This window comes from Macaca nemestrina, chromosome 8 (assembly GCF_043159975.1).
Source record: "Macaca nemestrina isolate mMacNem1 chromosome 8, mMacNem.hap1, whole genome shotgun sequence".
In the NCBI taxonomy this organism is placed as follows: Eukaryota; Metazoa; Chordata; class Mammalia; order Primates; family Cercopithecidae; genus Macaca; species Macaca nemestrina.
In genome coordinates, this window is record NC_092132.1 from 81,582,467 (window position 1) to 81,654,555 (window position 72,089).

At 36.5% G+C, this 72,089-nt stretch overlaps 1 long non-coding RNA gene across 1 annotated transcript; it reads right to left on the reverse strand.

Annotated features, from left to right (window-relative positions):
- Positions 1–4,907: 4,907 nt before the first annotated feature.
- Positions 4,908–50,200, reverse strand: LOC105482212 (uncharacterized). Its single transcript, XR_011606507.1, has 3 exons — positions 49,650–50,200; positions 27,651–27,785; positions 4,908–6,025 (listed from the first exon to the last, which is right to left on the reverse strand). It is a non-coding gene; the product is annotated as an uncharacterized lncRNA (long non-coding RNA).
- Positions 50,201–72,089: the final 21,889 nt, after the last annotated feature.

Below are 72,089 nucleotides of genomic sequence, written 5' to 3' on the forward strand. Positions count from 1 at the left end.
GAGGGAGAAGATGATGTTAGTAAAAGCAAACAAACAAAAACTTCAGAATCAAGAGTAGAATCTGAGTGATATGTGGAATATCATTCAAATATCTTTTACCTTATGAAAAAAAGAGAAAATTAGACCAGGTCAGTAGCTGGTTTTCAGAAACTGGGAATTTGTAGAACAAACAGAAGGAACAGATTTTGAGAAAGGATAACGTGAGAGGTATAAAAGTCCTTGCAACATCTGAGGTCTTTACTTGGTCTATAAGGCCCCACGCAGGCTGACCTATATCTTGCCTCAGACTCCTTTCTACCATTCTCATGGTGCATGCCAACTCTCTTGGCTTCCTGCTGTGCCTCCAACCCTTACGTTCCACCTCAGAGCCTTTATACTCTTCCTATCTCTGCCTGTAGTGCTCTCCCCCAGACAGTCTCCTCTATTCTGAGTGCACAGTTGGTACCTTCTTAATGATGCCTCCCTGCTCTTCCTGTTTGGTACTAAAACCTGTACCTCTCTGTCCCCAGCACTGCTGATCTACTAGTTCTATACAACCTTCGAGTTTCTTCCATAGCATTTATTACCTTCTCACATATTGTATAATTTCCTAACTTCATTACATGTAGTATTTATTTCCTTACTCTGAAACTTAGGGTGTAAGAGGGCATGAATTTTCATCTATTGTAATAGGCTCCAAAAAAAAAATGTTCTCCATTTTTCAACCTTCTCTGTATTAGTCTGCTACATTAGTTTGCCATAACAAAATACCACAGACTGGGTGGCTTAAACAACAAACATTGATTTTCTCACAGCTCTGGAGGCTAAAAGTCCAAGATCAAGGTGCCTGCAGGTTTATTTTCTCCAGAGGCTTCTCTCTTTGAATTGCAGATGGCCAACTTCCTGCTGTGTCCTCAGATGGTCTATTCCTGCAGAGCAGACTGAGACTGCAGCAATGATCTAGCAAAACATGGCACAGCTCGTGACAGAGAGCCTGGCCTCAGCTATCTCCCATTCCTTTTTCACAGGCACACATAGGAAGGTATTTTTAAATTTGCAAAAGCTTATTTTAAAGGGAATAATAGATTAGACTTGTGAATACTTTTGCTTAGGGCTCCAAATCCCTAGCAATAAATCCTTACCGATGAACTATAATCTCCATTAAAAGAGGTCATGGACATAAGCAAAACTCTAGTGCCTACCATGACATCTGGCAAAAGCAGACTATTAATAAATATTTGCAGAATGAATGATTAAATGAATCAAGGGTTACAAAGAAAGGTTGCAAACACTGAGAGACTCTCAAAAATATGCTGGTAGTATCAGAGAAAGGCAGATTCCTTTCTAAATCTGCATTCTCATTACTAGAAAGCAACCAATAATTTCTTTCATTTTTAAAGCATCCGTACAGATGCCCAACCAATATGCTGAACCATCAATTAAAATAAACTGTACAAAATGCCCACTCTGCAAAGTGTGCCTGCCTCTGGCACATGTTCCATTTCAACACTGGAATCACCAAAATAACTAATGTGGCTGTTCAGTTCTAGGGTCAGCAACTTGTTCTCTCAATTTCTAAATCCCAAGGCAAACAGCTTTCAGATGCTAGAATGAAGAAAGCTGAAAAGAAATTGTCAGTTCTTTTGTTGTCTTATTAAGTCTGGTGTATTCTATTTAATCACATCTTCCTCTTGGAGAAATCAACTATTTGAAGAAAAATACATTCCTAGTATCTGAATGCTGTCTTTCAATAACTAGCAAAGATCAAAGAGGGTGTATTTTCTAATCTTTGAACATTAACAATGTCCCTTGTACTGCAAAATGGAATTACTTAGGGCTGTTACGGAGACCCCTGTAGTTTTGAGCATATAAATGAAATGTCTTAATACAGAATATGAAATTAATTGTAACATATTTAATATCCCTCAAATAAATTGAAAAGAACAAGATATTTGGAACTTGGATATTTATTTTAAACATTTTACCAAGTGCACAGGACCTTGTAATGTGTCTGTAATATTTAACAGAGATAAGATATCCTACCCAAGCTCAGCATTTTCTCCTCATGTTTGTAGTTTTTGTTATAAGAAAATTGGACAGTTTTATCACCAGGTGATATTTATTAAGCAGTGTCTGGGAAAGGGGAAAAGACAGTTTACTGCTGGATCAGCATGTGGCCTGCCAAGAAAATAAAAGGACACTCATAGTCAGTGATTTTAATCTGTTGGTCAGTGCCCTGATCAGGATGTCAGCTTTCTTTTAGGAAAATGCAGAGAAAAGGTTCAGAGTACACAGTACTAAAGGGTATAACTTCTGTTTTATGATTTGCAAAGGGTAGGACACTCATTGACTGGTGAATTTATTCTCTATGTTTGAAAGATAGCACTTTGATTTATTACCTGATGAAGATCTTCTCATTTTTGTAATCACCTTATCATTCCAAGAGGATTCCAGTGCATAGCTCATCTTTCCCTTCTTTCTGATGTCCCTTTACTTGTGCGTTTTAATCATAGGATACTTTGCCCAAGAATGCATTTTCAGAAAATTGAGATACACATTCTGTATGGATGAAGGCAACTGTGTCATCTACATTTTCCACGATTCAGCCATGCCCTTTGTTCTTGGACATGATAGAAAATCTGTTTTCACTCTCAATTGGAAAGCCAGCATGGGTTAGACCAGATGGCTGTTGACCTTCAGGCAATAGAGAATGGGAGAGATTCCCAACTGTTCTCATTACTCTGGGCAATGACCTCCTTTGGAGCAACAGCCTCAAGAAGCTGACACCTAGAAAACTTACTTTCTCCTTGAACACTAGACTCTCTGCTGGTTGTTTGTTGAGAAGCTTTAGGTTGCCTAATTGTCGTCGTGTCAATGCCTTGTGCCATTGTTATATGCATTACCCTTTATCCATTGAAGGCAAGCTGCTGGCATTGTAAAAGTCTTGATAAGTAAGTGAAGACATTTAAGTTTAGATGTCTGAGAATGTGATAATTTTTTTTTCAATTTTTATGGTCCTGTGCATGGATCATAGTAGACACTCAATATGTTTGTGGAGGGGGGAGGTGGGGAAGGGTGTTGAGAGTGTGTTTGGTTGATTGAATGCTTAAAAGATAAATGTTCTAAATGTATTATTTGTAAGATAGTTGCAGAAAATGTATTCATACAGAAACATAACACATTGCAAGCATTGTCTCACTTTCTTTTCCAATGGTGCTAGTGACTTTTGCTAGACCAAGAATTTAGAACTACGTAACTAGTGAGTACAAGAGATAGGACTTGATTAAGTTTCTCTGTCCAATTCTTATGCTCAAATGTTTAACTTACAATGTCCCTACTACTTCCTCTTTTGTTACCATGGGGAAATGACTGACTAGAGTTAAATTTACATCCCCAAATCGTGGAATAATGTCTCTGTAAAATTTCTTCAAAAGCCCAACCCTACTCATTCTTTTTTTTTTTTTTTTTTTTTTTTTTTTTTTTTTTGAGACGGAGTCTCACTCTGTCGCCCAGGCTGGAGTTGCATACTTTAAAGAAATAAATGGCTACATGTGACTTTCATCAGTATACTGGCTACAAAGAATTGAAAGAACTGATGAATGCTTGACAGAGATTAGAATAAGAATATTTTTCTCTTCTATTTCTATCAGGTTGCCTTTTCGATCTGATCTGATCTGACATCTCCCCCCAGGACGTCTGAGTGTGCAGGGTTATCAGTCCTCTGTCTTGCTCCTATCATCTAGTCCAAGAAAAACTGGCATCTTGCTGGGCTGGGTCTCTAGCTCTCTGGCCTGCATATATTAAATGAATAAAACTGAAAGAATTAGGTCACTGGAGCAAGTGTATCCACTTATTGGGCCACAGATGAAGAGAAATCTCAAATGTGCCCTTCATTATAGAATGTATCTGAATCCAGTGTTATATCATATATTGGTTGAAATGCAGACAGAACAGCCCTTTTCACCCACACAGTCATACAAATATAGCTTCTTGGAAAACTTACATTCACACACAAGGTGGCAGTAAGTAGAATTTTTTTAATGTTGATCTTAAAACAATCCATTTCCTTATACCTTAGTGCCATAATTCTGTCACCTGGATCAGCAAAAGTAATGATTCTTCAGGAGGCAGAGCAAAATGAGATTAACCTTCCTGATGAAGAGAGAAAAAATAATCCCACAATCCCAGGTCTCAGTGGACAGAGGGACTGACAGAGTATCTTGTGGCTCACTGGGCACATTTGTGCTGGTCCACTGGAGGGTAAGCTCCAAGTTAGAATGAGTAAAAATATCCATTTAGGTCTTATCCTTATTGTTAGCTCCTCCGTAGCAAAACCTCTGCAGGAAGCAAACACCTTTCTTCCTTGTGCTGTGTCTTATTTCCCTGGCACTGCTCATCCGTCTGAGTATATCAGTTAACAAGTACTGACCAATTTAAAAAGGATTTTTGTTTATATAACTACACACTCAAAAGACAACCACTATATGTTTCAAAGTCCCCAGTTTTTTATCCTTAAAAAAGTGAAATTGGGCACAACGTTATTTACTGGATACTTTTGAAAAGACCAGATAATAGCTCTTCAATATATCCTGCATTAAGCAGCATCAAAATAATGCATGAAAATAGTATCTGACAATGACTCGGTAAGTGTGTGTGTGTGTGTGTGTGTGTGTGTGTGTGTGTGTGTGTTCATGGTTATAGCATGTTAATGTATCTGCCTATAGTTTAGACTTCATTCACAAAATTGTTCTGATCTGCTTAGGGATATTTTTACTAGAATTTATATTTATTATTTGGCACAAACCTATTCATTTCATAGTCATCACTTTAAAACTAACACAATTGATATGAAACCATGTTGAATTTTGAAGGAAATTAACCAATCAATAATCAGATTTAAAAAAAAAACCCATTTTTGAAAAAGTGTGTATCTTGTTGCATTGCTAAGAAAACACCTCACAATACTTTTTTTCCTTTACTGAATAGCAAAGTTGTTTACAATGATGGCTTGCAGGGAAGACAAATACCCTCTTCCCTCTTCTGGCTATAATCCCATCAAAATTTCATTTGGCTAAGGGAAATAATAATAGATTTCAAGAGCCAACTCTTCCCTATTGGTTTTGGCTGCTTAGAATTTTGAGAAGAATTTTGAGGCTCCATCCAGACAAGGAGGAAAAGTGTTGTTATCAATTAGTGATGTTGTCTTTGAGAGCACAAGTAGGGAATTAAGTCACATATGCCATATAGTTGGCATCTGTGCTTTAAGGCTTTTCTTAAAGATAATCACTTTTATTGAGTTGAATCATTTGAAAAAAATAGTTGTATATAGTGAGTGATATAAATGGTTTACATTTATTGAATATCATGTTTTAAAGATTTAAATTTTCTATACGGCACAAAATAGAAGACATGGCAGAAATTTCATCAGTTTAATAAGTAACTTTCGTATTGCCTTTTCCAGGTTACAGAGCACACTTTAAGACATAATCTCATATATGCTCCAACAAGCCTATGAATAAAGTATTGTATTTTCCCTATTTATATACACTTGGTCTAAGACAGAAAAAAATGCAATATTTTATCCAAAATTACACCCAGGATAAAAATGCATGCCTCACAAAAGTAGCAGAGTAAAGTTGTTGAAAACTCAAGGAATCTTAAGAGAGTTATATTCTCTAATCATAAAGGATCTAAAACAAGTCTGAGAGGATGCCCTTTGGACATCCCAGTGAACGGTTGTTACATAATTGTTCTACTATATGATCCAACCAAATCAAACAGCTTACAGTTCCACAGTAAAATAAAACAACACAAAACTATAATTTTTGACAATCTGTCCCTTTGCTCTGAAATTTCCCCTCCCCACTTTTACTATCTGGCTAGCTTCTACATATAATTCAAGACAATTCAGGACTTTTGACTGCATTACTTCTTCTTTCCCACAACTGGAATCCATTTCATCTTCTATACATTGATCAACCAGGAATCTTCTACCACAACCTCACACCAGGAAGCTTTGATTTCTGCGCATCTTCTTAGCGTTCTCCTGGGAGGAAAAAATTGAGTTTTATATTTTGTTAGATTACCAGAACATCAATGGGCCATATGGAATCACCATGCTTTAAAATACCCAAAGATATGCTTGATGCAGTTTTCTTTATCTCTCTTGAAAATTCCCATTTTCTCACCTCCATGTGGTAAGTGGTACTTAGAAGAACCACTTCTAAGTTGCTACTGGGGGCCAAACAGGCAAGCTTTCTCATCCACTCCATGGAGGTGGATGGCTTATTAGATACAAAGATTTTGCTTTTCCCCTCACTCTTTCTCTGCTTCCAGAGATTGGCTCTAAAATTCAGAATATGGAGTCAAGAGAATGTCTTTACTTGGAGTCTTCACTTAAATCTTTAGGCACAAGAAACACTCCCTAATCCAAGTTTAGTGGAAACTCTTTATTAATATATTAGCTGAAAAAGTCACCTTGACACTTATTCCACTAGTGTGGCTTGTGGTAGTAATTCATCTAGGAAAGATTATTGACATGGAAGGCGGTGGTCATTCTGTATTCCCTGGCTATAATAGCATCCAATAACTACAAATCCCCAAGATCGTAATACTCCTTAGATAGATTTCTATAATCGTATTTACCAATTAATTGGAATAAAGTAAAACTTGCAACTAAAAACTCACTAACTTACCACATCCTTTTTCTTCAGTTTTTCTTAACTTTTCAAGATGTTACTTGATTTGATTCATTTGGTTATTTGATGTAGTAATCTCCTTCATGTTACCCCATTAACACAATTTAAAGTCATATTGAAGTTTTTGAGCCAATTCACTGAAATGTATAAATATACTTCCCCTGTAATTTTGAGACAATGAGGGGATCATCACATGTTTAGTGGGAAGGTCACTATATGCAACTGTTAGCTCCTCTCATACGTTCTGTTTTACTGCTGTTATTATCATGATATGCAGTAAAACAGTGGTGCTGTGGGAAAGCCAAAGAGCTAAGATATCGATTCAGCTCCATCATTATTTCTTTTCCTTCTATTACATTTCTTCAGAATTCATCTTTCTTTGCAAACATATAAACTAGACCAGATAGGATTCACCTCACCTTTACCCTGCTTGTTTGTAGATAATTTTTAAATGACTAGAAAAGCAAAGAAAGATATTGTAAAGGAAATATCAAGATTGAAAACATCTAAGTGTCTGTGCTAATATGTGGCAAATATAGTTCACTATAGGTAAATGCAAAATAATGAGCTTTCCAGTAAAGAACATAACATTGGAAACATCTGTCTAATGGAAAGGTGCTGTGGCATTCTGATTAGAAACACATTTGAGAAGTTGCTACAAAATTGTATCCATTTAGCCTTTAGACGATGCAGAATTGCAGAGAAAGAGGGAGTTAAATTACTAAAAACAAAGTATTGTAAATCAAAGGTAGAATTATGCAAACAAAGTATGTACTTGCTCTTAGAAAATACAAAGCATGGGTCACTTTGTTTTTAAATCAAGATATCAAAATTACTGGAAATGGGCCACTTGATGGGTCCAAACTGACTAGAAATTTCAAAACAAGTTATACGAAATTAGGAGATACACTAATTTATAGAAATAGTAAAGTAAGTCCATTGGAAACAAATGAAAAGTAAAGAGATTCAATGTTACAGTATTGGGAAAAGGGGAAAAAAGTGTAAAACTTCACAAAGTTACATAAATGTGAATGTGTTTTTAAAATTCCTTGAAGCAAGATAATCAGTAAAATAAGAATACAGTTAAATACTATCCAAGCCAGGATTACAGAATCCTGAATGGAACAAATCAGAGTGTAGCACGAAATTCAATGGATCCAAATTAACTATTAGTTTTTCAGCTTTTGAAATGACACTGATATATTTTCAGTTAATCCATAGATAAGGTGAGCTGCTTTGCTAACCCCAAGACTACCAGTTGTATGAATAAGGATTTATTGAGAAAATCCTTAGCCATAGTACAAATGCACTACCCCAAGTATAGGACTGAAATATTGCAAATTTTACTTAATTTGCATCTAAATAATTAAAGTATGAGTTTTGTAAGACTTGTGTCTCAAAGGGAAAATGCTAGATATCCTAATATATGATCAGAAATATTGAGCAATTTTTTTTTATTCACAAAAAAGTAAAAGCTTCCCTAGCTAAAATGTAGGTCATAAGACTTCCATTGTTGTGTCAGGTCCTATCTTTTCTATTTTCAGAAAAAGTATGAGTAAATTAATGAATTTATTTAAAGGAAAAAACACAAATCTTCATCAAAAAATTAAAATTTCTTATTTCATGAATTATGTTTGTAATTTCCTGAGATCTCATTGGAATTCTTGTTCTATCCATTAGTCTTCACATACAGATAAAGATATTTCATATTTATCATAGCTACAGAACATTTCTAACTACTTAGCAGATGGTTAAAATTCAGCTTTCCCAAAACACTTTTACAATTTTAATACATATTTTCTTTGCTGTTGTTGCTGATTTTTAGTTAAATGTCCATTATGTTTGCTGCCATTGATTACCACAATACAATAGTATGGACATTAACAAGCAGCCCCCAAACATATACCTACCCATATTGTTTGAAAAACAAGAGCCACAAAGTCTGGATATTTGAATGAAAAGACAGGACTTCCATTCAATTTTATTTAAATTGATTTAGTGGTTATTTTTCCAGTGTCTATTTTGTACAAGGCAGTTTGATTTCTAAAACATGCCCCTAAAAGTCCACAAAATGGATAATCCCAACTTAGATCATCAAATGTGGGGCAGCTTTCATGTCCTTTGCTATGGGGGTTATCATGGCTTCCCAGTCTAATAAACATTTCTTCAGAGGTGCATCAGGGGCTTTTTATCTGGCTCACATGTCTGTGGGGTTAGTGCTGTTGGTGCTGAGAAAATGCCAGCGACATGGGTAACCTACAAAAATTGATCTTGATACCATAGTATAAGCCTGAAAAAGCTCCCAGTACTTGCACCCCACTTTTTCCATTTGCCCTTTAGAATCTGCATGTTCGGAGTGTGGGCTGGAGATGAAGGCTAGGTGAATGAGAGGAGCATTTACAGAGCATCTCCCTCTGCTTTTCAGACTGAATCCTGAAACAGCTGCTCAATGCTCTTTTATGTTTATTATCTCTCTGAACTCCTTAATCCTCCCAGCATCTCTATGAGGCAGGCTGTACTATTATCCTCAATGTACAAATGGGTGAAGTTTGAGAAAATGAATCATCTGTCCCTGCAAAGCTGTGCTTATCTCCTCATAGGAGCAGGGCCACCTGGTATGTGGTTCAGTCTCAGGGGTGGGCCAGCCAGTGCCATGGGGAAGAAGAAGAAATAGGAAAACTTGATCTATGTCTTGCTGAAAGGAAATACTGGCAGACAACTTCACTACAGAGTTATCTTTTTCTCCTACAAAAATATAACCTTGACTAACTCATAGCCCCTCTCTAACTTTGGACATAGAGACAGTATGAGAACTCTCACTGATTTTTCTCCTGACATTTTTCTAAGTCCTCTCTACAAAGGGAATACTGTATTCACTATCTAAATCTCCAAACAACAACCTAGGGGTTGGTAAATTTAATCTAGTCAAGTATTTGTCTTTTCTAAGAAATTATCCCAATTTCTGTGTTTGGCACTGCCCATTTTTGTTTTTTGGTTGTTGGTGCTGTTGTTTTTGTTTTTTTGTTTTTGTTTTTGTTCTTGTTTTTCCATTCATTTGGCAAATGTTTACCCAGCACCTACCGTGCTTCCTACATTATTTCTCACATCAAGGATCTAAAAAAAAGAAAAGCTTCCTGCACTTATGACATTGATTTTCTATGAAATGAAATAAGTAATAAATATGGTGCAATAAGGTAAACTGCATGATCAAGATAAGTACAAGATATCCATGAGAATGTGAAGAAATGAAACTAAAACAGAAAAAGGTCAGAGAAATACTTTCAGGAATTTTGAAGGGTGAGGAAGGAGAATTGGTGAAAGAACAAAGCTGCGGGTAAGTTCCTGGGATGTTATTATGACTAGTGAACATTTATAGAATCCCGAGAGAAGATGAAAGTAGAGAGGAAGACAGGAGCCCTGATATGAAATATGAATTTTATCCTGAGGGCAGTGGAGAGCCATTGAAGGATTTAAAAGGGGAGATACATTTGATACAGATCGTTCTGACAGCAATGTGAAGAATGAGTTGGAAGAAGGAGACCTCATACATTAAGGAGTAACTGACACAACTATGATAGACTTAGAAACGTAAAGTCACTACCATTGAACATGAAAATTATTTGTAAGCTAGAAAAGGTTATTCTTCTGCCCTTTTAAGAACTATGCAACCAATGTTGATAAATGAGTTATATATTTCAGTCATATCTGATCATACTTAATGTCATATGTTTTCTGCAGGTCAAATGTTGCTTCAAAGTTTGAATACACTCTGGTTTCTCAATCTCCTTGTATTTAACTCTTAATGGTATTTATATGTTTACCAAGAAGTATATGTTGTCTTTGAAAAAACACCTGACTTGTAAGTAGAGGCAAAACCCAGCAACTCATATAAAGGGAGAAATCTGATAGGAATGTCATTATATACCTTGCACATATTCAGCCAGATATTGGATCTTATTTGCATATTGTTGTACATATTTTTTAAAAATCTAAGCCAAGCATGATGGCTCACACCTGTAGTCCCAGCTATGTAGGACACTGAAGCAGAAGGATCACTTGAACCCAGTAGTTCAAGGCTGAAGTTAGCTATGATCCTGCCACTGCACTCCAGCCTGAGTGACAAAGCGAGACTCCTTCTCTTAAAAAAGAAAACCTAGTGGTCATAGAATTCGAGCAAAATTTTATATGAAAGAAAATGTGTTCCAGACTGTAACGAAGTCCAGACACTATGTAAACTATTTTGTTCTCTAGGTTAAAATTTGTCATTTATAAATGGAAATATAGATTCTATACACGGTCTGATTTTTGAACTCAAGTTAATTAGGGCAATGTCTGACATAATATGTTATCTACATTTTGCAGAAGAAGAGCAATTAAGATTCAGAGAGAGTAAGTAATTTTCCAAGGGTAACACAGCAAGGAAATGATAAACCTGACTCTTGTCTATATACTTGCTTCCACATCAAATGGATTATTTGTAAGTGCTTTGTATTCTACAAAATGCTTCCATATACATTTTCTTATTTGGTCCATTCTGTAGGTGAGAAAGTTGAATACAGTAGCTATAAAAATATTACATCACTTGGATATAACTACAGGTATAAGGGCAAGAAGTACTGAGCACGGCACTGAAATCCCATTTTCAGAATAGAGATTTTGCCTCCTTCCCCCTACATTCTATTCCTCTGGAATATATTTATAGAAAATAAAGACAAGAAATTACATGAAAGTATACTCAGAGAAAGGGAAAGACAGAGGTCTCAGGTATTGTGACTTTTCTGCCATTGTGATTTATTCTTGAGATGTACAACCCTACATAAAAGCTTCCTTCTACAAACAGTCAATGAAGAGCCCTCTTGTATTAAACTACAGAAAAACGAAGGTAGAACCATTGAATACAGGTAAGAAATTTTAAAAGTGGCTCTCAGTATTTGCGTTTTATATAAAAATTAGAGCTCCATACACCTATGTGAATTCACACACACATACACACACACACACACACACCATGTGTACCTTCTGGTATTTCTTCTACAACTCTAAAAAGATGTGAAGAATGAAGATTTGTATAAATTCTGTTAAATAATCATACCCTGTAAACATAAGCTATGCAATACTAAGAAATAAAAGTCTTAGGTTTTCTGGGGTTTTTTCCCCTAATGACTAAACAAATTTAGTCAATTATTTGATGACTTTGAATGACTATATTTTCTAGCAAACATTAATGAGAAAATGGATTTTAAGTTGAAATGACAATTGGAAAACAACAACAACAAAAATCCCTGTAACAATATTAAAGGTATCAACTAGTCCTTCCACAATAACTTTATCAGTTTATAAGATATCTACAATATTAAAATGAAATGGACACTCATGAATTCTAGTTCTGTTTCTGTCACTCTTAATTTGTTACCTTAGGCTAGTCTTCTCGATATTATTTGTCTATTAAAAAGAAATGATAATTTCTTACAAGTGTATCCCGTGAGTTTTTTTTTTTTTGACAAACAATATGATGTATCTAAAAAAGTCTTGAAATCTATGAAATGCCACCGTATAATATGTTGTTATTATTGCTGTTGTTTACTTATTTAGATTGAACTAATTTTTGCTCAACGTAGTCTTCTCAAGGGTTAAATATTTGACAATGCATAGTATTTTCATTACATTGAGAAAGACCTCATGGGTATAAGTGTATTAATTCAAAAGCAGAGATAAGCAATTGAAAAAATTAGGAGCAACAACTTCTTGTTTCTGACAATTATATATGAAAATATGTTCATTTCCCATACTTTTTTTTTTTTTTTTTTTTTTTTGAGACGGAGTCTCACTCTGTCATCCAGGCTGGAGTGCAGTGGCATGATCTCGGCTCACTGCAAGCTCCGCCTCCCGGGTTCACGCCATTCTCCTGCCTCAGCCTCCCCAGTAGCTGGAACTACAGGCGCCCTCCACCGCACCCGGCTAATTTTTTTTGTATCTTTAGTAAAGATGGGTTTTCACCATGTTAGTCAGGATGGTCTCGATCTCCTGACCTCGTGATCCACCCGCCTCAGCCTCCCAAAGTGCTGGGATTATAGACGTGAGCCACCGTGCCCGGCTGTGTTCTTTGCTTTTATAATTTCTTAGTCATCTTAATTCTAACGACTTTCAACTCTACACAAATTCAGCAACATACGCCCATGGACAGGTCTGAAATATTTTTGAATTGGCCTTTGAGGTCTCAATCTTCCAAAGTTCCCTGTTTTACCATAACCTCCATTTTTCTAGTCCTCAGTTTCTCTCATATCTACCCACCTATTCTTCAAGGCCACCAGTTCCTTGACCTTTTCATTGCTGTTTGATCAAGTCTTCTTGCTCCACTATTGAGCAATTAAACCATGGTCTATCTTTAGAATCACTCATCATTACTATTACTTTTCTTACTCCCTTTTCATTTTACTCTACTGATCCAGCCCATTCCCAGAGTTGAATCCCAACAGGTATGCAGGGCTAGGCCTCAGGCAAACGTCACTATACCCATACATCACTATACCTGGACAGCTGCTGGACAACATTGTCACACAGATTGATGACACAAACAAATTACAGTTTTCAACCTAAGTAGTACACTGAATTAAGCGAGACTGTTTTTAGACTCTGAAGCTGATTGAACCTCATTTTATGTTCACTATGTATTACTCTATTATAACATGTGTCATATTATGATCCACACAGAGAGAGCACTTTTACCTACTCCGTCTTTGCTAATGCCAAAAGCTTCATTTCAAAGGCAGCTACCTCCATGTACCCCAAAGAGCTACCACACATCCCTGTCCTCATACTTCTCTTCCAAAACTTCTCACTGTCCTTGGTTTCTTCAGTCTCTGTTCCTTTGGCTTAATATCACTCTTTCTATTTATTGAACATCTTTTTCTGTCAACAAGACAGTTCCTTGACCCTACATCCAAAAGGCTGATATCCCTCCCCAGTTGAGACTTTCAGACAGATCAGAACACCAGGCCTCAGCCTGCCTGGGAATGGTGATTGGACATATTTATTACAATTACCTGTTTATATATCTGTATCTCCTGCAAGACATTGAGACACTTGAGATCAACAACTACAGTTGAAGTCTACAACATAGGCATTAAACTCCATAAAATAGGGTTGTATTATTCAGGGTTCCCTAAAGGGACAGAACTAATAGGTTAGTAAGTATATAATATATATATACTTATTAAACTCCTATATAGGGGTTATATATATACTTATTAAACTCCTATATAGGAGTTATATATATATAGGAGTTTAATAAGTATTAATTTACATGATCACAAGGTCCCACGATAGGCTATCTGCAAGTTTGAGGAGCAAGGAGAGTCAGTCCAAGTCTCAAAACTGAAGAACTTGGAGTCCGATGTTTGAGGGCAGGAGGCATCCAGCACAGTAGAAAGATGTAGTCTGGGAGGCTGGGCCAATCTTGCCTTTTCAGGTTTTTCTGCCGGCTTTATATTTGCTGGCAGCTGATTACACTGTGCCCACCATATTAAGGGTGAATCGGCCTTCCCCAGCCCACTGACTCAAATGTTAATCTCCTTTGGCAACACCCTCACAGGCACACCCAGGATCAATACTTTACATCCCTCAATCCAATCAAGTTGACACACAGTATTAACCATCACAAGTGTCTTCTGTGGACAACCTGCTTCAAATTCACCTTGGATTTTTTTAAATGTCCTTTCCTGGACCCTACCCAATATCTATCATATTGCTGTCACGGGGCTGAGACAGAAACATGTAACAAGTTCCCTAGGTGGTTCTTATGCACTGTTTGGGAAGCTCTTCTCTCAAGACACATGTATAACAGTGGTGAGAAAGTAAGTGCTTTAGGAGATCCAGGCAGGTTATAAAAATGTAGAAGTAAGGGTGGCTTCTGGGTTGATGAAAAACCTCCTAGTATTTGGGTCTGGAAGACTGTTGGCTCCTCAATAAGATGGATTCAGAATTGCTAAACCTTTTAATATCCTGAAGCCAGAAATCTGAATTTCTATGTGAAATCTGATTGTTTCCATTCAATGGCATATTATTCACAATTTTCTTAAAAACTCTTTGAAGTAAACATGTCTCCAGCCAGATTGTAATTCTGATTTTAGAGCACTATAATCGAGTGTAACCAGAAAACAAAAGTATTTGAGGACCAAGCAAGGAAGGAGGGACACTTAATTGAAACAGTCCAGAAGCAAGGAGAAGTATGAGAAAGAGGTCAAGAGAAGAGAGGATTACAAATGAGGGATGGTCAGCAGTGTCAGGTGGCAGGAAGAGGTCAAGTAGGATGAAGACTGAAAATAGACAATTGGCAATTAGGAGGTCATTGGTGACTTTGGGGACAGCACTTTCAGAGTTATAAGGCAGAAGCCAGAGTGTAATGGGCTGAGGATGAGTGAGATTAAAACAGAGAAAGAAATATCAAGTCTAGATTATTCTTTCCAAACATTGGGCAGTGACATTAAAGAGGGAGATAATGCAGGGCATTGGATGAGTGGAGCAGTACAAACAAAGCTGCTTTTGTAACTATTGAATTATAACACAGAAATCTGAGCAAATCCCCAGTGTATACCTCAGTGAATTCTCCCAAAGCAGACAACTCTTTAACAAAGGTTAAGACACAGATCAGAATGTCACCAGCATCACAGATTTCCTCCTCACACCCTCTGTCATGATTCTGTTCTTCATCACCACCAGAAATTGCTCTCCTGATCTTTAATGTCACAGATTAGTATTGCCTTTTGTAAACTTTGTGCAAATGAAATCATAGAGTATGTAATCCTTTGTGTTCATTTATGTAACTCACAATAATGTTCATAAGATTCATCCACATTATTGCATATATCTAGGGTTCATTTATCTCCATTGCTATATAATATGGATAAATTACAATGTATTTGGCATTTGGGGTTGATTTCTCCTTTTCCCAATTGTGAGTAGTGCTGCTATATACACTTAGTAGGACTTTATGCACATATGCATGCCATTCTCCTGATTATATGCCTATGAGTGGAATTGGTGGGTCATAAGGTAAGCACATGTTCAAATGAATAAACACTTTTCCATTTTTCAAGTAATTATACAATTTATACTTACATCTGCATTCCTATAATCAGCATATAGGAGAGCCTATTGCTCCTTATTCTTGCAGTATTTAGTATTATCTTTCTTAATATTAGTTACTTGGTGTTTTATAATGTTATTTCATTGTGACTTCTTGCATTTTCTTGATGATCAGTTAAGTCAGGCCACTTTGCATATGTTTGCTGGCCACTTGGTTATCTTCTTTTTACTAAAGTGCCTACTCAACTCAAGCCTTTGCCCATATTTTTTTTTCTACTGAGTGATCTGAATTGTTTATTATTGAATTAAAGAGGATTCCTTTATATATTCTTCAAATTACTAAAGGGTACAAGGGTCCCTTTTTAGTTACATGTGCTACAAATATTTTCTCCCACTCTGAACATTTATTTTCGCCCTTATTGGTGCCTTGTGATGAACAAAAGATCTTAATTTAACACAGTCAAATTTGTCAATCTTTTCTTTACGTTTAGTGACATAAATCCTATAGCTCTTATAGAAAGTCTTTTTGTATTATTATTATTATACTTTAAGTTCTAGGGTACATGTGCACAACATGCAGATTTGTTACATATGTATACATGTGCCCTGTTGGTGTATACATGTGCCGTGTTCCCCCCTCCCCACAATAGGACCTCATGTATGATGTTCCCCTTCCTGTGTCCAAGTGATCTCATTGTTCAATTCCCACCTATGAGTGAGAACATGTGGTGTTTGGTTTTCTGTTCTTGCAATAGTGTGCTGAGAATGATGGTTTCCAGCTGCATCCATGTCCCTACAAAGGACTCAAACTCATCCTTTTTTATGGCTGCATAGTATTCCATGGTGTATATGTGCCACATTTTCTTCATACAGTCTGTCACTGATGGACATTTGGGTTGATTCCAAGTCTTTGCTATTGTGAATAGTGCTGCAATAAACATATGTGTGCGTGTGTCTGTATAACAGCATGATTTATAATCCTTTGGGCATATACCCAGTAATGGAATGATGGGTCAAATGGTATTTCTAGTTCTAGATCCTTGAGGAATCACCACACTGTTTTCCACAATGGTTGAACTAGTTTACAATCCCACCAACAGTGTAAAAGTGTCCCTATTTCTCCACATCCTCTCCAGAACCTGTTGTTTCCTGATTTTTTAATGATTGCCATTCTAACTGGTGTGAGATGGTACCTTATTGTGGTTTTGATTTGCATTTCTCTGATGGCCAGTGATGATGAGCATTTTTTCACGTGTCTGTTGGATGTATAAATGTCTTCTTTTGAGAACTGTCTCTTCATATCCTTTGCCCACATTTTGATGGGGTTATTTGTTTTTTTCTTGTAAATTTGTTTGAGTTCTTTGTAGGTTCTGGATATTAGTCCTTTGTCAGATGAGTAGATTGTAAAAATTTTCTCCCATTCTGTAGGTTGCCTATTCACTCTGATGGTAGTTTCTTTTGCTGTGCAGATTCTCTTTAGTTTAATTAGATCCCATTTGTCAATTTTGGCTTTTGTTGTCATTGCTTTTGGTGTTTTAGACATGAAGTCCTCACCCATGCCTATGTCCTCAATGGTATTACCTAGGTTTTCTTCTAGGGTTTTTATGGTTTTAGGTCTAACATTTAAGTCTCTAATCCATCTTGAATTGATTTTCATATAAGGAGTGAGGAAAGGATCCAGTTTCAGCTTTCTACTTATGGCTAGCCAGTTTTCCCAGCACCATTTATTAAATAGGGAATCCTTTCCCCATTTCTTGTTTTTGTCAGGCTTGTCAAAGATCAGATGGCTGTATATGTGTGGTATTATTTCTGAGGGCTCTGTTCTGTTCCATTGGTCTATATCTCTGTTTTGCTACTAGTACCATGCTGTTTTGGTTACTGTAGCCTTGTAGTATTGTTTGAAGTCAGGTGGCATGATGCCTCCAGCTTTGTTCTTTTGGCTTAGGATTGTCTTGGCAATGCGGGCTCTTTTTTGGTTCCATATGAACTTTAAAGCAGTTTTTTCCAATTCTGTGAAGAAAGTCACTGGTAGCTTAATGGGGATGGCACTGAATCTATAAATTACTTTGGGCAGTATGGCCATTTTCACAATATTGATTCTTTCTATCCATGAGCATGGTATGTTCTTCCATTTGTTTGTGTCCTCTTTTATTTCACTGAGCAGTGATTTGTAGTTCTCCTTGAAGAGGTCCTTTACATCCCTTGTAAGTTGGATCCTAGGTGTTTTATTCTCTTTGAAGCTATTGTGAATGGGAGTTCATTCATGATTTGGCTCTCTGTTTGTCTGTTACTGGTGTATAAGAATGCTTGTGATTTTTGCACATTGATTTTGTATCCTGAGACTTTGCTGAAGTTGCATATCAGCTTAAGGAGATTTTGGGCTGAGACAATGGGGTTTTCTAAATATACAATCATGTCATCTGCTAACAGGGACAATTTGACTTCTTCTTTTCCTAGTCAAATACCCTTTATTTCTTTCTCTTGCCTGATTGCCCTAGCCAGAACTTCCAACACTATGTTGAATAGGAGTGTTGAGAGAGGGCATCCCTGTCTTGTGCCAGTTTTCAAAGGGAATGCTTCCAGTTTTTGCCCATTCAGTATCACATTGGCTTTGGGTTTGTCATAAATAGCTCTTATTATTTTGAGATACGTTCCATCAATACCGAATTTATTGAGCGTTTTTAGCATGAAGGGCTGTTGAATTCTGTCAAAGGCCTTTTCTGCATCTATTGAGATAATCATGTGGTTTTTGTCTTTGGTTCTGTTTTATGCTGGATTACCTTTATTGATTTGCATATGTTGAACCAGCCTTGCATCCCAGGGATGAAGCCCACTTGATCATGATGGATAAGCTTTTTGATGTGCTGCTGGATTTGGTTTGCCAGTATTTTATTGAGGATTTTTTCATAGATGTTTATCAGGGATATTGGTCTAAAATTCTCTTTTTTTGTTGCGTCTTTGCCAGGCTTTGGTATCAGGATGATGTTGGCTTCGTAAAATGAATTAGGGAGGATTCCCTCTTTTTCCATTGATTGGGATAGTTGCAGAGGGAATGCTACCAGCTCCTCTTTCTACCTCTGGTAGAATTTGGCTGTGAATCCTTCTGGTCCTTGAATTTTTTTGGTTGGTAGGCTATTAATTATTGCCTCAATTTCAGAACCTGTTATTGGTCAATTCAGATATTCAGATTCTTCCTGGTTTAGTCTTGGAGGTTGTATGTGTCCAGGAATTTATCAATTTCTTCTAGATTTTCTCATTTATTTGCTTAGAAGTGTTTATAGTATTCTCTGATAGTAGTTTGTATTTCTGTGGGATCGGTGGTGATATCCCCTTTATAATTTTTTGTTGTGTTTATTTGATTCTTCTCTCCTTTCTTCTTTATTAGTCTTGCTAGCAGTCTATCTATTTTGTTGATCTTTTCCAAAAACCAGCTCCTGGATTCATTGATTTTTTGAAGGGTTTTTTTGTGTCTCTATCTCCATCCCAGTTCTGCTCTGATCTTAGTTATTTCTTGCCTTCTGCTAGTTTTGAATGTGTTTGCTCTTGCTTCTCTAGTTGTTTTAATTGTGATGTTAGGGTGTCAATTTTAGATCTTTCCTGTTTTCTTTTGTGGGCAATTAGTGCTATAAATTGCCCTCTACACACTGCTTTAAATGTGTCCCAGAGATTCTGGTATGTTGTATCTTTGTTCTCATTGGTTTCAAAGAACATCTTTATCTCTGCCTTCATTTTGTTACATACCCAATAATCATTCAGGAGCAGGTTGTTCAGTTTCCATGTAGTTGAGAGGTTTTGATTGAATTTCTTAGTCCTGAGTTCTAGTTTGATTGCACTGTGGTCTGAGAGACAGTTTGTTGTAATTTCTGTTCTTTTACATTTGCTGAGGAGTGCTTTACTTCCAACTATGTGGTCAATTTTGGAATAAGTGCGGTGTGGTGCTGAGAAGAATGTAACTAAGGTTCCTGACTGTTAGAAGGAAAACTAACAAACAGAAAGGACACCAACACCAAAACCCCATCAGTATAGTAATTCTTGATGTCTAGTAGAGTATCCTTTTTCTACCCTGCTTTTCTTTTCCAAATATGTCTTTACTATTTTTGGCCGTTGCATTCCAATATAAACTTTATAACTAAACTATCAACTTACACACTGACATACATGAGCATGCGTGTGCACACACACACACAAATAAAACCATCTGTCATTTTTATGAGAATTTTATAGAATTTATGGATCAATTTGAGAATTCACCTATTTTTAACACTAAGTCTTCTAGTCTACAAACATACACCTCCATCTATTTAGGTCTCTATTACTTTCTCTCAATATATTTTGTAGCTATCTATGCAGAGGTTAGATTTATTCTAAAAAATATTGATGTATTTTGATGCTCCTATAAATTGTATAAGTTTTTAAATGTTATTTTCTAGTTGTTAATTGAAACCTTGGTAAAGTTGCCTATTAATCTTAATAATTTATTTGTAAATTTTAATATTTTCTGCATAAACATTCAGGTCACTTAAAAATGATGAGAGTGGCCAGGCACGGTGGCTCACGCCTGTAATCCCAGCACTTTGGGAGGCCGAGGCGGGTGGATCACGAGGTTAGGAAATTGAGACCATCCTGGCCAACCCAGTGTAACTCCCTCTCTACTAAAAATAAAAAAAATAAATAAATAAATAAATAAGAAGAAGAAGAAGAAAAAATTAGCCAGGCGTTCTTTTGGCTGCCTGTAGTCTCAGCTACTCGGGAGGCTGAGGCAGGAGAATGGCGTGAACCCGGGAGGCGGAGCTTGCAGTGAGCCGAGATCGTGCCACCGCACTCCAGCCTGGGCGACAGAGCAAGACTCCGTCTCAAAACAAAACAAAAAAATGAATAAAATGATGAGAGTTTTCTTTCTTTGCCTCTAATCTTTACCCTACAATGTCGTTCCTTGCTTTTCAAGCTCTCTGAAACTTCCCTACAATGTTGAAAAGACGGGTGGTAACAGTCATACTTCCTTTGGTCCTGACCTCAGGTGGAAAACCTTAAATGTTTCCCCATTAGTTCTGTTTATATTATGGATTTTTAACCTTTCCTCTTTCTAATTAATAAATTTAAGGTTTTAGCTACTTCTCATTGGTTTTTATATGAAATAATTCAAAATCTGTTTAAAATTTTCATTCTATTTTCTCTTTTAACCAATTATCAATATAGAAGTGTTTAAATTTTCCAAATAGAAATTTTCTAGTTATCTTATTATTTATTTTTAAATTTTACCAGGATCAGAGATCATGTTAAGTATAATTTAAACTGTTAAGACATATGTAAAGATTAACTGTTTAGTGCAAGATATGGTTAATATTTGTAAAAGTTTTATGTACATTTGGAAAAAATATGGGTTCTTCAGTTTTTGAAAGCAATATTCTATCTATGTCATTTAGGTCAACTTTGTTAATTATGTTATTTAAATCTATAGTCATATTAACTTTTTTTCAGATTGTTCTGTCAGTTTGAGAGAGAAATGTATTAAAACTTCTTTCTATAATTACCAATTTGCCTATTTCATTTGTAGTTTTGTTAATGTTTTGTGTATATACTTTGAGGTCACATTATTAATTGAATGTTATTTTAATATTATTGTATATTTCCAGTGAATCAAATTTTTTGTTATTAGAAAAGATGACAAGACTTCACGATTATTTATGCCATTGTAATTATTTTTACTGCTCAAATACTTCTGATTTTTGGCTTTTATTTCTTCCTGTATCTCCAAATATTCATCTTAGATTATTTGTCTTGTGCCTAAAGAATTCTCTTTTGATTGCATCTTTGTGGCAATTTTGCCCAGGTTGTCTTCATCTGAAAAGGTTTTCATATCACCTTTATTTTTTAAGGACATATGCATTGCATATAGAATTTGATGCTGGCAATTATTATCTCCTTGAACATTAAAAAGAGCATTTCTTTGTATTTTAGTTTCCTTTTGGTATGTTGGCAAATGGACTGTTTTCCTGATAGTGGCTCCTTTCAAACTAATGTGTCTTTTCGTCTCTGCATGTTTTTATCATATTTGCCTTTGCATTTTTTTCAATAGTTTTTCTATGTGTGCCTACTTGTGATTTTCCTTGCGTTGATCCAGCTTAGATCATTAGGGTTCACAGTGCTTCTTGAATTTGTGTTTTATTTCTTTGCTCAGCTTTAGAAATTCCCCAGTTATTTTGTAACTATTTCCTCTTTTTTGAGACTTCAATTGCATGTATTTTTACTGTATATCCCGTCTTTTGTGTTTTCTTCTCTTTTTTTTTTATCTTTCCATCCTTTTGTATGTCTCTGTTTCCTTGTGACTGTTTTCTTCTGTTCTGTCTTCTAGTTCTCCAATCCTCTGTTCAACTATATCTCTTCTGCTGTTATCCAACTATTGAATTAATTTTCATGAAGGAAATTTTCAGTTTGAGAGTTTTAATTTGTTTCTTACTTATAATTTTCAGTTCTATGTAAAATTGTCAAACTTTTTTCACTTCCATGATCATATTAGGCATAATTAGTTTAAAATCTTTGTCAGGTAATCTCATTATCATGATCTCTTGTGAATCATTTTCTATTATGTTCCTTTTTCTTTTACTTTTTATCAACTTGTTTCGTTTCTTCATTTGCCTGAATACTTTTGATTGGGTGCTGATCATCATCTATGAAAAATAGTAGAAATAATTTAAAGCCTGAAATTATATTCCTACGCACCAGGGCAAATTTATCTTTATTTCCAGCAGGTGGCTAGGGACGTTCGCAATCTTAGATAATCTAAATATAAACCGAGGCTGAGATAACTTAAAGCTGACTTTCGGTCCCTGTAAAAGAAAGTTTGTTTCTGCCTTAATCTTACTCTTGAATACTGACCTTTGGTTTTCAATATAAAGGCTGAACAATATAGCAAGAGATCACGTTTAAAAAAAGATCTTGGACAAGGATGTTGGTAGCAGTAGAACTAGTAGGTAGTGGTTATGTTGAAAATATATTTCACAGATTAAAACAAGATTTGCTGGTGAATTGGATCTTGAAAGAAGTAAAAACAATTTTTCCTCAGTTTCTGACATGAGTAATTGAATACTATATACTGAGATAAATAGGAATAATGGAAGAATGCACTTGGTGAGTATCAAGAATGTTACTGTAAACCTGTTAAGTGTTGAGAGGATTATGATACATGTTACTTACCAGGCAAATACAGAGTAGCAATAATATGACTCTAGCATCCTATCTACTAAGAAAATATATATATACTCACAGTGCAATCATGGGTAAACCATCTTTACCTGAAACTTGTAAGAGTTCTTAATCTAACAATTACCATGACTCAGCTTGTAGCACTATTGACATTATCTATCTAGTATACATCCCTGCCTGAGAGGACATCTCTCATGTCTTCTCAAAGTAACTTCTGCTGTATTAATTGTTACTCCATGTATGATGTAGAAGGGAGAGAAATACACTCTAAGACTGGGAATAAAGAGGAGAAGAATTGTGATTCAGACTTTAGCTGACAGATACTCAAAACATGCAATTAGAGAGTGAGAAAGTGCCAAGCTGAAGATCCTAAGCAGCATCTACCGTGGACTCCTTAAGCCCTGGAAATGTATCTGACCTATAGGTACCATCTTAAGAAGCATCAAAGGATAATGAATGGCTGCAAATTTGAGTTGACAGCACTGTGAAGTCATTTGTGTCTTTTTATTTTTACAAACACAAATCCACAGGATCTTGTATAACATTTTCTCTAACAGTAACCTTCTAAAAGGTTTGTGGAGGGTCATCTGAATGGAGTTTTCCCTGTCTTTAGAGATCAAGAGGAATATTTTGTCTAAGTTACATCAGTAGTACAAGCGTATTACATCTTGAAACACATTTCTTACCCACAATTAGCTCAGACAGCAAAGGCATCAAAAGACTGAAAGTTTAATTTTCCAAAGCTATTTCCAGCATTACCATGAAACTATACTGCTGATCCTTCCACTGATTCAACATCTGAGAGTAGAAGTACCTCTTATCACTTTAGTTTATACAGACATATTTAAGAAACTAAAGGATATAAAATACTCCAGAAAAATAGTACTCAATCTCTTCATTACTATTATGCTCCTTCTTTCGAAAGTGCAGAATAGATAAGAGGGTAACTGATACCTAGAGGAGATCATGGTAAAACGAAAGACTTAGAAAGTAGTAGAAGAGAGAACTTGAAATGTTCCTGACACATAGAAATGATAAATACTCAAGGTGATGGATATTCCAGATATTCTGACTTGATCGTTACACATTCTATGCATATAACAAAATATGACTTATACCCTATAAATATGTAAAATATTATATATCAATAATTATTGCTTGTTAAATTAGTGTTTTTAATGTGGGATTCCATAGGTACTTATCTGTGTCATAGAACAACCATAACTATTTATTCTTTTCCCAAAAAATAAACACTGAATTTTCCTTCCACTTTTCCAACTTCTGTAATTTAGGAAACAGGCCAAAAAAGGGTGATATACTGATGATAAATCTATTCATAGTCAATTTTTCTCATTTAAATTTAAAAAATAAACAAAAATCAATAGATGATGTCTCCCTGGAAAACAAATTCACTGAAACTGAAAGTAAATGAACAAGTATTTTTTCTTTTTACAACAATCTATAATGTTAATTTTAGATGCATAACTAATATTTAAAGGGATAGCCACATTAGCTATCAGGTTTGGGAATTCTTTGCTAACATGACCAGTTCAATACTAAAATCCTAGAGGGCAAAAATTTTAATGAATTTGGTTTGTGTTGGGTTTTGTTTATATCTATCACAATCAAACCTATTATTGAAAATGTTGGGTCACCATTTGATATCTCTTGCTAGTTGTGTATTTTACAATTGTCCCTTCATTTTGTCAACAATACAGAAAATCTACATGTTGAATAAAAAGAACAACAATTATTTTCTTTTTAAACAAAGAAATTAGATGAGAATGATTCCTGTCCCAAAGATCATATTACAGGAAGCTTATAAGTAGCTTTCCAATCTTTATTCCATGAGATTCTATATGCTAGCGAGAACATATTAGAACACGAAATAATTTGACATAAGGCAGTTTTGGCAATAGAGTGAAACAATGGCTTTTGCCAAGGACACCTGGAATGAAACGGTAAAGAAGTTATATGAGATGAAATGAATTTTACCCATGCTGTAACATTCCATCTACATCTTCTATGATAAGAAAGAGAAAAAAATATTTGAATACTTTATCATATACTTAACATTACAGGAGATAGTTAAACCAATAGACTAAGTAATAATTACACTTCTGTCATTTGCTATAGATGCTATATAATTTAACTCTTACGTTTTAAATGATCAATTTTCCCCTGTAATATACTTTGAACAATCACTTCCTCATTCTATTGGTTAAAAGCTAGAAGAAAAAATTGCTGTAGTAACTTGGGTTTATTTTCTTAAAAAGAATACATTCAAATTTGGGGGATCAAAAATCAATATTTTACATAGTAAGTATGAGAAGAGGGTAGCAGATTTCATGTCTATGTGCACACAAACACATACATGCAAGTACATGTATACATAAACACACACTCACACATCCTCCATTTTATGTAAATACAGCATGGAGCCTTATCTTTTCACTGTTGGAACATCCAGGGCAGCACAGAACTTATACCTCCCTTACAAAGTTACAAAACACACAATTGTTACTCTATAAAGTGAATTTTGTATCATGTTTTTGTGGTTATTCAGTTAACTAAAATGTACTTTCAGGTTTTTAAACCTAATATCTAGAATATTTAATATAAGTAAAAAAGGAAAAGTCCAATAAAACTGAAAAAGAATACATTATTGTTTCTGCCAATGTCTTACCCCAGCACTTTTCAATAAAAATATAATGTGAACCACATATGTAATTTTAAATTTTCTAGTAACCACATTAAAAAACAAATATGAAAAAGAAAAAAATGAAACATATTAATAATAGATTTTATTTAGCTCAAGATAGACAAAATACATTCATTTCCATGTATAGTCAATATGAAAATTATTGAACCATCTTGTGTGTTCTTTCAGATTAGCTTTCAGAATCCAGCGTGTAAATTACTCTTAAAGCACATCTTACTTTGAACTAGATTTATTTCAAGTGCTCAGGAGCCACATGAGATGTAGTCCTGTGAAGACTACTGTTGATTTCCAAATCAACACCTTTTCTTAATCTCTCTCCTAATTTCCTTACTCATATTCCCAACTGCTACCATTCATCTCCAACTACACGAATATACTATGGCTGATAGTAATATTTTTGTCCTCCCTCTCCAAATTAATTGCTTCTCCTCTTATATTCCCTGATTTTGGTTAATAGCATTACTAACCACACTCACATAATTGTACAAATTAAAAATCTGAAGGATGTTCTCCACTTTTCCTTCTCCCTCATGTATCTTCAATTTAATGTACATCAAAGACATACTGAATTTGCACCCTCTTGTGTTTTCCCATTGTCTTTAAGTTGCTAAAACCGTAAACATAGATATCTAAATTCTTGAAGACTTCCCAACTCGTCTTGCTATATCATCCATCCATCCTAAATTATTCAGATCACGCTCTACACTGAAGGGAAACTGATCCCTTGAGCAAATGTGCTATTAGCTTTAAAAAATTAAAAAATTAAAATGGAGGCCGGGTGCAGTGGCTCACACCTGTAATCCCAGCACTTTGGGAGGCCAAGGCAGGTGGATCACCTGAGGTCAGAAGTTCAATGCCAGCCTGGCCAACATGGTGAAACCCTGTCTCTACTAAAAATACAAAAATTAGCCTGGTGTGGTGGCGCATGCCTGTGTAATCCCAGCTACTCAGGAGACTGAGGCAGGAGAATCGCTTGAACCTGGGAGGCGGAGGTTGCAGTGAGCCTTGCACCATTGTACTCCAGTCTGGGCGAAAGCAAGACTCCGTTTCAAAAAAAAATTAAAATTTAATTATACTACTCTCTTAAATATGTCCTACAGATTATTTTACCTATATCTTTTATTTAAAAAAACATGTTGTATTTTCTCTATGTATTAATTGTTAGAGATATAGCAGCAAACAGTACAATTTTCTTCCTGTTTTCATAGAGCTCAAAGTATAGTGTCTACGGCACGCCCACTCAAAAAATTTTTTTAAATATGAGCCCAGACTATATTTCCAGTTCCCCTGTTCACGTAGACACTTTACTAGGTTGAGCAACCAAACCCCAAGTCATCATCTTTAGTGATCTAAGACTTTCAACACATATTTTCATCAAAATCACTAGGCACGAAGTGGTTGATTTCAAGGCACATCAAGCTTTTTTCTTAGGTAAGTAATGAATACTGCAGTTTATTATTGTACAAACTAAGATTTTGTACAGAAATCTTTAAAGGGAAGAGAAATGGTTCTAATTTTAAATAAGAGTGTTAAATATTATTTTCTGATTATATTTTATATATCAACCATAATAATATTGGACTGTGGTCTCTCATACATATCACACTCTTAAATTTATCTTTTACCTTGTTTATTTGTTTCAATTCCCTCATTTCTTCCCGGTTCTAATCTACATTTATTGTTTTTATGCTTGTTTTTACTCCTATAGAAATATACAAAATAAGAACCTCTGGATTATGAGAAATAATATATCTTTTGGGGTACATATTCCACTCAATAAAATTCGTGTGACTCGCACTACAAAGTTGGATAACTCTTAAGGCACTTTGTTATAGAGTAAAATGTACCATTACCTTAAGTATGGGCCTATTCAAAGAACATAAATGAGAAGCATTTCAGAAACTCCGAACGTATTGGAATAAGATGAATACATTACGTATAAAGGCATTTAAATTTATCTTTACCTCAAAAAATATGATTACCAGCCAGGCACGGTGGCTCATGCCTGTAATCCCAGCACCTTGGGAAGCCAAAGAGGGAGGATCACGAGGTCAGGAGATCGACACCATCCCAGCCAACTTGGTGAAACCCCGTCTCTACTAAAAATACAAAAAAAAAAAAAAAAAAAATAGCTGGGTGTGGTGGCACGTGCCTGTAATCCCAGTTACTTGGGAGGCTGAGGCAGGAGAATCGCTTGAACCCGGGAGGTGGAGATTGTCGTGAGCCGAGATCGCACCACTGCACTCCAGCCTGGCAACAGAGAGAGACTCCGTCTCAGAAACAAACAAACAAAAAAAAGGATTCTCTAGTTTTAGATTAAAACTAGTTATAGCTAACAATTAGTTTTGTTTAACAGAATCCTGGTTGAAACAATACTGCGATGCTTTCTTCTTGTTGTTACTGTTATTCCTTTTTCTTTTTTGGTCATTGCCTACATAATCATTATTTAATCAAGCAAACAACCAAAAAAAGTCTCTTTCTGATCCTATTTATGTTATGTTTGGCCTTTTATTATGATTGATGCTGATTGATAAACTAGCTGATAGCAGAAATTTAGAAAGAAGAAACTCTCATAGAGCCCTTCTGAGGGCCAAGTATCACTCTGCCCAGTATTTTCTGAGGTTTTTTTCCAATTTGTCTCCATGAATACTCTTCGTGTACTAGTCAGGATACATTAATATCTGTAAGAAGCAATCCCAAAATCTCACTGGCTTTACTATAATAAATAATTATTTTTCACTGACGTTTTTATTTAACATATATCGAAAGGATGAGAATAAAAGAACTAAAATTCCATTGAAGCATTCAGGAATCCATGTTCTTTCTACCTAATAATTCTGCCATCCCTTGGGGCTTCTTTTTCCTTCAATAGATCTTTTGGATGTGCCTGGAGCACAAAGAAATTAAGAGTGGGAAGAAATGTCCAGGAAGTTTTATGAGCCAGGCTTGGAAATGGTGAACTTCACTTCCAATACTTTGTCGGCCAGCATGCAATTACAGGATCTTGTAAGTATAGTGTTCTTGGATGCCAAGGAGGAAAAAGAAAAGGTTTTTGCATACAACGCTGTATTTGTGGCATATGAGGAACTCAATATTTTTATTCTCATTTTGTAAAAGAGAATAAGAGATATTAAGTACCTTGCCCAAAATCACATAGCTAATAGAGACAATGATAGCATTCAAACCTCAGTTGTCTGACCCTAAAGCCATTTCTCTTTCTACAGTTTGTTTCAGGTTGATTATTCCTTTCTTAGACCTTCCAAAATAATGGGGAGACACTGGCTGCTCTATTCTCACTCCATCACTCTTTTTAGTAACTTATTTGATTTATGTCTTTGAAACAAGCACTCAAACATGCTTGACACAGTTCTTCTAACCTGCTTAAAGCAACCAGGTTTCAGAACATTCTTGTTCATCTGCCTGCTATATGGGAAGTGCCTGCCTAGTCAGGAACACCTTACAGCTCTTCCTGAGATTAGGGTTTGGAGTGAAGAGGAAGTTTTAGGTCATGAATCCAAACCACTTCCCCCAGTAAAAATTTTCAGTGATATAATTTATATCTTAATCTTTTCATCTAGATTTTCTCTCCCTAATGGTTCCAAACTTCTGAGGGGGCAGAATAGAGTATTATTAGCCTTATAGTCATCTACTCTTGTATTTATTTTTCTCTAGAGTAACAATTTATTAAAGTGCAAAATGAAAGTGAATGTATGTCTAAGGTGACTAACTCTTTCCCATAAGGAAATGTAGTTATTGGTAAGTCCAAGATAATTAAAACAATAGAGAATTTTTATTTATTACACCATACTTAATGGTTTTATTTTTAATTGTGCTATTTGACCTTGAATATAACCAGTAATAAAGCAGTACCTTGAAATGGGTGGTAGGTAGCAGAAATAAAACCAAGAAGAGCTTTGTCTTAGTTTGGAATGCATACAAGCATGCACTCAGCATGAACAGGTGATTAATGCAGATCCCTGACATGAGAGGGGAAGAAACTGAATCTTGGAGAGAACAGACTAGGCAAAAAGTTTGTGGCAAAAGAGGAATGAGGACAAGAACCCCCTGAGACTTGGTATAGTTTTCATTATTTAATTGTTGAAAGCAAATTTATTCTTTATTAGTAGTACTTAAATCACTTGTATCGAAAGAACATATCCAACATATACTCAATGGCAGAAGATTAATATTTCACTTCAATCAACCCATGAATTCAATTAATTAGGGCTGGACATCAGATCATATTTTTAATAAGATTATTATTTTTAAATGAATATCTCTGTTTTTACAGTGGAAAACAAAGAAGTTTAAGTAACACTCTCTAGGCCATATTATAAGTGCAAAGCTGAGCTAGGAAATAAGCTAAAAGCCCCTGTCTATCCCTTATAAGTACAACATAATAAAATTCATTATAATAGCAGTCAAGTTTCATCATAAAACCATAACAAACCATACTTATGTTAAAAACAAAGTAATATTTTGCCTAGTAAAACTATAGTAAATTGGTTCTAGTAATAGCAACACCATAATAATCATACTGAAAAATAGCTGCATGTTACAATACATATATTTACTACACTATTATAATAATTATAGTTCCACCATAGATTTCTTTTATACAAAAGCTAAGTTTACTCCAGTAATTGCATTTTCTTTTTCTGCTGCATAATTATAAATATAAAAGTGTAACTTTTGATGTGATGTATGAAAGCTTCAAATTTATTTCTTACCATTATTAAATTATTTAGAATTAAGAATCATTATTTGTACTAAAATCTGGGCTATACAAAATAGAAGTACAAGTTACTTTTTAGATTCTGAATGGAAGAAGAAAACAAATTCAATAATAATGTGGTTACCTTTGAAAGCCACCAACGTTTTTAGTCATAATCTAATACCAAAATTCAATACTTTGGTCTTTATAATAACCGGGCATTGTTGGTGTAGATTCTCATTTGATGAATTAGCTCCTATAGTTCTACAAATACTTAAATATATTCATTCCAGTCCTTATTATAGAATTAGGAACATTTAGTTAGTGCAATTGTTAGTGATTTTAATCATAACTATTACTAAATCATGGACTTCTGTATGCCAGAAGGTATCTTACGGTTTTTTTTTATCTTTATTATCCCAACACAAGTATCTTTGGTCTCATATTAGAATTTACACTCTTTAAGGATTTCTATTTTGCCGTTTTTTATATCAAAACTCAGAATATAACGGGTACTAAATTAATGTTGACTGACTGTAAACTCATTCATTAAAATTTGAGACACATTCTTTGAAGTAGCTTTAAAATTTTTTTTTTAATTGGGGACACAGTAATTGATAGGCAATATGTATGTGCGATATCCAATTTAATTCTTAAATGCATAGGGCCAGAAGTTATTTACCCGATTCTCTGAGACCCTTCTTTATTGTACAGAAAAGATTAATTTGACATTGACATTAAGCATTTGGAATGCTTACAGACATAAAGTTTGTTTTCTGAAGTAATTTAAATATCAATCTAAAGTCTTAAAAAAATGTTTAAGTTATACAAAAATAAATTTCGGCTCAAGACCAATCCTATATACTGTATAAATCAAGGTGCTCAATTAATAAAATTTCACTATAACCTGTAAAAAAAAAAAAAAAAAAAGAATCATTATTTGGAAAAAAAAAAATTTCCCAGAACAAATATATCTACCTGCATAAGAACAGAAAATTTTTCGTAGGATGCCAAAATTAAAAAAAAAAAAAAAAAAAGAGTTAATGATGAAATTTAAGCATGAAAAACAGTTTCATATAAAGGGGAACAGCACACACTGGGTCCTATGAGAGGGTGGAGGGTGGGAGGAGGAAGAGAATCAGGAAAAATCACTAAGGGGTACTAAGCTTAATTCCTGGGTGATGAAATAATCTACATAACATGCCCTCATGACACACATCTACCTATGTAACAAACCTGCACATGTACCTCTGAACTTAATATAAAAGTTAAAAAAAAGTTAAAAAACGGGGCGTGCCCAAGATGGCCAAATAGGAACAACTCCAGCCTCCAGCTCCCAGTGTGAGCGACACAGAAGATGAGTGATTTCTGCATTTTCAACTGAGGTACTGGGTTCATCTCACTGGGGCATGTCGGACAGTTAGCAGTTCGTGCTGGTCCACGAGTGCAACCTGACCAGCGAGAGCTGAAGCAGGGGGAGGCATTGCCTCACCAGGGAAGTGCAAGGGGGAAGGGAATTTCTTTTCCTAGCCAAAGGAAATTGAGACACACGACACCTGGAAAATCGAGTAACTCCCACTCTAATTCTGAGCTTTACCAAGGGTCTTAGCAAACGGGCACACCAGGAGATTATATCCCACACCTGGCCCAGAGGATCCCATGCCCACGGAGCCGCCCTCATTGCTAGCACAGCAGTCTGAGATCTAACTGCAAGGCAGCAGCGAGGCTGGGGGAGGGGCATCTGCCATTGCTGAGGCTTAAGTAGGTAAATAAAGCTGCTGGGAAGCTCAAATTGGGTGGAGCCCACCGCAGCTCAAGGAAGCCTGCCTGCCTCTATAGACTCCACCTCTGGGGACAGGGCATAGCTAAACAAAAAGCAGCAGAAACCTCCACAGAAATAAATGTCCCTGTCTGACAGCTTTGAAGAGAGCAGTGGAACTTCTAGCATGGAGGTTGAGATCTAAGAATGGACAGACTGCCTGCTCAAGTGGGTCCCTGACCCCTGAGTAGCCTAATTGGGAGACATCCCCTACTAGGTGCAGACTGACACCTCACACCTCACACGGTGGAGTACACCCCTGAGACGAAGCTTCCAGAGCAAGAGTCAGACAGCAACACTCATTGTTCTGCAATATTCTATATTTTGCAGCCTCCACTGCTGATACCCAGGCAAACAGGGTCTGGAGTGGACCTCAAGCAAACTCCAACAGACCTGCAGCTGAGGGTCCTGACTGTTAGAAAGAAAACTAACAAACAGAAAGGACACCCACACCAAAACCCCATCAGTACATCACCATCATCAAAGACCAAAGGCAGATAAAACCACAAAGATGGGGAAAAATCAGTGCAGAAAAGCTGGAAATTCAAAAACTCAGAGCCCATCTCACCCTCCAAAGGAACACAGCTCATCGCCAGCAATGGAACAAAGCTGGATGGAGAATGACTTTGATGAGTTGAAAGAAGAAGGCTTCAGTTGATCAAACTTCTTAGAGCTAAAGGAGGAACTCTGTAACTAGCGCAAAGAAACTAAAAACCTTGAAAAACGATTTGGCGAATGGCTAACTAGAATAACCAATGTAGAGAAGTCCTTAAAAGAACTCATAGAGATGAAAACCGTAACACCTGAGAAGTACGTGACAAATGCACAAGCTTTAGTAACTGACTCAATCAACTGGAAGAAAGAGTATCAGCAATTGAAGATCAAATGAATGACATGAAGTAAGAAGAAAAGTGTAGAGAAAAAAGAGTAAAAAGAAATGAACAAAGCCTCCAAGAAATATGGGATTATGTGAAAAGAACCAATCTACATCTGATTGGTGTGTCTGAAAGTGACGGGAAAATGGAACCAAGTTGGAAACGCTCTGCAGGATAGCATCCAGGAGAACTTCACCAACCTACTAAGGCAAGTCAACATTCAAATTCCAGAAATACAGAGAGCACCACAAAGATACTCCTCGAGAAGAACAACTCCAAGACACATAATTGTCAGATTCATGAAAGTTGAAATGAAGGAATAAAATGTTAAGGGCAGACAGAGAGAAAGGTCGGGTTACACACAAAGGGAAGCCCATCAGACTAACAGCAGATCTCTCGGCAGAAACTCTCCAAGCCAGAAGAGAGTGGGGGCCAATATTCAACATTCTTAAAGAAAAGAATTTTCAACCCAGAATTTCATATCCAGCCAAACTAAGTTTCATAAGTGAAGGAGAAATAAAATCCTTTACAGACAAGCAAATGCTTAGAGATTTTTGTCACCACCAGGCCTGCCTTACAAGATCCTGAAGGAAGCACTAAACATGGAAAGGAAAAACCGATACCAGTCATTGCAAGAACATGCCAAAATGTAAAGTCCATTGATGCTAGGAAGAAACTGCATAAACTTACGAGCAAAATAACCAGCTAATATCATAATGACAAGATCAAGTTCACACATAACAATCTTAACCTTAAATGTAAATAGATGAAATGGTCCAATTAAAAGACACAGACTGGCAAATTGGATAAAGAGTAAAGACCCATCAGTTTGCTGTATTCAGGAGACCCATCTCACATGCAGAGACACACATAGGCTCAAAATAAAGGCATGGAGGAAGATTTACCAAGCAAATGGAAAACAAAAAAAAGCAGGGGTTGCAATCCTAGTCTCTGATAAAACAGACTTTAAACCATCAAAGATCAAAAGGGACAAAGAAGGCCATTACATAATGGTAAGGGATTAATTCATCAGGAAGAGCTAACTATCCAAAATATATATGCATCCAATACAGGAGCACCCAGATACACAAAGCATATCCTTAGAGACTTACAAAGAGACTTACACTCCCATACAATAATAATGGGAGACATTACCACCCTACTGTCAACATTAGACAGATCAACAAGATAGAAAGTTATCAAGGATATCCAGTAATTGAACTCAACTCTGCACCAAGTGGACCTAATAGACATCTATAGAACTCTCCACCCCAAAGCAACAGAATATACATTCTTCTCAGCATCACATCACACTTATTCCAAAATTGGCCACATAGTTGGAAATAAAGCACTCCTCAGCAAATGTAAAAGAACAAAAATTACAACAAACTGTCTCTCAGACCACAGTGCAATCAAACTAGAACTCAGGACTAAGAAACTCAATCAAAACTGCTCAACTACATGGAAACTGAAAAACCTGCTCCTGAATGACTACTGGGTACATAATGAAATGAAGGCAGAAATACAGATGTTCTTTGAAACCAATGAGAACAAAGATACAACATACCAGAATCTCTGGGACACATTTAAAGCAATGTGTAGAGGGAAATTTATAGCACTAAATGCCCACAAGAGAAAACAGGTAAGATCAAAAATTGACACCCTAACATCACAATTAAAAGAACTAGAGAAGCAAGAGCAAACACATACAAAAGCTAGCAGAAGGCAAGAAATAACTAAGATCAGAGCAGAACTGAAGGAGATAGAGACACAGAAAACCCTCCAAAAAATCAATGAATCCAGGAGCTGGTTTTTTGAAAAGATCAACAAAATTGATAGACTACTAGTAAGACTAATAAAGAAGAAAAGAGAGAAGAATCAAATAGACGCAATAAAAAGTGATAAAGGGGTTATCACCACCAAGCACAGAGAAATACAAACTACCATCAGAGAATACCTCTATGTAAATAAACTAGAAAACCTAGAAGAAATGGATAATTTCCTGGACACTTGCACTCTCCCAAGACTAAACCAGGAAGAAGTTAAATCCCTGAATAGATCAAGAGCAGATTCTGAAATTGAGGCAATAATTAATAGCCTACCAACCAAAAAAAGTCCAGGACCAGATGGATTCACAGCCGAATTCTACCAAAGGTACAAGGAGGAGTTGATACGATTCCTCTTGAAACTATTCCCATCAATAGAAAAAGAGGGAATCCTCCCTAACTCATTTTATGAGGCCAACATCATTCTGAAGCCAAAGCCTAGCAGAGACACACACAAAAAAGAGAATTTTAGAGCAATATCCCTGATGAACATCAGTGCAAAATTTCTCAATAAAATACAGACAGACAGAATCCAGTAGCACATCAAAAAGCTTATCCAACGTGATCAAGTGAGCTTCATCCCTGGGATGCAAGGCTGGTTTAACATATGCAAATCAATAAACATAATCCAGCATATAAACAGAACCAAAGACAAAAACCACGATTATCTCAACAGATGCAGAAAAGGCCTTTGACAAAATTTAACAGCCCTTCATACTAAAGACCCTCAATAAATTAGGTATTGATGGAATGTATCTCAAAACAATAAGAGTTATTTATGACAAACCCAAAGCGAATGTGATACTGAATGGGCAAAAACTGGAAGTGTTCCCTTTGAAAACTGGCACAAGACAGGGATGCCCTCTCTCAACACTCCTATTCAACATACTGTTGGAAGTTCTGGCTAGGGCAATCAGGCAAGAGAAAGAAATAAAGAGTATTCAGTTAGGAAAAGAAGAAGTCAAATTGTCCCTGTCTGCAGATGACATGATTGTATATTTAGAAAACCCCATTGTCTCAGCCCAAAATCTCCTTAAGCTGATATGCAACTTCAGCAAAGTCTCAGGATACAAAATCAATGTGCAAAAATCACAAGTATTCTTATACACCAGTTACAGACAGAGTGTCCAATCATGAATGAACTCCCATTCACAATAGCTTCAAAGAGAATAAAATACCTAGGAATCCAACTTACAAGGGATGTAAAGGATGTCTTCAAGGAGAACTACAAACCACTGCTCAGTGAAATAAGAGAGAACACAAACAAAAGGAAGAACATACCATGCTCATGGATAGGAAGAATCAATATTGTGAAAATTGCCATACTGCCCAAGGTAATTTATAGATTCAATGCCATCCCCATCAAGCTACCAATGAGTTTCTTCACAGAATTGGAAAAAACTGCTTTAAAGTTCATATGGAACCAAAAAAGAGCCCGCATTGCCAAGAAAATCTTAAGCCAAAAGAACGAAGCTGGAGGCATCATGCTACCTGACTTCAAACTATACTATAAGGCTACAGGAACCAAAACAGCATGATACTGGCAGCAAAACAGAGATATAGACCAATGGAACAGAACAGAGCCCTCAGAAATAATACCACACATCTACAGCCATCTGATCTTCAACAAATCTGACAAGAACAAGAAATGGGGAAAGCATTCCCTATTTAATAAATGGTGCTGGGAAAACTGGCTAGCCATAAGTAGAAAGCTGAAACTGGATCCTTTCCTTACTCCTTATATGAAAATCAATTCAAGATGGATTAGAGACTTAAATGTTAGACCTAAAACCATAAAAACCCTAGAAGAAAACCTAGGTAATACCATTCAGGACATAGGCATGGGCAAGGACTTCATGTCTAAAACACCAAAAGCAATGGCAACAAAAGCCAAAATTGACAAATGGGATCTAATTAAACTAAAGAGATTCTGCACAGCAAAAGAAACTACCATCAGAGTGAACAGGCAACCACAGAATGGGAGAAAATTTTTGCAATCTACTCATCTGACAAAAGGCTAATATCCAGAACCCACAAAGAACTCAAACAAATTTACAAGATAAAAACAAACAACCCCATCAAAAAGTGGGCAAAGGATATGAACAGGCACTTCTCAAAAGATGACATTCATACAGCCAACAGACACATAAAAAAATGCTCATCATCACTTGCTATCAGAGAAATGCAAATCAAAACCACAATAAGATACCATCTCACACCAGTTAGAATGGCAATCACTAAAAAATCAGGAAACAACAGGTGCTAGAGAGGATGTAGAGAAATAGAAACATTTTTACACTGTTGGTGGGACTGTCAACTAGTTCAACCATTGTGGAAAACAGTGTGGTGATTCCTCAAGGATCTAGAACTAGAAATACCATTGGACCCATCCATCCCATTACTGGGGATATACCCAAAAGATTGTAAGTTATGTGGCTATAAAGATACATGCACACGTATGTTTACTGCAGCACTATTCACAATAGCAAATACTTGGAATCAACCCAAATGTCCTTCAGTGACAGACTGGATTAAGAAAATGTGGCACATATACACCATGGAATACTATGCAGCCATAAAAACGGATGAGTTTGTATCCTTTGTAGGGACATGGATGCAACTGGAAACCATCATTCTCAGCAAACTATTGCAAGAACAGAAAACCAAACGCCGCATGTTCTCACTCATAGGTGGCAATTGAACAATGAGATCTCTTGGACACACGAAGGGGAACATCACACACTGGTTCCTATTTTGGAGAGGGGACGGGGGGAGGGATAGCATTAGGAGATATATGTAATGTAAATGATGAGTTAATGGGTGCAGCACACCAACATGGCACATGTATACATATGTAACAAACCTGCACGTTGTGCACATGTACCCTAGAACTTAAAGTATAATTTAAAAAAAAAAAGTTAAAATAATACTCAGTTATATATAGAATACAGAATAACCTGAAGTAACTGCACTTAACAGAAAATAAGTTATTTAATCCAGTTCATGTCATCTCCATGAGAAGACCAGCTTTTCCTCAAGTGTTGATATGGACCCATGAACCTGGACTCTGCCTGCTTCTCCAGCCCTCAGAGGAGAATGAGGACTTCCCAGGAATTTGTAAGAATAAAAGTTGACCTAAAGGAGCTCATCAACATGCTCTGGGGAATGTAATACACTGCCAAACAGCAATGAGCCTGGGAAGAAACCCAAACAGCTTCTTGGCCATGGCTAAGCTTAGCTCATTAAGTATAGACATCTATTATGAGAATTCAGGTCTGAAAAGTTTTAACAAAAGAAACTTCCACTTCTACAGAAAGCAAAGTTCCTCTTCCTCTGTCCTTCAACTGGAGTGTTCATACTGTGCCACAGACTAGCCTGATGCTCATCAAATCTGTTTCCATTTCCTGAACATAAACTCTACTGTCCAGCCTGTAGATGATTAGGAGGGGTTCACAGGACCAGACCAAGGGAACATGGGTGGAGCTGGGTTTTGCCACTTCCAGGATCATGCACTTGTGATCCTCACTGTGCTGTTTTCCTTTTATAGTAAGTAAACATGTAGCACGAAGAGATAAAAAGTGCCCAAGTCTCCAAGTCTCCTGCTCACAGGAGTGCTTCCCAACCCACATGGGCCGTTACTTGGGCATGCAATTAATCCTCACGGCATTACGCCACTGAGAATCTGGCGATGTTTGTTATAGCAGTTAACCTTTTTTGATATAAGAAGCCAAATGCCAGTGCCCTCACTACATTCTGCTTTAACGCTATTGGTAGAAGCAGTCACAGAAAACAGTTTACTGTATTATTTTTTCTCTCTTTCCTTCCTCCCTTCCTTTTTAAATCTCTCTCTCTCCCTCCATCTTTCCCCCCTTTCCTTTCTTTCTTGCTTCTTCCCATTTTTTTTTCTTCCTTGTGAATGGAGTTGGGTAGGTAGAGAGCTGCAATTCTCCCTCATCCCTTATCTCCATGTTTTTCCTTTCTTTCACTTCTCAGTACTATCTCATTACTTGTGTTTTGAATTGTATTTAGAATAATACTATAAACTACAACATATAATGTTTTGATTGTAACCTACAAAGAACCTCTGTCAAATATCTATACAAATCTAGCACAGAGATTTAAGCAATAAAAGGTTTACGTATAAACTGTCTAAATAGCTTAAGGATGTATTGCAACGGAGAATTTCCCATTATTTAACACTACTTAAAGTAAGGTAGAAAAACATCAGCGATTTTAATTTCGAGCTCTATAATTCCTAAGGCAGAAAAAAAGAATTATGTTTCATTCTGTTTACAGGTTTTTTTTTCCCTGTGATTTCCTGCCTATTGCTTGTTTTCAGAACTTGCATTGCATTGTCTCCTTCAATTCAGCTTCTTGTGCACACCTCTGGCTCTGCAGTTCAAGATGATCTCCTTTCTTTTTGCAAGAGAATTCACATATCCAGCTGCCTATCCCCACATAGCTGCTGTATTTCATATGAGTTGTTTCAGAATATTCCCACAATTGAAATAGGTTATCTCACTGTCTTCCCATTGCTTTTGTTTTCTTAAATAGAATTCATCTTACCATACCTCTTACAGCCTGTTACAAAGTATTATCCAGAACATACAAATATGTATCAGGGACATTCTGTTTTTAGTAAATTTCCTCTCAGGAAAAACCTTGATAGAAGGAAAAGCAGTAAAGCCTCAAGTGCAATATAGGTGTATGTATCAGGCTAGGTTACTATTTTTCAAAATTATCTAGAAGTACATTTTTTACAGAAACTGTTAAAAGCTAGCTTTGCTCTAAATGAAGTTTAATTTTTTTTATACATTGCTAACCTAAAACATAACAATTAACATCTGGTTAATTGGTTTGTAAGTCAGAAGCACGGGAAGCCCAGCCCACTGCTTCATGTCTCTGCTCCCCAACCTGAAGAAAGCACTCTAGGTTATCCTTTAAGTGGTCCCTGAGAGCGACACTTTATAATCCTTACTGCAGTATTAAATGCAGTTGTGATCAACTAATCAGAATTAAACCTCAAGTTAAAACCTACTTGCTATATCTTTATTACAGAATTACTGAATATGAGCTTTAAGATCAGAAAAGCCTATGTTCAAATCTCTGCCACTAACTTTTTGCTAAACAAGAGGACATTTGGAGCATTACTGCTAACTGGTGGCAGTTTAACAACTGGCCTCTAGAAGTGAGCCTAGAACATGGTGTGAGGCACCCATCTTTCTCTTTGTTGCTCAGCCCCCTTTGGGGCAAGAAGGTAGCCTCAGAGGGTAAAGTCAAATCTAGCCCAGGCACTGCCATCTTGTGGGTCCAGAGCCCTGACAATTTTCCTTTACTCCAGATTTGCGGGCATCTTTTTAAAACCCCTAATGCAAAAAGTCTTATTTTCATCCACCCTTAGATGGAGGAATTGCCAGCACATCTACTGAAGTGTGGCTACACTTCTGTCCAGGGAGTTTATATATGTCCTTCTTATGATATCATCCAAAATGTGACCTACTTGGGGGACTTCTTGTGCTATAGCAAAATACTCACACATGTGCGCATGTGTACTCACACATGAAACTTCAACCCCTGCTACATATGTCAATTACCTAAAGCAAAGTCCTGCAAGTGATCAAGTGTAACATATATGTTATTTCACTTGTCTTTATGAGGGTATCTATTGTGTATTGCTCTTCAGACTACTTCATACTATATCACAGGGGCTTGAGGCACGATGTCTCAACCAAACAATTCTACTCCACTTTAGATAATTGAGATTCTAGGTGCTTGGATTTAGAAATGGTGATCTCTGATCACTAGAAATAGGCTTATGAGGGAGTTTCCTTTAAATTTTATTAATTATGTAAATGCAAGGGCCAAATAACTACCTCTAGTATTAAGAGAACAATGGAATAAGAAGGTTCATAAATTTGTTTTTTTAGAATGCCATGAACAATGTACATAAGATACTCAGGAGCTTTCAGACATCCATTAAGGGAGATATAGATGTTCCACTGAAGGCCCAATGTCAAGGAAGAGCAATAATGTTCCTAAAATAAAACTACCTTAGAAACAAAAGAATCTAGATTAATGTCCTGCTCTCTCTACAAGTCTAAATTAAGTGTTTTTTGAAGAGAGTTTTTGTATGTTTTTTGCTACTGTAAATGCCAGGTTCTGGAAGCTTCTACTGACCCAGCCACTCTGTACAATTGTGGGAGCTTAGAAAACAATGAGCAAGCTTGGGAGTGTGTATTAATCTGCTCTCATGCTGCTAATAAATACATACTTGAGACTGTGTAATTTATAAAGGAAAGAGGTTTAATGGACCCACAGTTCCACATGGTGGGGGAGGCCTCACAATCTTGTGGAAGACAAAGGAAGAGCACAGGAACTTCTTACATGGTAGCAGACAAGAGAGCATGTGCAAGGGAACTCTTATTTATAAAACAACCAGATCTCGTGAGACTTATTCACTCTCACAAGAACAGAATGTGAGGGACCCGTTCCCATGATTTAATTATCTCCAACCAGTCCCTCCCACAACACGTGGGAATTCAAGATGAGATTTGGGTGAAGACACAGCCAAACCATAACATTCTGCCCTTGGCCCCTCCCAAATCCCATGTCCTCACATTCCAAAACCAATCATGCCTTCTCAACAGTCCCCCAAAGTTTTAACTCATTTCAGCATTAACTCAAAAGTTAATGAAGAATGGAAAGGAGAAAACAATTGTTCAAATTGGTACAAGTAATTGAAAGTACAAACATGTTAATTTGGGACAATTAATTTAGAGAAAAAAATGTTTCAAGCAGTTTTATACACTTATTCAACATGCAAAACAAATTTTTAAATAAATGCATAAAGAAAGACCTTTGTAAAACAGAAGTCTATGTTTCATTATGTCTCTATTGGATACACCTCCTCAGGGTAATAATGCCTTTCTGGGTTAAAATATGAGATATCCACCAAATAACATACTCTCCACACCTCTGCAGCCACAGAGTAGGAGGACACAGAAAGTTAGCTTACAGCCATGAGTTGTTAATTATTGAACAAGATAATAGTAATAATTACCATACTTCAAAGAAAGTAAGTATAGTATAGTTTGCTATCTTGATTGTGTTAAGTGAGCATCGGCTCTGGTCTGACTGTAAGAACTATAGTCACAAAAATAAGTTGAAAAGCTGAGAGAAGTGCTGGTTATTCTATAGCTTTTGGTATTAACTTCCTCTTTGGATTCATTTTCTTCTATACAATGACTTTAGTCAGAAGTTACAGTGGAAAAAGAGGAATGCAAAAATACTAGTTTTTGTGTCCTGCAAGGGGTAAACAGGGAAGAAAGGGAAGTCTTTCTTAGGAAGATAGACATGCGTATAGATTTTAGAAGAAAGTGTTTTTGTGTGTGTTTAAACTAATAGTCTACAAGGGTGCTCATTTACTTGTTTTCTGTAACTAGTACCAAATTTGGCAGTTCTTTTCTCTCAAGTGCTCTATTCTTTTTGTTGTTGTTGTTTGTTTGTTTTTATCAGTGCTTGAGAAAAGGGGTCCAAATATCAAAACAATTGCTGGTTCAAAAACTAATTCATTACCTGATTAAAAAAAAATATTTTGAGACCACATTAAAAACACTACATGAAGAGTACGTCCCAACTCAGAAGAAACCAAAAAATGACTAATGATCTTACCGCATTCAGAATACAAGGATTAGTCAATGAATCATTATTCTTTGGCTTGCTCTGACTCTTTAAAATGAGGCCCATTTTTCTGTCTCCATTTTTCCATTGGCACTGTCTGCTAATTTTAAATTTTTACTTTTTTGTGTTGAGGGGGAGTGATTTTCATATAACCTTTCAATGACGCAGAAGAAAAACTAGAGTTTTCAGTTTGCATGAGGTAGTGCTTCACATTAGTAACTGTATCTCATATCAACACCTATGCTTAGAAACAAACTCCTGCCAAGTGACCAATGGCAATAACAAAGGGGAAAGAGAAATAACAGCACATGCAAAAAAAAAAAGAGCCTCCTGCAACAGGGAGAAAGAGAGTACTGACAGTGTTAGAGAAAATGAAGTTACTATGTCATCGTTTTTTTAAAGAGGAATAATACGTATTCATACAAACACAACTGCTAAAAGGATGAGGACACTGTATATAGTTGTCTTATTGTAATGCGTGGTTTACTGCATGAATATCATAGGCTCTTCTATTAGGATATTTTAGGCTAGTCATCATATCCTGATCTTATTGGTACAAATTGTTTACACTGACTATTAGAATATATAGTATTTTCTTTCTACTTTTGTAAGCATATTTTTTTCTAATTACAAAAGTCATATTTTCATATTGGAGAAAATTAAGAGTTTACAGGAAAGGATGAAGAAAGAAGAAATCAATCATAATCTCACAGTCTAGAGATAATTTTGTTAGCATTTCACCTTTTTTTCTTACACATGTATGTATAGGTATGTGCACACAATATAAAAATGTATACTTTGATTATTTTTAAAACTCAATTTTATTACAGAAACAGTAGGTAGTTATTGTAGGAAAACCAGAAAATGTGAGAAAAGCTTTTAAAAAGAAAAATTACTAATAATTCTACTATCTGTATATTTGGGTATTAAAACTCTACATCTTGTTTTAACCTATTTATTTATTTATTTATTTATTTATTTATTTATTTATTTTGAGACGGAGTCTCACTCTGTTGCCAGGCTGGAGTGCTGTGGCGCAATCTTGACTGACTGCAACCTCTGCCTCCCGGTTCAAACAAATTTCCTGCCTCAGCCTCCCGAGTAGCTGGGATTACAGGCACGAGCAACCATGCCTGGCTAATTTTCATATTTTTAGTAGAGACGGGGTTTCACCATGTTGGCCAGAATTGTCTCTATTTCCTGATCTCATGGTCCACTCAGTCTCCCAAAGTGCTGGGATTACAGGCATGAGCCACCGTGCCCAGCTTTAACCTACTCTTAGTTTAACAATATGTAATGTATATTTGACCAAGTCATCAATTATTTTCCTATAACATGTCTGTTAATGGCTAAATAACATTCTACTGAAGAGCTATACAATCATTTAGCCAATATACTGTAGGATATTTGAGTTATGTAAATGATCATTTTCTAACACTTTTTTAATTATAGGTTTTTGTACATTGAGGGTTGTGTGCATGTGATTGGGAGCAGTACATGATAACAGTATCTAGTCTTCAATTAGAGAACCAAGAGATTCAATTGGTGCTTGGATCTAACTCAATGCCAACAGTGCTACACCTGCCTGGCTGCCATTGACTGAGATTTTAACAGTAGGACTTGCTAAACAACAACTTAAAAAAACAGCAACTTTTGTGCAGAGCAGCCACCCTTGGCCCAAATAGAAAGGTCTGTATTAGCCCCTTTCGCCTGTACAACAGCACTCACTAAGTTCACAATGAGAATAGGAGGGGTACTTGGCATTTCATAATCAAACATCCTTTCATAAATGCCCATATGCAAACTCACACTGATCACTGAAATTAATTACTACTCACAGCAACTGTCTGAAGTCACTTTCTCTTTCCAAGTTCTGTAAATGGAAAACATAAATAGACATAAGACAAGGGGGCTTTCATAAAATAATAGAGGAAATCACAAGTAAAACGCCCCTACTGTTTCTTTTGCTGCCCCATTTAGAAAGGAAGTAAAACTAAAATGAGAAACTTCAATGAGAAAGCATGTTAAGAATGTTTTTCTGAGAGGAAAACATAGAGAGAGGCTTACTCTTATAGAGAGGTTTACTCTTTTCAAAAGCATCTGGGCAATCAGGACACAAAGCTAAATAATTTATTTAATCAAATCTATCAAAATATTAGTTAATTTTAACTGTATCATCAAACTGGTTATTAGTGCTCATTATATAAAACCCCCAAGGAAGGGAATGTGCTTGTGTTCCTGTAAATGTGTAGTATACAATTTTTACATTTTATTGCACTTTTTGATTAAGCCAATCAATAATTTTTAATCAAGTAAACAAAAAAAAAATACTGGTTAAATCAAGCAATATGATCAAATGGTCATCAGTGTTTATTTAAGTCCCCAGTGATAAGGACTACTGTGTAAATACAGCTATGTGCAGAATGTGTACATATAATTGCTTTTTCCATTTTAAATTCACATATATCTTCCCATTTGAAAGAAAAATGCTGCTCTATCTATAATGCTGCATAAGACTATCACCTCTTCTTTCCAGAAACCTGAGGAACAGACAGTCTGGGGTCTTCCCTGTAGAAATCCTACTGGACAATATTTCTAATACTGACCATTCAACTACAGCAAACTCCTTTTCTTCCATCAAAAGCATTTAAAAATTGAATCAAAATAATTGAACTAGAATCTTCAAAGGACAACATTCTAAAGTCTTTGTAGGTTTTATAGAACAGAAACAATTTTATTTTAAAGGCAAAAGATTCAGTGAAAGAGAAAGTGTAGAAGAATCCTCACAGCAACAGTACTCAACTAAAAATAAGCAGCAGAGATTCAGCCATGTGGAAGAGTTTCTACTTTACAAATCCTTAAGGGTTTGAATAAGAAAGCTTAGAATAATAGCTGTGTGTGGCGCAGTGGAGGAAGTAACACAGCGTATGGTTGGGTTAGGATGTGTCCAGTCAAGTTGTTGTTCGTTTCCTCTGTCAGAGAAACAGGATTCTTGAGCTCCACAAGGAAAAAAAAAAAAAAAAAAAAAAAAACCAAGCCGGTTATATTTCTGTGCAGTACTGACGATGCTTATTATTCTTTGTTCCTAATATATAGAGGCACAGTGCTGCTAAGACCCCTGGGCTTCAGAACTAGGATAGCTGGGTTTAAGTCCCATACCAGCTGTGTGGTCTTACTTGGGCTTATAGCTCTGAATTTCAGCTTCTTTCCTTGTAAAATAAAAATGGTAATGCCTGTCCACCTTTCAGGGCAGATATAAGTAGTAAATGATACACTATGAGTGGGGAAAAGCATAGCACAACACCAGGTATCTGCTAGATATTCAACAAATGTTAGCTTTTTTCCTTTCCTTTTTTAAAAAACACTTTAAGATTTGGGCATTTCTCAATTTTCTGCATTATCAAGTTCAAAGAATTCCCTTTGTTTATCCATGTTTTTCCCATACTTCACCCTGTTCATCATCACTTGATATATATTTGCTTGTTTGTTCTCTACTTTCTGCCATTAGAACACTAGCTACAAGAGGGCAGGAACTTTGTTCTTCACCACTGAAAAATATGCCTATCTCATATTGAGCGCCCAAGAGGTATTTGTTGAAATAAAGAATAAATGGCTTATAAATTTGTTTCATTTAAAGCTGTTTCAAGCATTTCTTACTAAAATAGTCGACAAAAATACACCCAACTATTTGTAAATAATATGTACATGAATAGTTATCCTGATATATGCTTTTACAGCTCCATACAAAATTAATAGTGCCCTGAACATAATCAACATTTAATCAATATTTGTGAAACGTATTAATAATAAGCTTCTTATTCAACCAATATGTATGCATGAGCATGTCTTGAGATGGCAGAAAAGCATCATTCCTCATTTTTGTCCAGAGAAATTAGTGTTCTTTGTGGAGATAAAATACTACAACCATATATTGCCTGATTACATATATTCATAATTTACCATAACAAGTACTACGGGAGTCTTGTGAAATACAATAACCTGAAATTGAGTTGTCATGCATGCATGTACATACTCACAAATATAATGCCGTAAATGTATAGGTGTGTTATGTGTGAATATGTGTATGTGCTTGTTAAATGGATCCTTGCCGTCTATTTGTTGAATAATTCATTAACATAGTCACATATGTGTATATAAAACAAGCTATAAAAATGTTTAGACATTGCGGAATAATATCATAAATGCTGGGGTAAATGCTATATGCCAAATGTCACTGGAATGAATTATGAGGGAAAAAGAACGCTGAAGTTTGATCAAAATATTAGATAAACCATGTGAAATAAGCTTAAAAGAAGAAAGGTTGTCTATCATGTTTTTATTTATCATCCTATTAATGTAATTTTTTGCCATAGATAAGAGAAAGAGAGAGTCAGAAGCAGAGAAACAGGGAGGAATGAAAAAGATTTCCTGAAAAAAATTCTTAATAGATTTGTATTGTCATTCAAAATGAAAACCTATGAGCATGCTCCCCTTAGCTATGGGTCTTTGGAAAATGGGAGACTAGAAACAGAGAGTGAGAAGTTCTGCTTACAGAGAGAACATGGCCAACCTCCCTCCCCGACACCCCCAGCACTTCAACTCCTGCCAGGCAGGAACTAGAATCTTTTGTAGAACACCATTATAGTATTAGAAAGTAACATAATCATGAAGGAGAGAAGAAAGGCTTGATGTACATCGCCTTGTGACTCTAAAAGGCCCCCTGTGCCGAATATTCGAATATCGCGGCAGCGCGGAGTCGAAGGAAAGGCCTGCCCAGCTCAACTGTCAGGCCTAAGAGCAGCTCCGAAGCTGGTGAGGAAAAACATTCCTCCCCCAAAAGGCTTTTATTTATTATACTTTTTAAAGGTAGTACAAGAGATAATGCAGCACATTTGTGTAATTTCATCCTGAAGCTTGACACTCTCAATCGCTAAGGGCTCTCAGATCTCACACGTGCATGTCTCAGTTCTCATCCCACCCGCTTCAGGAGAGACTCACGCTTCTCTTGTGAAATGTGCTTGAGAGGTTATCATGGGCATTGGCAGACGAGGGTAATATTGATAGATAATTCAGACCTATAAGGTTGCTTGGGCGCGCACACATACGCAAACACACACACTCTCTATACACAAGCTTAGAAGCTTCTCATCTCCTTGCTCTGTTATCTCATGTAACTCCAATCCCACATCACCTTATCCTGGTCCCCTCATCTTCCTCTCGCCCCAACCCCCGCCCTGGAGAACAGATTTACATCTTCCAACTTGGTCTGTTACCTCCTCAGTAAGGAAACAGGAAAAATCCAATAAAATAATATTTAACATCCTGTTATGCACTGCCTCCCCCACAATATCTCCTTCCCCCACATACACACATAAACATGCACACACCCGAATTTTTGCCCCACCTTACAATGAAATTCTGGCTGTTTCCTAGGCCTTTGCAGATGCTAAGGCCCAGTACATCTGAAATCTACAAGCTGAGAGTAAAATAAATACTAGGTGTGCAAAGGAGCCAGAAGGAACCATTGCCTTTTCCCAGATCAGAGTCAGGGAGAACAAGCATGTAATTCCTTCCCCATAACAGGGCTGTGAAAATTATTCCTAAAATGGGGAGATAGAAGAGGGGCAAGAAAAGGTTAAAGAAAAATGGACAACCATAAAAAGATTTATAATTTACTTTTGAAATAAATCAGCAAAGGGAGGCCCAATCTGCCATTTACTCGGAGGGCTCTGGGATTCCACATTGAATAATGTGCCATGGCCCATTTTGATCTGCACTGAAATTAACAATCAGTCCACCACTTTATGAAATATTATCTTTGTTAGCTTTACCACTAACAAAAATACACTTCCAATTTTTCACATCCACACACTACATCTATTAAAGCAATCTGGGAAATTAGTTTGAGATAAACTGTACAGCAATTTTATTCATAGCTTCCCTGTATCTCACACTGTTAATCTGCATCACAGCTCACTAAATAGTGCCTAATGTTTATTGCATTTAACTGAATGTATACGATTCTGAGGGTACGCCAGGGACCGATTATCATAATTATACATGTTTCTATGGAAACCCACAAGTCTATCAGTTTTGATTCATTATATTGTTATACCTTCTAGCACTTTCTAATTATTAGGTGCCCATAAAAAGTCTCAGTCTTGCTGTTACTATAGAAATGAGCTATAGACAGGCCTCAATTGTTAACCCTTAAAGAACCAAAATATATAGACTCAGACAGCTGGTAAGCTATTCATGAAACTGAAATAGCTAATAATTTTACCTATTACTTAAATTTATAATTGATTTGCTGTTATTAATTTCTGAAACTCTTTCACTTAGACAACTCATGAATAATCACCTCAGATTTTATAAAATTGCCCTGACTTTGAAGTCCCCTGTCCTTGATATACACCCTCAGGTATGATAAAAGATACACAAAAACTCATGCAACACTGAATTAGTGAGCACAAAGTGCAAAATGAAAAGTCTTTCAGGACCGATTCTTTATTTCATAGATAAAGACACATTTGCTGGTGTAAACATAGAATTATATGTTAACTGATAAAACAGATAAATCAGAATATAATAGTGAGAACTCAAATGCACTGAGAGTCTTTAAATCAAGCATCTAAAATTGCTTCAGAGCAATATGGCTATTTAAGTATAATTTAATATTGCTGCTTAAATTGCAATTTGTAATTTAATATTTTCATTTTACTTTTTCTTCTACATTCACTAACAGAATCCTGTGAAAATTGAAAGGGACCAAGCAGTTTCATTGTCTCTCTAACCCTCCTGCTATTATAGTTTTCAATTAGAAGTGCCTTTTAATTTAGATCAGGAAAGCTCTCCTAAAGTGACAGCTCGCCCTTCACACTGCATATCTATTTATTTCGGAAGTCAACACACCATTCAATAACCTGAGAACAGCCCTGATTGCTATGCTAATAGTATTCAGAAATATGTCGACAGCGATCGAAACAAGTAAACTAAGGCTAATTCATAAAGTGAATAATAAAAGGCAGAGGAAAGCCTTTCATACTTACTACTTCAGCTGGAATCTTAAGCTTACAAATTTAATTTTTTCTCCTCCCTTAGGGAAATGAACGCTATGTGATAACCAAACTGAAATTAGATTTTACCTAATATTACAGCCTAGCCTATTTGACGCGGCTTGTTTTATTATATAAAGCTGCAGTGGGAAGCAGCAGAGACAATGACCGTATATGTTAATGCCTGTGTGAGCTGAGAGATGCTTGCTCCAGCCGCAGCTTTCTTCAGCTCAAAGCTAAATGCATTTTGCTTTTCGAGGTTGGGGGAGGAGAGGGAAAGCCACAGAATTTTAAATGTATGCCCACATTAAAAAACAACAGCACATGTTAGGTAACCATTTTTTTCATATTACAAGCCCAAACCACCAACATCCATAGCAACTCCCCGCCAATTAGGAATAAATCAAATTGTATAAGCAACAAAAGATACAGACATTTGCATGTTTAAGTTCAAACTCTTTAAAAAAAAAAAACAAAAAACAGAGAACGGATCAAAGCCTTTTGTTCACAGCTCTTGTGTAGCTGTTAGCATTAGAGAAAGGTAGATTTACTACTAAATAGGAAATTTAAAGTAGATTAGGAGTAAATTGAGTTAGATACTTTTAAAAACCCATTCATCGGTACATGCATATATTATTGCATATATGTGTACAGTCTGGAAATTAATTATGTTTATTTCACATTAAAATTAGTATCCTCCCCATATTCAGACATTGGTTATTCCAAATAATTCAACTATATCTACATTTTTTTACTTAACTGTAAAAATTAAACTAAACTTCAACAATAAACATTGTATTTTTCACCTTGTTTATGCTTTCACTCCCACAATAATCAATTAGTTTTTCAACCCAATTCACCAACCTTTTTAAAAAATCTCTAGAGCCTATTCATATATTTATAACTAGGCAAATATATACATAGATTGATAAACTCTAACAAAATACTTAAGTATGCAGAAACTACACTAACATTTCTAGATGAGTAAAAGACCTGTATGAGGAGAATAATGCTACTAGGGCCAAAATTTCATACACTTGATAAATAAGCCTTAAAAGTGACAATAAAAGATTCTGAAAGCAAGCGGAACCTGGCGTGTGCTTTTAGAGAATACCTAAAGATCACTGTTAGGTTAGTGAATCCTCGGGGATTTGTATGGGGGTCATATGTTAGGGTCATGAGGGTGATTAGGCAAAGAAAGCAGAGAAAGTACAGCGTTCAAGCAGCAGGCATACTACCACCTGGGATTTCATTTATTTCCTAGAGATAGAGTCAAGTTAGGTCCCTGCATGGCAAAACTATGAATTAATTATATTCTGCCCCCACCCAGTGAGCATTAAGTGCTCAAATTCTCTTTTTGGGTGGTGGGGGAAAAATGACTTATCATTCACGGTTGGATGTTAAAATCCCAGAGGAGAGAACCAATAAAAGCAGCTCGTAGTGACAAAAATCCAGTAGCTGTACCATGACTATCCATCAAACTGAAATGTTTTAGGATTCATATTTATTTGCACCACTTTGCCACTGAGGAAAATGTCTAGTCAACTAGAGAACGTCTAAATTCTTGCTTTTTGATTCTTATAGGAAAGGTGAAAAGACATCAGTGAGTTGCGATTTCCATCAGCAGCGAACGAGTTCCGTTGAGAAGGCTGGTCAGTGGCACAGGCGGCTCACAAACCCACACGGCAGGCCTTGGGCATGGTTGCTAACCCCACGGGTCATTTCTCCAGACCACTGCTGGCCAGGCCCTGGACAGAGGGGCCAGTCAAGGCTACCCCTCCTTGAGTGTCAAGGGTGAAGTGAGAAGATAACGTTGTCTCTGAGGTTTGTTATTCAGGGACCCTTGGGCAATGAGTCCTTTTCCAGTTTAATTACTGGAAATCGGGAAAGGAGATAGACGGCTTTCTTCCCCGTTAGGAAATAGCCTAATGGTCACAGAGTAGAGTCAGATAAAAGAAAATGGATTCTGCACCAACTGAAGGAGGGCATTCTGAGGAGAAAAGTACAGGAAGAGAAAAAAGAGAAGACTCAGCTTAGCAGCAGCCACAAACAACAACAACAACAAAAAACTCAACCTACTTGATTCCTTCTAATCCCCTTCTTTGCTGATTTTCTTCCTTGTACATTTAACATAGGCAAATGTGTGCCTTTTAACTGTCAATTCCCATGTCTATATAAGCACTATGATTCGGGGCAGAACTGGGCTGCAAAAATTAAGACGATAAAAGAGCTTCTCCCGTAGTAGATAAAATATGATTACTATACAAGAAGAGATCAAAGCACTTTAATGTGTTTATTTTTCACAGCCCCTGTGTGTCATTTCATTAAGGTACTGTAATGCTTAAGCTTGAGTAACACAAAAATTCAGGCACCTTAGTTTTTCCTATTTACACACATAAAGAAAGAATATAGTTCTCTCTCTCTCTCTCTCTCTCTCTCTCACTGTATCAGTGCATGAGCAAAGCATTCATTATTATTCACTCTGAAAAATAGTCATTTAAGGAGGCTAATTAGCAATACTTACAATTTATTTTATTTTTTATGCTACTTGGAGTTTAAAAACAAAAAATAGCCATTATACACAAATGTTTGTTTATGTCTTGCTGATAGGAAGAATTCCTTGGATAGTCCACTTACAGCATATATGGCACACATGTGTTCCCTGCTGGCAAGGAACTTACCTTCTGTTCCAGGGATAGTGCATGGGTACCCAACCGTTAAAGAGACAAGGTGTATTGATCGATAGATTAAGGAGTTTGAATCTTATTCCATTATTCTATTGTTAATAGGAAGTCATTAACAATATTTTTATTGGGAGATGTAGATTACACTTTGAGGAAAAATAACTTGGAAGTCATGTGCCAGGGCCTAAAATGAGGGAAGTCTTTGGCTAAGAAACTAGTTAGAGACTATTACACTACTACAGGCAGGAGGTTTATATCACATTGTTCACAGTGAAAGGAAAAAAGAAATGAGCATAATTAAAGATAAATAAATTGAACACAGTTTGTGAGGAGAGATGATGGGTCTAACTAAACAAGGCAAAGTCATAAATGGAATGATGAGGCATTCTGGAAATGTGTTTTGGGGGTAAGAGAACTAGGTTGACTTTCAACACATTGTTTGAGATGATAGTAAAAGCCCGCAGGTAGTAAGACTGAAGATCCAAAAACTATCTTGAGAGAAATCATTAATTTTTATTCTCATGGTCATACATGTAGTTATTGTTTTGTTTTTCAGATGAGCAAATAAGTGAATGGATATGAATGAATGAAAAGGACTGAACTGTAGACATGCTATGATATTTGACACCACAAGGATGAATAAATTCTATAAGAAAATGTGAAAAGAGAAAAATGTGTAAATAAGAATTAAATCTTAAGATTTTCATCCATCTATGGCAAGGGAAGGAGTAAAATAAGGAAAAAAAAGGAAATGGGAGTAGTCACAAAAATCAAAGGAGAACAAAGACAATGGGATGTCAAAGAAAGATAGAAATTGAATATAGCCTAAGATGGGTATCAAAGCTGAAAGACGTTCTGGTGGCATTAAGAGAGAGAGAGAGAGACAGAGAGAGAGAGAGAGAGAGAGAGAGAGAGAGAGTGTCTGCGTGTCTATGTGTACAGTAAAACAAAAATGATGCACATTTAAAAGAATAAGGGACAACACTGGCAAAAGACAGATGAAATGTTCTACTGTGAGAAGCATTAGTTGATACAGCAAACACCAGAGGAGAGGGATAAGGATGGGAAGTCGGGAGTGTCCCAGAAGGACTTTAGACCTGGAAATGGGGAACTTCTTCTTCTGAAAAGGAAAGAAGAGAAAATAGATGATGATCCAGATATATTTTGAGGTTTGAAGAGGGTATATACCCAAATATATAAGTAGAGAAGAAGAAGAAATGCATGCCAGATGGTTTCAAACTAGGGGGAAAAAATGGGTGGATAAAGCAGACTTTAAAGAACCAACTAAACGAGGCCAAAAGGGGAAATTAGGATTGAAAAGTGAAGTGGCAGGGACCTAATATTGCTCATGTGAACAATAGTTGCCAGGATTTTTACTCCTTAGTTAAGCTTTCGTCTACAAACCATGGAAGACTGTCAAATAGAAACAGTGAAGCAAACAGAACTGTCAGCCAAAAAAAAAAAAAAAAAAAAAAAAAAAAAAAAAAAAAAAAAGGAACATCTTAAAACTCAATTCAAAATATATTTCTTGAGTGTTGATTGCATGCCAGGCACTATATGAGCTATTAGCAAGGAAAATTTAATGGACTTCTAGAACCTGGAAGGGTGCAAAAAAATGAAATTTTAAAACATTTGTGCTAATTTCTTAAAACTATAAAAATGAACACACTCTAAAAAGGATGACTCAAGATGGCATGCGCCTGACCTCAGATGATCCCTTTATTTTTTCTGTATTAGCTTTTTGATAGAATTCTACATTTCCAGCAAAGAAAAAAGGAGAAAAAGAAAATTTTAAAGTGGAGGATCAGATAAATTAAGATTCTACTACTAATAATGCTATTGTGTCACCAAAAGCCAGACAGATATTGTGTGGGCCTATTACCGGCCTATTTCCTTCTTTCACTAACCCCAGTGGCTGTAGGTTTCCTTATGGCCTGCAACAACCCAAGACAGATATTACTATCAACTCCATGTTTTACATTTATTTTATTTTATTATTTTTTTGAGACACAGTCTGGATCTGTTGCCCAGGCTGCAGTCCAGTGGCATGAGCTTGGCTCACTGCAACCTCCACCTCCCGGTTTCAAGAGATTCTTATGCTTCAGCCTCCCAAATAGCTGGGATTACACATGTGTGCTACTATGCCTGGGTTTTTTTTTGTTGTGTTTTTTTTTTGTTTGTTTGTTTTGTATTTTTAGTAGAGATGGGGTTTCTCCATGTTGTCCACGCTGGTCTTGAACTGAGGTAAGAAAGGCTATATAACTCACTAAGATGACTAAACCAGTAAGTGCTCAAGCACAGATTCAAACATAGCTTCATCTTGTTCCAAAACCTGTAATTTTTCTCCCTAAACTAGTGACACCCAATCTTGGTTGCATATTAGAATAATGTAGAGAAGTTTCAAAACGTATCAATGCCTGGGCCTCATCACAGACCAATTAAACCAGAATGTGTGTACATGTGGAGCTGGCATCTGTATGTTTAATAATCTTCCTAAGTGATCCTAATATGTAGTTATGACTGAGTTTCACTTTCTTACACCAAGCTCCTATATTTCGGTCCTCTTTTCTTCCCTCTGTTTTTATCTGACTTCCTCAAAGTCAGTCTGTTTCTTTCTTTCTTTTTTTTTTTTTTTTTTTTTTTTAACCAACTTGTTTTCTCTGGACAAGAAGAGCAAAAACTGTTTCTTAGGGATCTTACATTTTTAAATTCCTGATTTTCTTATCCATAATTATCCATTTTAGCTGAGAGTTTATAATTCTGTGATCAGTATTTATAAAATGTCTTTTATTTTAAATCTAAGTTGAGTTATATATATATATATATGTTTATTATAAACATTATATTCATTATTCTTAGAAAACACTGATAATATACCCACTATTTTTTAAGCACTGTTCTGGAAGCTAAAGATATGGTGGGGGAAAGGTAACACAGGTTATCAAAAAGTCAGGATTTCATGTGTCTGTTGGCTGTATGCATGTCTTCTTTTGAGAAATGTCTGTTCATATTCTTTGCCCACTTTTTGATGGGGTTGGTTGTTTTTTTCTTGTAAATTTGTTTGAGTTCTTTGTGGGTTCTGGATATTAGCCTTTTGTCAGATGAGTAGATTGCAAAAATTTTCTCCCATTCTGTAGGTTGCCTGTTCACTCTGATGGTAGTTTCTTTTGCTGTGCAGAAGCTCTTTAGTTTAATTAGATCCCATTTGTCAATTTTGGCTTTTGCTGCCATTGCTTTTGGTGTTTTAGACATGAAGTCCTTGCCCATGCCTATGTCCTGAATGGTATTACCTAGGTTTTCTTCTAGGATTTTTATGGTATTAGGTCTAACATTTAAGTCTCTAATCCATCTTGAATTAATTTTCGTATAAGGAGTAAGGAAAGGATCCAGTTTCAGCTTTCTACTTATGGCTAGCCAATTTTCCCAGCACCATTTATTAAATAGGGAATCCTTTCCCCATTTCTTGTTTTTCTCAGGTCTGTCAAAGATCAGATGGCTGTAGATGTGTGGTGTTATTTCTGAGGACTCTGTTCTGTCCCATTGGTCTAAATGTCTGTTTTGGTACCAGTACCATGCTGTTTTGGTTACTGTAGCCTTGTAGTATAGTTTGAAGTCAGGTAGCATGTTGCCTCCAGCTTTGTTCCTTTTGGTTAGGATTGTCTTGGAGATGCGGGCTCTTTTTTGGTTCCATATGAACTTTAAAGCAGTTTTTTCCAATTCTGTGAAGAAAGTCACTGGTAGCTTGATGGGGATGGCACTGAATCTATAAATTACCTTGGGCAGTATGGCCATTTTCACGATATTGATTCTTCCTATCCATGAGCATGGTATGTTCTTCCATTTGTTTGTGTTCTCTCTTATTTCACTGAGCAGTGGTTTGTAGTTCTCCTTGAAGACATCCTTTACATCTCTTGTAAGTTGGATTCCTAGGTATTTTATTCTCTTTGAAGCTATTGTGAATGGGAGTTCATTCATGATTGGACTCTATGTCTGTAACTGGTGTATAAGAATACTTGTGATTTTTGCACATTGATTTTGTATCCTGAGACTTTGCTGAAGTTGCTTATCAGCTTAAGGAGATTTTGGGCTGAGATGATGGGGTTTTCTAAATATACAATCATGTCATCTGCAGACAGGGAAAATTTGGCTTCTTCTTTTCCTAACTGAATACTCTTTATTTCTTTCTCTTGCCTGATTGCCCTAGCCAGAACTTCCAACACTATGTTGAATAGGAGTGTTGAGAGAGGGCATCCCTGTCTTGTGCCCGTTTTCAAAGGGAATACTTCCAGTTTTTGCCCATTCAGTATGATATTGGCTGTGGGTTTGTCATAAATAGCTCTTATTATTTTGAGATACATTCCATCAATGTCAAATTTATTGGGAGTTTTTAGCATGAAGGGCTGTTAAATTTTGTCAAAGGCCTTTTCTGCATCTATTGAGATAATCATGTGGATTTTGTTTTTGGTTCTATTTATATGCTGGATTACGTTTATTGATTTGCGTATGTTGAATCAGCCTTGCATCCCAGGGATGAAGCTCACTTGATCACGTTGGATAAGCTTTTTGATGTGCTGCTGGATTCTGTTTGTCTGTATTTTATTGAGGAATTTTGCATTGATGTTCATCAGGGATATTGGTCTAAAATTCTCTTTTTTGTGTGTGTCTCTGCTAGGCTTTGGCTTCAGAATGATGTTGGCCTTATAAAATGAGTTAGGGAGGATTCCCTCTTTTTCTATTGATTGGAATAGTTTCAGAAGGAATGGTACCAACTCCTCCTTGTACCTCTGGTAGAATTCGGCTGTGAATTCATCTGGTCCTTGACTTTTTTGGTTGATAGGCTACTGATTATTGCCTCAATTTCAGAGCCTGCTATTGGTCTATTCAGGGATTCAACTTCTTCCTGGTTTAGTCTTGGAAGAGTGTAAGTGTCCAGGAAATTATCCATTTCTTCTAGATTTTCTAGTTTATTTGCATAGAGGTGTTTATAGTATTCTCTGATGGTAGTTTGTATTTCTGTGGGGTTGGTGGTGATATCCCCTTTATCATTTTTTATTGCGTCTATTTGATTCTTCTCTCTTTTCTTCTTTATTAGTCTTGCTAGTGGTCTATCAATTTTGTGGATCTTTTCAAAAAAACCAACTCCTGGATTCATTGATTTTTTGGAGGGTTTTTTGTGTCTCTATCTCTTCAGTTCTGCTCTGATCTTAGTTATTTCTTTCCTTCTGCTAGCTTTGGAATGTGTTTGCTCTTGCTTCTCTAGTTCTTCTAGTTGTGATGTTAGAGTGTCAATTTTAGAACTTTCCAGCTTTCTCTTGTGGGCATTTAGTGCTATAAATTTCCCTCTACATGCTGCTTTAAATGTGTCCCAGAGATTCTGGTATGTTGTATCTTTATTCTCATTGGTTTCAAAGAACATCTTTATTTCTGCCTTCATTTTGTTATGTACCCAGTAGTCATTCAGGAGCAGGTTGTTCAGTTTCCATGTAGTTGAGTGATTTCGATTGAGTTTCTTTGTCCTGAGTTCTAGTTTGATTGCACTGTGGTCTGAGAGACAGTTTGTTATAATTTCTGTTCTTGTACATTTGCTGAGGAGTGCTTTACTTCCAATTATGTGGTCAATTTTGGAATAAGTGCGATGTGGTGCTGAGAAGAATGTATATTCTGTTGATTTGGGGTGGAGAGTTCTGTAGATGTCTATTAGGTCTGCTTGGTGTAGAGATTAGTTCAACTCCTGGATATCCTTGTTAAGTTTCTGTCTCGTTGATCTGTCTAATGTTGACAGTGGGGTGTTGAAGTCTCCCATTATTATTGTATGGGAGTCTAAATCTCTTTGTAGGTCTCTAAGGACTTGTTTTATGAATCTGGGTGCTCCTGTATTGGGTGCATATATATTTAGGATAGTTAGCTCTTCCTGTTGAATTGATCCCTTTACCATTATGTAATGACCTTCTTTGTCTCTTGATCTTTGATGGTTTAAAGTCTGTTTTATCAGAGAGTTGTATTGCAACCCCTGAATGCTTGTCATCACTGGCCATCAGAGAAATGCAAATCAAAACCACAATAAGATACCATCTCAAACCAGTTAGAATGGCAATTCATTAAAAGTCATGAAACAACAGGTGCTGGAGAAGATGTGGAGAAATAGAAACACTTTTACACTGTTGGTGGGATTGTAAACTAATTCAACTATTATGGAAAACAATATGGTGATTCCTCAAGGATCTAGAACTAGAGGTACCATATGACCCAGCCATCCCATTACTGGGTGTATACCCAAAGGATTATAAATCATGCTGCTATAAAGACACATGCACACGTATGTTCATTGTGGCACTATTCACAATAGCAAAGACTTGGAATCAACCCAAATGTCCATCAGTGACAGACTGGATTAAGAAAATGTGACACATATACACCATGGAATACTATGCAGTCATAAAAAAGGATGAGTTTGGGTCCTTTGTAGGGACATGGATGCAGCTGGAAACTATCATTCTCAGCAAACTATCACAAGAACAGAAAACCAAACACTGCATGTTCTCACTCATAGGTGGGAACTGAACAATGAGATCACTTGGACTTGGAATGGGGACGGGGGAGGGGGGATGGATTGCACTGGGAGTTATACCTGATATAAATGGCGAGTTGATGGGTGTTGACGAGTTGATGGGTGCAGCACACCAACATGGCACAAGTATACATATGTAACAGACCTGCACGTTATGCACATGTACCTTGGAACTTAAAGTATAATAATAATTTTAAAAAATGTAAAAAAAAAAAGTCAGGGTTTCAATTCACCCTTTTAAGCCTAGATTCAGTCCTCTTGCTACTCCCTTACACTGATACAAAGTATATTTATGAACCTAAAATTACTACAGGAAGGTTTCTATAATCCTGAGGTTGCCTAGGCAAACATGAAGTACATACAGTAAGTATTTTGTGATTTTAAGGGCACAATAAGACACCATTTAATCCAAAACATTTTCCTACTTATCTGTCTGTTCTAATTTTCTTCCAATATAAAGCCTGAAATTCCCACTACTGTTTTAAAATAGACATCAAACATAGAATGATGATGCTTTGGCAGGAATTACTATCACCAGTTACAGAATGCCTATTAAGAGGAGCTTAAGTAAATCAGCTTTTTCCTACCAAGAAGTCTAAAGACGGGTGGCCATTGACATTGGTTCAGTGACTCACAGATATCAGAGCCAGTATCTCTATAATTCTCACGAACCGTGATAAAATGGCTGCTGCATCATCATCACTTACATCTGCATCCAAGGCAAGATAAAAGAAAAACAAGTGTCCAGCTGTGTTAAGAAAGAAAAATCTACCCTGAAACTCCAGTTTACTTCTGCTTGTATCAAATTTAAACTGTGCTACATGGTCATCCCTAGCTACAAGAGAGACTTAGAAATTGTGTTTTTAGCTTTTGTTGCATCTTTAGAATTAAGCATAGGAGAATAAGTTCATAATGGTTGTTTGGTTAGACAACTTATAGGCTCAAAGTCACACAGTCTTTAGAACCCATGTTCAAAATGTACTGTACTTGTGAGGAGAGGTGAACCCTAAGGGTTTATAGCCTTACCCTGTCTGTTTGGATCAGTTTATTAAACAAGCTGAATGTTTTTTGGAAAGCACAGAGCTTCCCAATGAAGGAAACCAGGAGTTTTTAGGCAAAATGTCAAAGGTCAATGGTAGCTCTATGTACTGGAAGCACCAAAAAAGTTTGAATATTTCTGTTCTTATGATGGGGAGTAAGGGAAGCAGCTGCTCAAAAATAAAGAGCTCCAAAGAAAACGGCTGCCACTAGATGGTGGAAACATGAGGACACAGTTTGGATGGAAGTTTTCCCTCTCTCCATGAAAAACCACTTCTAATATGGCAAAAATCACTTTATCTTGTAATGATTTTGTTGAGATAATTTAAATACCATACAATTCACATATTTAAAGTGTACATTTCAACGATTTTTTAGCATATTCATGGACATGTGCAGACATTTCCACAGCCAATTTTGGAACATTGTCATCATCTCAAAAGGAAGCACTGTACCCTCGAGCTATCGCCTTTATATCCCCCCCAACCTATCTTAAGGTGGGGGGTATATAAAGTCCTAAACAACCACCAATCTACTTTCTATCTCTATAAATTTACCTATTCTGGACATGTCATATAAAGGAAGTCATACAATATGTGGCCTTTTGGGTCTAACTTCCTTCATTTGGTACAATGTTTTCAAGGTTCATCCACGTGATAATACACATTATTACTTCATTTCTTTATATGTTTGAATAATATTCCATCATATGAATACCCTACACTTTGTTTATCTGTTCATTAGTTGACAGACATTTGGGTTCTTTCTGCCTTTTGGCTGTTGTGAATAATGCTGCCATAAACATTTGCATACAAGTTTTTGTGTGGACATATGTTTTTATTTCTCTTGAAATATATCTAGGAATGTAATTTATAGGTCATATGGTAATCTTATGTTAACCATTCAAGGAATTGTCAGAGTGTTTTCTACAGTGGCTGTACCATTTTACATTTTCATAGCCGTGTATAAGAGTTCTGATTTCTCTGCATTCTCGCCAACACTTGTTATCTGACTTTTTTATTCCACCCAACCTACTGGGTGTAAAATGATATCTCACTGTGGTTTTCATTTGCATATTTCTGTTTACTAATGCTGTCAAGTATCTTTTCATGTGTTTGTTGGTCATTTTTACATATTCTTTGAATAAATATCTGTTCAAATCCTTTGTCCGTTATTATTTGGGTTGTCTTTTTATTAGTAACTTGTAAGTGTTCTTTGCATATTATAATTACAAGTCTCTTATTAGATATATGATTTTAAAATATTTTTACCCATTCTTTGGATTGTCTTTTCACTTTATTTCTAGCTTCCTTTGAAGTACAAACATTTTTCAATTTTATTGATGTTCATTTTATCTATTGTTTTTATTTTGTTGTTCACACTTTTGGTGTCATATCCAAAAAAAGCATTGCCAAATCTAAATAAACCACCACAAATAAACCACTGTCTTTTATTCTGTGACAGTTTTATGATTTTAGCTCTTACATTTAGATTTTTTATTTATTTTGAATTAACTTTTGTATATGGTGTGAGGTAAGGGTCTTTTATTTTCATGTGCCTATCCATTTGTTAAAAACACTACTTTTTGCTCATTGAATGGCCTTGCTACCCTTCTTGAAAATGAATTGAGTATAAATATGTCAGTTTATTTCTAAACTCACAATTCTATTTCATCATTCTTTTTTTTTTTTTTTTTTTTTTTTTTTTTGAGACGGAGTCTTGCTCTGTCGCCGGGGCTGGAGCGCAGTGGCCGGATCTCAGCTCACTGCAAGCTCCGCCTCCTGGGTTTATGCCATTCTCCTGCCTCAGCCTCCTGTGTAGCTGGGACTACAGGCGCCCGCCACCTCGCCCGGCTAGTTTTTTGTATTTTTTTAGTAGAGACGGGGTTTCACCGTGTTCGCCAGGATGGTCTCGATCTCCTGACCTCGTGATACGCCCGTCTCGGCCTCCCAAAGTGTTGGGATTACAGGCTTGAGCCACCGCGCCCGGCCAATTTAATCATTCTTTATGTCTGTCATTGTGCCAGTTCCACATTGTCTTGATTACTATTGCTTTGTACTTAAGTCTTGAAATCAGAAAGTATGAGTTCTCCAGTATGAGTTTTTCAGACAATCTTTTTCAAGATTGTGTCACCATTTTGAGTTCCTTGCAATTACATATGAGTTTTATAATTGGTCTTCCAATTTCTATAAGAAAGACAGCTGGGATTCTGATAACCATTGCCTTGTATCTGTATGTCAATTTGGAGAGCATTGCTATCTTAAAAATATTAAGTCTTCTGATCCATAAACTGCTTTTAATATTGCAAAATACATTTTTACTGTCTCTTTGCTTTATTTAACCCATTTTCACTTTATTAGTCATGTGTGAAAGAGGAGTATAATAGGGAAATAGAGAGTTTAAGTATAGTGGTATGGAGAACAGAACCCTAGTTTAAAAAAACAGAACATGGTGCCTGTGAGTAAATTCAAGTAGAATAGTTCCCTGTAAGATCAATCCTTTTTAGTTGTTTTGGGAGAAATCCTCAAGGCCCCATTCCAATGCCTCATTTGGGGTCATCTCTTTTTTCCACATGCTGCATCCCCTGGACTCCCTTCCTTTTTACTACTGTGACTGCCATGGCAATGGTTCACATAGGCTGGAAGGGAGATGAGGCCTCTCTGGAGCCATCATTAGTGGTACTCTGGCCAGCAGGGGGTGCCAAGAAGGGCAGTCACTCCCATCTTCTATTTGTGACTATTCACCCCACACACACACCCACAACCCCCATTCCCAGGTGAAAGCCTGGATATGATAACATGATAATACACATTATTAATTCATTTCTTTATATGTTTGAATAATATTCCATTATATGAACACCCTACACTTTGTTTATCTGTTTACTTGTATGCAAATGCCATAAACATTTGCATACAAGCTTTTGTGTGGACATATGTTTTTATTTCTCTTGAGAATATATCTAGGAATGTAAACCTGAAACTGACTGAGAGGTGGCCTGTGTGCTGTTGCAAGAAGGAGACCATGAGTTCTCTGGAGAGGTTTGCATGAATTTGTGAGGATTTTGCTAGGAATTCATGTCAGAACATGATTTATAAGTGGTTACCTTGTATATAGCTAAACTTCTTATTTTCACTATACAATAATTAATTTTTACATTTTCTGAACTGAAAAGATCCACACATTAGCTTCTCCCCTCCTGCTGCACGGTGCATTGAACATCCTAGGGAGGTAATAAATGTTTATCAAGATGAGTTTCAATGCCTTGTTTCTAGATGCTGAAGCAAGCTCTGTTTCCATTCAGGGTACATCAGTGGATCACTGCCCCCGCTCCCCATTCCTTTCCTAGTACAATAGTATGAATTTCAAGAGGACATGGGGTGTATATTTGAGCATTCTATTTCATGTATGCACCAGAATATTTACTTTATACACATGGGCAGACAAGCAGCTATTAATTAAAATGTGATACCAAATACACTATAGAAGAACTCTGGGGACAAGGCAGTGGCCTCTTGTTACTCTCTTAGAATAACACTGGGTGGCTAGTCATGGATTTATAGTTCTGGATTTATGTTATATGGAATAATTTACACATCTCTGGCTTGTGATCATGAAATCTCCTAATCTTTGATGCCTATGACTGGCAGTTTTTACCTTTGCAAATTATTTGGTATGATGCAACCAATGCTGCCTGATACACATGGTGACTAAATATTTATCAAATATTCAGACACTTACTCAGCGGATTAATTATTAAACAAGCTTTCACTGAACTATCTTTCTTTTTGCTATGGCAAATTCTCTGTTGCTCAGTTGACATATGTTCTGAGGAGGCAGGGAAATAGCCAACTCAGCAAATTTTATTACTTTCAAGGTTATGCATTTAAGTGTGTGAAGGCAAGATACACATGAAAGCCCATGTCACTAATTTGGCATGCTTAAAAGAGTGTTTCAAAATATAGGTGAACCTCCTAATGGCTTTGACTTACTTGCTTTTTTAGCACATTTAATTTTTTAAAAGTAAATCATTAGTAACGCATTAACTGACAAGAAAAAAATAATCTTCTAACAGATAAAATAATTTTTTCTATAAAACATTATTACAAGATATTCTCCTGTACATTATTTTATTTTCCCTATTAAACCCAGCACGGTTTCTGTACTTCCATTTTATAAATAAAGAAGAGGCGGTTCTAAGTGGCCAAACAGGCACTGGAACCTGTATTCTGTTTTATGCAGCATAAAATAGCTATGTTATTAAAGAAAAAGATAAAAAGAGTTACTACTTAGATACATAGGATTTTATTTTAGCAATATCTTTTATCATTCTCTGTACTCAAACTAAAATTATACTATGGACAGTTCCTCTCATTTTTGATAGACTCTGCCAAAAATAAGTTACTGTTTTCTTAAACCAGATAAGAATAAATTGGAGGAAGAAGTGAGTACTTTGGATTTGTCTAAAGCAGCTCTACTATGACATCACGATAGTCAGAAGCAGGATGGGCAGGTCTCCATTGATCAAGTGATCATATAGTAAAAACCAGAATCAGTCATCCAAAAACTGGTAACTTTAGAGAGAATTGTAGAAATAAGACAGTAGGGGTAGGGAGGAAAAAGGAAACCAATTTCTGTCACTATCGAACTGTGGCAGAGTATTAAGCAATAAGAATCTGTTTTGTGTCTTTAACATAGAATTTGCACTCCTCTGAAGAATATCAGTTCTTTTACAAGTTTGATATCTGCCTTCAGTTAAATCTAGATAATTTTATATCTCTCTGATAAGAACAATAGATCTCAGGCTACCATGTATCATACATCCAGCATTTTTATATTCAAATCCAATAATGGGGTCATCTGGTATTTTCCCTTAGATAACCTCAACAAATCACTACAATTAACTTCCAAATGCCAACTCTCTTGCCTTTTCTTTAATATTCATAACCTACCCTTTTTGACAGTCTGCTTAGTCTTGTAAAATAAAACTTTAAACTATAGTCTCCAAATCACGGTAAATAAATAATATGGAAATGAGGTATTTTAACATGCTTCCAAATTATTTTTTGTGAAAAAAATATTTAAAATCACACTATTTTCTATACATGTGATAATTAATGTCTATTCTAAATAGGTCAAGATATTAGTTTTATATTACTGACCTACTCATTAATTATTAATGTATTGTTTCAAATAAATAATAATAATACAAGTTACAACATTATCAGCAGATGTGTTCATGTTGTAAAACAGGAATGGTATATTTAATTAGTTGTAAGTAATACAAATGCTTGACATAAACTCTTGAGACTTCAGATGTGGAGATGTTTTTTGTGAGAAGCTTTGAAATCCACTGGCATACGCCATTCTTTCATTCAAGACAAATATGTGGGAGAATCAGCAGGAGTCCATTCTGGCTTCCAGAGAGTGCCCTGGAGCGGTCCACGGGAAGGTGCTGGAAGAGGCAGCCGCAGATGGTCCAGGTACACAATTATTTCAGCCTGAAATGCAGCAGAATAATCAGACTAGTGTTAAAGTATTGCTACATTGTACATGACCTGGAAACTGTTTTATGAAGGTTGCAGAGACATCCTAGATCTCCTTTGATAATTACAAAGAAAAGATGCTTTCTCTAGAAAATAAGGAGAAGATTCAAATACAAGGCATCATTTATTTAGTCTTAGAGATATAAATGACATTTCTAATAAGTACTTGGATGAATTGTTAAGTAACTGACATTTTACCCCAGAACTTTTAAGTTCTTTATAGAAAAATAAAAGTTCACATTCTACGGATTTTTCTGGTATTTCCAACTCTATGCTGGAAAATAAAATGGCATGTAAAAAATCAGCAGTTTACCCCCAATAGGATTGCCCACCAAGTAAACTGAAAGGAGAGGGGACGAAAGGATTTGTAGTGTTAGCAATATACAAGGACTGACTTTCAGATCCATGGTAAAGGTCAAGTGTAATATTCAAAAACAAATTAAAAGGCAGCCATTCTATTGGACTCAGAAGATTCCAGCAAATGCTGGGCACCCATGGGCATTGGATCCAAACATGTTTATTGTGATCACACCCCAGATGATGCTGCAAGCACTATTAAAGACCCTATTCACCACCATCCTTCTTGCATTATGTATGCAGTTATTGTTTTGCATTATGCACTATCTAAAATGATACAAAAACATTTTGCTAAAAAATAAACCACTGGTTTTATGCTTAGCACCAGGATTACAAAATGTGATGTCATGAATTATTCATATCATTCGATTTAATGTAATCATTTTCTCCCCAGCGCTAAGCCTCTGCGAATGGTGTCCTATGCAGCCACTGTTTTGAAGAACTTAATACTAGGGGGAGAAACACCTGGCTTTAACTGACAGTGAATTAGGCTCATTGTCACTTTGGAAAAAAATTGCAATTTAATCTTTGATCTTCTGTACATCCTAATTCCAAGGTACATTTATCAGCACTATGGAATAAACCAACCTTAGAAATTTATAGAATTATTGACCTCGACATTTCGATGTAGACATATATATAAGTACACACTTACATTTGAAATTTGAACTATAGAATGGAATTCATCTTTGTTACATTCAAAGCAACAGTGGGACATATTTCTAATTTGCTCTAATAGCAAATAGATTTTGATACACATTTATAATTTATTTAGATCAAATCTTTCAAAGTACTGACCTTAGGACAAAGCATTTTGAGAAAGATAAATACATCAATGCAACTTAGCCCACAGATTAAAGTAATTTATCTTCAAGGCAGCCCCAAAATACCAAAACCAAGAGAACAGAGAGCTTCCAAAAGTTTTTAACTCTACAGAGAAAGGACAAACATCAGCTCAAAATTAGTAGAAGCAACTTTTAAAAATCAGAATCTCCTTATGATAGCCTGTGTTTGATTTTTAAACTATGTTTTAAAATGGTAAAGCTATACTAAAATGTTTTCTTTACTCTTAAATTAGAAAATGGTTCATTTGGGGGCTGAATATACAATCCTATTACTATGATAAGAACAGACAGTCAGCGAACCTGATTCCGAAGCCAAATCCCTTTCACTGTCCAGCCCTTGAACCTTTAAAAAAATAATGATATCACCTCCCCAGTCACCCTCAGGATGTTGTAGGAAGACGTAGATGACATACTGGGAGGTAAAATGTCAAAAACTCTGACGTCATCCCCAAATACGGGGAATTATAATTTAAAACCACCATCATCTATAGTCCATACAGATCTTTAATGGATAGAAGTATAAGAATGAATAAGCAAAGATATTTATGTACATCAATAATAAAGTAAGAAAGGTAAAAAAATCATGTAATAAGAAAAAATAACAACATAGAAATTTAAGAATTAAGTGGTAGTCAAATCTAATTGGAATAACTCACCTCTGTAAAAAACAAGAGGAAGAAAACTTTATGCATAGCTCTGGAAAATATCACAATTATGTTCTAAGAACAATGTCTATCTCCCACAGCATCCAACTTAGTGTCATGCACACAGTTGGGACTCAGCCACTGTTGCCTGATCGATAATGAAGACAGCCACCGTGGTAAACCCAACTGTAATTGAACATTTATTTTTTTATAAGGTCAATATAAAATATGTCTACTGCACCTTTGTGCTAACAAATGCATAAAAAGCTTAAAACTCCATCTTTAACAAATAAGAACAAATTGATGATGTTCACTGATTTCCAAAACAGCAATGAGGCATTTTAATGGGGGGGTATGGAGCAAAGAAGGCAGGGTGGTAGATAGAAAATACTCCTTAGAGGGAGCAAGATGGCCGAATAGGAGCAGCTCCAGTCTCCAACTCCCAGCGCGAGCGACACAGAAGACCGGTGATTTCTTCATTTTCAACTGAGGTACTGGGTTCATCTCACTGGGGAGTGCCGGACGATCAGTGCTGGTCAGCTGCTGCAGCCCGACCAGCGAGAGCTGAAGCAGGGCAAGACATTGCCTCACCTGGGAAGCGCAAGGGGGAAGGGAGTCCCTTTTCCTAGCCAGGGGAACTGAGACACACAACACCTGGAAAATCGGGTAACTCCCACCCCAATACTGTGCTTTAAGCAAACAGGCACACCAGGAGATCATATCCCACACCTGGCCGGGAGGGTCCCACACCCACGGAGCCTCTCTCATTGCTAGCGCAGCAGTCTGTGATCTACAGGCAAGGCAGCAGCGAGGCTGGGGGAGGGGCGCCCGCCATTGCTGAGGCTTAAGTAGGTAAACAAAGCTGCTGGGAAGCTCGAACTGGGTGGAGCTCACAGCAGCTCAAGGAAACCTGCCTGTCTCTGTAGACTCCACCTCTGGGGACTGGGCACAGTAAACTAAACAAACGCAGCAGACACCTCTGCAGACGCAAACGACTCTGTCTGACAGCTTTGAAGAGAGCAGTGGATCTCCCAACACGGAGGTTGAGATCTGAGAAGGGACAGACTCCCTGCTCAAGTGGGTCCCTGACCCCTGAGTAGCCTAACTGGGAGACATCCCCCACTAGGGGCAGTCTGACACCCCACACCTCACAGGGAGGAGTACAACCCTGAGAGGAAGCTTCCAAAGCAAGAATCAGACAGGGACACTCGCTGTTCAGAAATATTCTATCTTCTGCAGCCTTTGCTGCTGATACCCAGGCAAACAGGGTCTGCAGTGGACCTCAAGCAATCTCCAACAGACCTACAGCTGAGGGTCCTGACTGTTAGAAGGAAAACTATCAAACAGGAAGGACACCTACACCAAAACCCCATCAGTACATCACCATCATCAAAGACCAGAGGCAGATAAAACCACAAAGATGGGGAAAAAGCAGGGCAGAAAAGCTGGAAATTCAAAAAATAAGAGCGCATCTCCCCCGGCAAAGGAGTGCAGCTCATCACCAGCAACGGATCAAAGCTGGACGGAGAATGACTTTGACGAGATGAGAGAAGAAGGCTTCAGTCCATCAAATTTCTCAGAGCTAAAGGAGGAATTACGTACCCAGCGCAAAGAAACTAAAAATCTTGAAAAAAAAGTGGAAGAATTGATGGCTAGACTAATTAATGCAGAGAAGGTCCTAAACGAAATGAAAGAGATGAAAACCATGACACGAGAAATACGTGACAAATGCACAAGCTTCAGTAACCGACTCGATCAACTGGAAGAAAGAGTATCAGCGATTGAGGATCAAATGAATGAAATGAAGCGAGAAGAGAAACCAAAAGAAAAAAGAAGAAAAAGAAATGAACAAAGCCTGCAAGAAGTATGGGATTATGTAAAAAGACCAAATCTACGTCTGATTGGGGTGCCTGAAAGTGAGGGGGAAAATGGAACCAAGTTGGAAAACACTCTTCAGGATAGCATCCAGGAGAACTTCCCCAACCTAGTAGGCCAGGCCAACATTCAAATCCAGGAAATACAGAGAACGCCACAAAGATACTCCTCGAGAAGAGCAACTCCAAGACACATAATTGCCAGATTCACCAAAGTTGAAATGAAGGAAAAAATCTTAAGGGCAGCCAGAGAGAAAGGTCGGGTTACCCACAAAGGGAAGCCCATCAGACTAACAGCAGATCTCTTGGCAGAAACTCTCCAAGCCAGAAGAGAGTGGGGGCCAATATTCAACATTCTTAAAGAAAAGAATTTTCAACCCAGAATTTCATATCCAGCCAAACTAAGTTTCATAAGTGAAGGAGAAATAAAATCCTTTACAGATAAGCAAATGCTTAGAGATTTTGTCACCACTAGGCCTGCCTTACAAGAGACCCTGAAGGAAGCACTAAACATGGAAAGGAACAACCGGTACCAGCCATTGCAAAAACATGCCAAAATGTAAAGACCATCGAGGCTAGGAAGAAACTGCATCAACTAACGAGCAAAATAACCAGTTAATATCATAATGGCAGGATCAAGTTCACACATAACAATCTTAACCTTAAATGTAAATGGACTAAATGCTCCAATTAAAAGACACAGACTGGCAAACTGGATAAAGAGTCAAGACCCATCAGTCTGCTGTATTCAGGAGACCCATCTCACACGCAGAGACGTACATAGGTTCAAAATAAAGGGATGGAGGAAGATTTACCAAGCAAATGGAGAACAAAAAAAAGCAGGGGTTGCAATACTAGTCTCTGATAAAACAGACTTTAAACCATCAAAGATCAAAAGAGACAAAGAAGGCCATTACATAATGGTAAAGGGATCAATTCAACAGGAAGAGCTAACTATCCTAAATATATATGCACCCAATACAGGAGCACCCAGATTCATCAAGCAAGTCCTTAGAGACTTACAAAGAGATTTAGACTCCCATACAATAATAATGGGAGACTTCAACACTCCACTGTCAACATTAGACAGATCAACGAGACAGAAAGTTAACAAGGATATCCAGGAATTGAACTCATCTCTGCAGCAAGCAGACCTAATAGACATCTATAGAACTCTCCACCCCAAATCAACAGAATATACATTCTTCTCAGCACCACATCATACTTACTCCAAAATGGACCACGTAATTGGAAGTAAAGCACTCCTCAGCAAATGTACAAGAACAGAAATTATAACAAACTGTCTCTTAGACCACAGTGCAATCAAACTAGAACTCAGGACTAAGAAACTCAATCAAAACTGCTCAACTACATGGAAACTGAACAACCTGCTCCTGAATGACTACTGGGTACATAACGAAATGAAGGCAGAAATAAAGATGTTCTTTGAAACCAATGAGAACAAAGATACAACATACCAGAATCTCTGGGACACATTTAAAGCAGCATGTAGAGGGAAATTTATAGCACTAAATGCCCACAAGAGAAAGCAGGAAGGATCTAAAATTGACACTCTAACATCACAATTAAAAGAACTAGAGAAGCAAGAGCAAACACATTCGAAAGCTAGCAGAAGGCAAGAAATAACTAAGAGCAGAGCAGAACTGAAGGAGATAGAGACACAAAAAATCCTCCAAAAAATCAATGAATCCAGGAGTTGGTTTTTTGAAAAGATCAACAAAATTGACAGACCACTAGCCAGACTAATAAAGAAGAAAAGAGAGAAGAATCAAATCGACGCAATTAAAAATGATAACGGGGATATCACCACCGACCCCACAGAAATACAAACTACCATCGGAGAATACTATAAACACCTCTATGCAAATAAACTGGAAAATCTAGAAGAAATGGATAATTTCCTGGACACTTACACTCTTCCAAGACTAAACCAGGAAGAAGTTGAATCCCTGAATAGACCAATAGCAGGCTCTGAAATTGAGACAACAATTAATAGCCTACCAACCAAAAAAAGTCCAGGACCAGATGGATTCACAGCTGAATTCTACCAGAGGTACAAGGAGGAGTTGGTACCATTCCTTCTGAAACAATTCCAATCAATAGAAAAAGAGGGAATCCTCCCTAACTCATTTTATGAGGCCAACATCATCCTGATACCAAAGCCTGGCAGAGACACAACAAAAAAAGAGAATTTTAGACCAACATCCCTGATGAACATTGATGCAAAAATCCTCAATAAAATACTGGCAAACCGAATCCAGCAGCACATCAAAAAGCTAATCCACCATGATCAAGTGGGCTTCATCCCTGGGATGCAAGGCTGGTTCAACATTTGCAAATCAATAAACATAATCCAGCATATAAACAGAACCAAAGACAAGAACCACATGATTATCTCAATTGATGCAGAAAAGGCTTTTGACAAAATTCAACAGCCCTTCATGCTAAAAACGCTCAATAAATTCGGTATTGATGGAACGTATCTCAAAATAATAAGAGCTATTTATGACAAACCCACAGCCAATATCATACTGAATGGGCAAAAACTGGAAAAATTCCCTTTGAAAACTGGCACAAGACAGGGATGCCCTCTCTCAACACTCCTATTCAACATAGTGTTGGAAGTTCTGGCTAGGGCAATCAGGCAAGAGAAAGAAATCAAGGGTATTCAGTTAGGAAAAGAAGAAGTCAAATTGTCCCTGTTTGCAGATGACATGATTGTATATTTAGAAAACCCCATTGTCTCAGCCCAAAATCTCCTTAAGCTGATAAGCAACTTCAGCAAAGTCTCAAGATACAAAATTAATGTGCAAAAATCACAAGCATTCTTATACACCAGTAACAGACAAACAGAGAG